We start from the raw sequence: 71,772 nt of genomic DNA, 5'->3' as shown, positions 1-71,772 counted from the left end.
GAAGAAGCAAGACAGACTGCCCCAGCGAGAGAGGCTCATCAGTGCAAAGACACTGGGGCTAGAACAAGCTTAATATGTCCCAAGAAGAATGAAGACCAGACAGCGGGGGGAGGGAGAGAGGGGGGCATTTTGGATGCGGGCAGAGGCCAGATGAAACGGAGGCTTGGGTCCCCAGGACATCAGAACACGTGTCCTCCTACATCTGAAAGACCCGCTCCCAGAGAACCCTTCACCTACCCCATTCACCGGACCACAGAAGCAACAACTGTAAGGGGGCTGTGCACGTTGCCTCGTGGGAGAGTCAAGGGCGAGGCCGCCTCAAGTCATCGGACTCACCCCGAGAAGCTGTGACCCTCACACCAGAGCCTGCGTCCGCCAGGCCCTCGCCTCGTCGCCCAATTCCCTCAGCCGTCTAGAGATCAGTGCTGCGTTCCCATTCTGCAGATAAGAGCACTGAGCCTCGAAGAGGCCAAGCTCTAGAGCAAAGCCACCCTGTCTGCCAAGTAGCAGAGTCAAAGCTACAGTCCAAGCGAGTCTGGAGCTACCGAGCTTGCACTCTTGTCTGCCAGGCTACACCGTGACCCTTCCGGCCAGCCTCTGACTTTGAGCCCACACCCGACAGATCCTACTGTCCCCGTCCACTGCTACGGTCCACGCCGCCTCCCCGCGCTGCCGCTGGCCGTCGCTGCCCTTCCCCACCCCCGTGCCTTTTCAGACCCGAGAACCTTAAAGCAATGGAAGCGTTGTTGGAGTCAGAACAGTGGTTTTCAAACGGCTTTGAAGCTTACTTTCCTTAGCCCTTTCGCTACCCAAGGTGGGGCATTAACTCAATACCATTAATGGTGTGGTTTTAGCCTTTACCACCGACCAAACGCACCGTTTATACGTGAACCAATTTGCCTCGGTGAGGGATCTTATCGTTCTCACCAGTGAGGTCCCAACCCGACTATGCTTCCTGGAGGCTCATGGAAGAAATACTCCCGTCCTCCATACAAGCTGCTATCTGACCAGGTGCCAAGAATCTGGATTAAAGTAGGCACCCGGTGCTGATCCCCACATGTCATGGGTAGGAATGCAGAAACCCCATCCTAAGATCTAATTCCTTGTTCTCAGCACAATAGGCCAGTTTGCTTGGTGCTTTTGTGTCCGAAAGTTTGGCCGCCACAGGCTGAGAGAAAGAGCATAGTTCTTTTTTTTTTTTTTTTATTTTTTAGAAAATTTTCTGGGTTTGTTTTTAATTTTTTTTTTTTTTAATTTTTTTTTTCAACGTCTATTTTTGGGACAGAGAGAGACAGAGCATGAACGGGGGAGGGGCAGAGAGAGAGGGAGACACAGAATCCAAAACAGGCTCCAGGATCTGAGCCATCAGCCCTGAGCCTGACGCGGGGCTCGAACTCACGGACCGCGAGATCGTGACCTGGCTGAAGTCGGACGCTTAACCGACTGCGCCACCCAGGCGCCCCATGTTTTTAATTTTTTTTAATGTCTATTTATTTTTAAGAGAGACAGAGACAGAATGCAAGTGGGTTAGGGGCAGAGAGAGAGGGAGACACAGAAGCCGAAGCAGGCTCCAGGCTCCGAGAGGTCAGCACAGAGCCCGACGCGGGGCTCGAACTCACGAGCTGTGAGATCATGACGGGAGCCGAAGTCGGACGCTCAACCGACCGAGCCACCCAGGCGTCCCTGGATTTGTTTTTAAATGCTTATTTATTTTGGAGAGACAGAGAGAGAGCACAAGCAGGGGACCGGCAGAGACAGAGGGGAACAGAGGATCCGAGGCAGGCTCCACACTTAGAGCAGAGAGCCCAACGCGGGGCTCGAACCCACAAACCGTGACATCACGACCTGAGCCAAAATCGGACACTTAACCGACTGAGCCAGCCAGGCGCCCCAAGAGCATAGTTCTTGAGTCCCTGCTCTGCCACTCCCTGGCCAGGAGACAACACCCAAGTCTCTTCCAGGCACTGAACCTTACTTCTCACTGGCAAATAAGAATTCCAGCTTCCGTCCCTGGACCAGTGGTCTGAGCGACGTCGTGAACTAGGCTCCATATGCCTTGGGTCTGAAACTTCTAAAAACTCTCAAAGGTGTTAACGTTATTTTGTCCCCATTTTAAAGATTAACAAACTGAGTCTCCAAGAGATGATGTAGCTTGCCGAGGGTCACACAGGTAACAGGTAAGTGAGCCAAGTTCTGAGTCAGGGTCGGTTGGCCAACAAAGTCCGACCCCTTCTTACACTCGTGACCTCCCTTACAGAGCCCCTGCAGATGCCTGTTCCTGGAGAAGCAGAAGCACACACAAGGAGGAGGGAGAAGAGTCACAGTAAAGGAGCCTGGGTCCGGACCCTGCTTATGTGCGGCCCACCTTCCACAGACGGGCCTGCGCTGGCAGTGTTCGTGCCACGAACACGCAGACGCCCAGGCCTTTAGGGGGCATTCGTCTGCGAGATAGGCCAACAGCCTTCCCCAAACGTGGTCAGGCTCACAGACGGTCCCAGGACTCCGTGCAAGCGAGACGGCAGTCGGAACTTCTGGAGTGCCTGCGTGTGCGGCAGGAGCCCTGCCCGACCGAGAAAACACTCTCCCTCCAGTTGCTCTTAATTTAGAATTCATTATGTCTCTCTTTCTGTGAAAGATAAACCAATAGCTGCCCTTGACAGCTGTTTTCTCCGGGGTCATTCCTTCTATCCGCCCAGCTACTCTTTCTTTGGGGATTTGAGCGATGTAATGTTAGGACTATCAATTTCATTCAGTCCCTCCAAGGTAGTCTACAGGGACTGGGGAGGCAGCCAGGCCGAATGCCCTTAACCATTTGTGCACTGCGCAAGCCAGAGAGGGAGGGAACGAAGGACACAGAGAGCAAGGTTCCAAGATAGAACACAAACAAACAGACAAACAAACTTCTAATCCTGAATGTGTGGAAAGTAGACAAGGAAGACTGGGGATGGGAGGCAAACCAACTCAGAGCAAACCCTGTCCGTTACCAGGGCCCGCGGCCAGCTCGCAGTGCCTGCCTCCAAAGAGACGCGGAGCCGTGGAAGCACACAGAGCAGGCACACCCAGCAAATTATCGAGGGAGTGCACTCCCTTGCCCTTTTTAGGTGGCTCACTTCGGCCATTTCATTGTAGAGACACCTCGGAGGAGATCCAGCCTGTGGATGCACGGTGGAAGGGGTTCCTACACCATGGGACGTTGGGTTGGAGGTGGGGAAGACAGACTCAGGTTTTCTGGGAATTGAGTGAAGGGGTCGGTCAGCATTCGACCAGCGTTAACTCGCGGTGACCGTGAAGGGCAGACGCGGTGATCGCCAGTGTCCAAGCGGGTAACCTGGGGTTCTTGGAGTTTGGGTAACTCGCCAAAGACCATGCAACTGAGAAATAACATGGTGAAGCGTAGAATAAAGAGGAAACTAGTGGTTCTCACGCGGGGGTGACTTTGTCCTCCGGGGAACTGCGGCAAAGTCTGGAGATATTTTGGGTTGTCACGGCAGGGTGCCGCTATTCGTGTCTGGCGTGTAGATGCCAGGGACGCAGCTGAACATCCTATAATCCACAAGACAGCCCCTGCAACAAAAATTTATCCAGCCCCACATGCCAATAGCGTCGTAGCTGAGAAACCTGGGTCAGCTGACTCGGAGTCCGTTGAGCCATGAGCGTCGGGGAGACCCGCGAAGGACCGACACAAATCATTCAAAGCAACTCAAAACTGCCCATGGCGTTTCATAATTTTCATTTTTAATCAGGGCCTTGCTGCCTCCCCAACTGAATGGGGCACATGGAGAAGGGACCTCCCCAGGCTCTACAGATGCTTTCCGTGCATGATTATGATGGCTTGTCTCGTAGAAACCATGCGGACAAATCCTCAGGCAAAGTCTTGACATTTCCTCTCCAAGTTCTTCCCTTGCCTGAACTAAATTCCCTCAACATGTTGCATTTTTTTGGATGGTGCGGGGGGTGGGGGACCAACCACCAAACCCTTCCTGCATGGAAAATGAAACATGGTCCGGTGTGGCAAGGAGACCCCATGCAAAGCTCTTCGGAGGCATCTGTGTGCTTCAGCAGCCCCTGGGGCTGGAGTCAGCCTGACAGTGGCCCGGCCCGGGCTCTTGTTCCCCAGCAGAGCACGCGCCCCGATGCAGGCCTGGAACTCCCAGGGGAATTCCTTCCAGCCTGGGAGGAACATAGCCCATGTAGAGACCAGGGAGAAAAAAAACACCTGCAAACAGAGTAGGGGTGGAGGGAGGGCGCTCACACCAGGTCTGGAAATAGAAGGGCCCGTACAGTGAGGTAAGCTGCAAACACTCATTAAAGCCCAACCCCGCCCCCCCCCAGCCCCGAGGAGGGGGGGCCCTTCCTGATTTGGCTCTGTGCAGCCCACCCCAGGTCCCCCCATAATGACCGCCCTCCAACCCCCTGCAGGGCCCCTGGCCATGCTGGGCCTCTCTGGAAGCTTCCTTGTAGCTGCCCTGACTCATCGGCCTGGGCAGTCAGCCTTCTTTCATCCGTGTTCCTACAGCACTGGGGTCCCCTTCGGTGGGAGCACTGGGTTCAGCACCCCTCCAGAACCCCACATCCTCAGGCACAGAGCCTTCCTCTTGCACATCTCCGTCCCCAGCACTGGCGGATGGTGTAGCTACTTCAGCAAGATGAGCGGATGAAGAAAAGGTGGGGGGGGGGGGGGTTGTCGCAAGTCACAAGTGGCGACAGATACCAGATACTCACTCAGTGACACTTTTGGGTCAAAAGGCTTGGGAGTCAGAAAGCTTAGGTTATCTTGCACCTCAGCTATGTCACTACCTTGGGCATGTGACTTAACCTCTCTAGACCTCAGTTTCCTTATCTGCACAGTGGAGGATGAAAAGCTATGCCCATCAGGGTAGGATTATTTCGAGGACCCATGAGATAATGCATGGGAAGCATTTAATTAGCGCTAGGCCTAGAGAAAACACTCCGTTCCAAAAAGAAAGAAAAGAAAAGGAAAAAAAAGAAAAGAAAAGAAAAAAGAAAAGAAAGAAAAGAGAAAAGAAAGGAAGGAAGGAAAGAAGAAAGAAAGAAAGAAAGAAAGAAAGAAAGAGAAAAAAAGAAAGGAGAAAGAAGAAAAAGAAAAAGGAAGGAAGGAAGGAAGGAAGGAAGGAAGAAATGTCTCCTTTTGGGGGGAAACATGACACTGCACAGCAAGAGGCATCTGACTTTAGTTCCACATCAACGAACAGAGAATTAAATGGACTCATCCAGAATCCAGGGTCCCGGTCTCCCTTGCCACCAGGCTGGAGAGGGGTTTGCAATAGGGTTCGGCCAGAGCGTGGCTGTCACATGCCCTCAGTAACCAGTGGCTGATCGAAGGGAAGAGAAGGCCCCGCAACTGCCCAGCAAGGGCAGGGCCAAATGCAAGCCACAACTGGCGTAGCTGAGAAAGGCTCCATGCCTTCTCTGTCCTGGAAGAAACAGAACATCGTGTCCTGAAAAGAAATGGCCCTTTTCTCAGGCACTTCGAAGAGAAGGAAGCCATCTCCATCACTGGGGAAGGGAATGAGTTGAGGCAAAACTACAAAATGCTTTTTCTGGGGGCGCCTGGGTGGCGCAGTCGGTTAAGCGTCCGACTTCAGCCAGGTCACGATCTCGCGGTCTGTGAGTTCGAGCCCCGCGTCGGGCTCTGGGCTGATGGCTCAGAGCCTGGAGCCTGTTTCCGATTCTGTGTCTCCCTCTCTCTCTGCCCCTCCCCCGTTCATGCTCTGTCTCTCTCTGTCCCAAAAATAAATAAACGTTGAAAAAAAAAAAATCAAAATGCTTTTCTGGAATCCTACGCCCCCCTCCCTTCCTCCCCCTGCCCTGTGTCCCAGCACCCCACCCCACCCCCGCCGCCCGCTCGTGGGGACCACCTTCTCTGGTGTCCACTTCGGGCTTCTCATTAGCGCTCTGGGGAGGCAGGGAGGTGTAACCAGACCAGGGCGGGCGATGCTATCAGCTGCCCCCGGTGACGGGCACTTTGACTAAAAGCCTCCTCCCTCCTCCTGCAACTGTGATTGAGTTTCCCCCTCCTGGTCCCCACCCGCCCCTCTCCTTAGAGGCAGTGTCACTGCCAAAGGGCCGGGAGCTCGCCACCCCCGCCCTCCCCCACCAGCCTCGCACCTGCGAACGGGAACCAGCCAGCTCATCTGAATTGGGAAATCTCCCCTGGTTGGGCAGGCGGCCCTGTTAGCCCTGGGCAGGCTTGGGAGCGGGACAGAGGGACCCTGGGTGCCTGGGATTCCAGGGTTCAAATGCCGGGAGGAGGGACAGGCGGTAACAGGGACCTCTCCGCTGCTGGATATCTGAAGGCAGTCCCGAGTGCTGGAATCGGAAAGAAGCAGGAGGCCCAAGCGGACACAGAGCCGTTTTCCTGCCCCAGCAAAACGGTGACGAGGGTGGGGACCCCAGTGCTCTCAGAGGAATTGGGCCCCTGAGAGGCGTAGCCAAGAGCCCCCTACTGCTGATAATCGACAGGCAAAGCCACCTCCAGGGAGAGAGAGGGTTCCTCTGGGCAGAACCAAAACCTCTGCTTGCAACCTTCACACAAAACACGAATGACCCTGTGCCATCAGATGCCACGTTTCCTTCTTACCATCCCCCCCTCCACCCAGTCTCTTATGATAATCCACTTGTCAGTCCCCCAGAAGGCCACTTAAAAAAAAAAAAAAAGGCTTAGCAGAGCTAAATCTGCTGAGAACAACTTCAGCAAGAAAGGCCCAGCTTCATCAGCCAAAGGCAGCGCAGCAGTAATCCGACCAAAGTTCAGCTGCAAACTTAGCCATGCCGTAACCCCGATGTCTTCATTTAATTTCCCAATAATAAATTTAGAACTTACCCGTCCCAGGAGACAATGAGCTAACATTTATGGGGATCCTACTGTGTGTTGGCGGGGCTCAAACATCGCCTCATAGAATCCACACACTGCCTGGGGGACTGGGGTGCGGCGGGGTGGGGGAGTAGTTTCTCTCTCCCCATTTCCTCGAAATCTCATGAAAACCTGGGAACTGCCTAGCAGTCTCCCCTCTCTGCTGCTGTCAGCAGGCACCAAGCGCTATCAGTTTTCCGTCCCCAACGGTTTCTGATTGTGTTCCACCCGCCCATCGAACCTCTGCCAGGTCTCCAAAAACCGCGTAATTCCCACCTCCTCCAGGTGGCCCACAAAGAGCTGGATTCCCCTCTGTGCTCTCTGCCCCCAGCTTTTGATCGCATTTCCTTTTTATTCTTTCAGTCACATCCTGTAGGGTTTTTTTAGTATCTGTCTTTCCCTAACAGGCCGTCAGCAGCTTGCAGACGTCAGCCTTTGGCGCCCAGCACAGGTGGGATGAGGGAGGAAACCAGGATCCTCACCAGGGCTGACTGCTGCAGAGCCTCAGCTCTGCTGACAGCCAGCCCTGCCATTCAGCAGCCTTATGGGCTAGGAAAGCTTTCACAGGCTATCCTACAAAGGTCATCAACCTTGTTTCTGAATTCCGAGTGATTAATTCATAGCATTTTTGATCCCAAAATGTGCTCAGTGCTGGAGAGACACTAGCTTGACTGACCTTCCTAAGGATCCTTTGAAGTGGTGAATATTATTTAATCACTCCTACTTTAGGGGGGAGGAAAGTGAAGCAAAGAGTAAGGGATTTGTCCAAAGTTATGTCACCATCTATTTAAGAAGGAAGGCGAGCACACAACACATTTAACAAAGATTTCCATCAACAAAGTTAAGACACTAAGGAATTTTTTATTGTAAGGGAGTGAATTGGTGGATTCTAATCCTCTAATTGAATATATGCCCTATAGTAGATGTTGAATAGAATTAAATGAAAATAAAACTTACGTGGACGATCATTTTCTAGACAAAAAAAAAAAATTATTTAGGGAAAATTACCTAAAGTCCTCAACTGGCCCAGCTCTTGATGAAGATTGGTAAGCCCAAAAGAAAGCTCTATTCCATAGAAATGATATACAGGCTCAATGAATCTCTTAGTACCTGTAAAAGTGCATAAGGAAGGGAAAAGAACAGTGTGATCAGGTAAGGGATTTCACAAAGCTTGTGAAGCGGAATGTGTACGCGGAGGGGATTCCCACCCCTTACTGGACGATTCTGGTCCTGGCGGTCAATGATGTTTTAGTATGTTCATTTTTATGTATTAAATTGTATTGAAATTTTTAAATAGAAATTATGGGGGCGCCTGGGTGGCGCAGTCGGTTAAGCGTCTGACTTCAGCTCAGGTCACGATCTCGCGGTCCGGGAGTTCGAGCCCCGCGTCAGGCTCTGGGCTGATGGCTCAGAGCCTGGAGCCTGTTTCCGATTCTGTGTCTCCCTCTCTCTCTGCCCCTCCCCCGTTCATGCTCTGTCTCTCTCTGTCCCAAAAATAAATAAACGTTGAAAAAAAAATTAAAAGAAATTATGCTAAAATACCTGGCAAACGTGCGCGAGGGAAGCTATGGAAAAGGGGCGGGGGAGGGTGAACCAGAGGGAAAGAGTTAACAGCTAGAATCACTTTCCCAGCTTTTGTGGGACAGTTTGATCCTTACCCGTGTTTTTGCAGTCTCACTCACCCTTGCAGACAGATGAGGGTTTTTCAGGACCGTGTACTCATTTCTGGTCCAAGAATGTTCTGAGCTCAGTGTTCTTGGCCTTCAGGATGGTCCATTGTATCACTTGTATTTTAGACTTTAGCTCCTTTCAAGGTTGGAAACTAGCCACCTATGCTCACAGGGGTTTTATGCCCAAATAGCATTTCATCTGAGAGGCCCCTCCCTACCAACTTCCCAGCATCCCTCTTTCCTTCCACCCCATCCTGGTGGCTTCTCCCGTACTGATGTGGCCTGTACTCACATGATCTTTGCATCAATCTTAAACCAAAGCACACCAGTCTGGTAATTGGGGGCGTTGGAAACCACATGGAAGGGTCCAGATTCGCTGGTGCTTTTAAGTTAGAAACTGATTGGCAAAACAGAATAGATAGATAGATAGATAGAGATAGAGATGATAGATAGAGATAGAGATAGAGATAGAGATAGAGATAGAGATAGAGATAATACACATAAGATACAAAGAGTCCTAAACTAATAAGCACCCACGGACTCCCCTCCAGTTAGGAAAATGAACAATAAAATGGTCTCTGAAATCCCTTTCAGTCCTTTTGAGATACCGTCCATTCATTCCGTCCTCACCAAATGTAGCCACTCTGCTGACTTTTGCCGTTCTGTGTAATCTTACCACATTGTTTGCATGCATGCACCCAGTTTCCTTCTGCATGTTTTTAAATTTTAATGATGTCAAAGACGCAGTATATATTCCTCTCTCGCTTGCTTTGATTTTCTTTAACTCCATTTTATTTTCTTGGAGTTCAACCAGGTTGCTGCACAAAGCTATAATTCATGCTGTAAAATATGCCATTGTATGACTATACATACTTATCCGTCCTGTTATTGATGACGTTAGAGTTATTTTCAGCTGTTGTTATCATCCATAGTGCTGTCATGAACAGTCTTGTTTATTCCTCCTGGCTCACACATGCAAGAACTTCTCACAAAATGCCTCCTCTCCCGTGACTGTCTAGTGTTTTAGTTTGCTCCTTTTGAGTCCCACGGAGTATTATTCTTTTCTTACATAGTCGAAGATTGCTTATGTTAAGCCACAGATTTTAATACCCTTAATTTGCTCCTATCTCTCAAATCTCCCATCTGGCATCGTTTTCTATCTGCTTGTGTTACGTTCTTGACACTTGACTAATTTAGGAAAAGCGTATTAGGAAAAAAAAAAAAAGTTTGTGTTTATGTTTGGGTGACACGGCTTTCATTTGCCCCCATTTATAAAAGATATTTTTGCTGAGTATATAATTCTAGTTTCTCAATTGCTTTCCCATAGCCCACAAACTTACATATTTTATTGTTGCTATTCAGTAGTATTATATAGTTTGACCGTCATTTAAGATACTCAGTACATTCTCACAGGCTTTTTTAAGATCCCCCTGTCTTGGGTAATACCCAGTTTTTCCGAGACGTTTCTAGATGTGGGTTTGTTTTCTTATGCTCAGAATGCATTTGGCTTCTCATGTCTGTGCATTGATGTCTTTCAAAGTTCTTGAAAATTGTTAACCATTTCCAATATTGCTGCTCTCCTGATTTTTTTCCCTGTTCTCCTTCTGAAATGCAAATGAAGGAGACATACTGGAATATCTCAGTTCATCCTGTATGTGTATATGATTAACTGTATATGTATATATATACATACATAGATGTATGTGTATATAACTGTGTATGTATATGATAGCATTAGTGAGGCACAATTTACACACAAGATACACCAAGGGTATGTGTGTATTTCAGTGAGCTTTGGAAAATGTACTCAGTTGTGTGACCACAATCATGAGAATTGTAGAATACATCCATCATCACCAAAAAGCTCCATTGTGGCTCTTTCAGTGAATTCCCTGCCCCTTGAGGCTTAGAAATCACTGATCTGCTTTCCATCACTATCCTTCTTCCTTGGATAGAATTTCATTCACATACAGGGAAAATTTTGAACACAATACATATTCTTTTGCATCCGTATTCTTTTACTGATCATAATGCTTTTAAAATTCATCTTTGTCGCGTATCCGTGGTTCCTCCTTCCTTTTTATTCCCTTTTATTGCTATACTACAATATGTTTATCCGCTCACTTGTTGACGAAGATTTGGGGTGTTGGCAATTTTCAGCTATTGTGAACACAACTGCTCCAAACTTTCGAGTACAAATTTTTGCGTGAATACATGCTTCCATTTCCAGTGAGGAAGTAAACTGTTTTTCCAATGTTTCTGTTCCATTTGATATTCCAGCCAGTCATATAGGAGAACCCCTGTTGCTACATGTGCTTACCAACACTTGCCATGGTCAGTCATTTTAATTGCAGCCATCCTAATGAATTTGTAGTGGTACCCATTTCATTATGGCTATTTTTCTAAGACTTTATTTTTAAGTAATCTCTACAGACAACGCAGGGCTCGAACTTACAAACACGAGGTCCAGAATCGCATGCTCTACTGACTGAGCCAGCCAGGCAACCCGTTTCATTATGGTTTGATTTTGCATTTCCCTAATGCTAATGATGTTCAGCATCTTTTCGGGTGGTTATTTGCCAATTGCACATCTTGGTGAAGTGTGTGTTTAAACTTCTGTCCATTTTTTACTTGGGTTGTTATTTCTTATTATTGAGTTGTAAATGTTCTTAATTTATTCTGGGTTCTGTTTTACATGTGTTTTCCTTCATTTTATTGATTGCCTTTTCATTTTCTTAACAGTGTCTACTTAGGAAAAAAGTTTTTACTTTTGATGAAGTGTGATTTATCATTGTTTTCTTTGATGGTTTTATGTCCAAACTATGAAATCTTTGACTACTCCAAACTCACAATAAAAAATCTTCTGCTATATTTTCTTCTAGACATTTTGTCACTTTACCTCTTAGATCTAGATTTGTTTTCCACTTTGAGTTAATTTAGTGCACGATGTGAGATAAGAGCCAGGGTTCACTTTTATAAATATGAATATCCGATGGTTCAAGTAAGAGTTGTTGAAAAATTGGTCCTTTCCTCATTAAATCACCTTGGCATCTTTGTAAGAAATTAATTAACCAAATGGATCTATTTCTAAGTTCTCTATTAGGTTTTATTGTTCTATATCTTTATCCTTAGGCCGATAGCACACCGTCCTGACTACTATAAATTTATAGTCGGTCTTTAAATCAGATTGTGCAATTTTTCCCGATTTGTTCTTTCTCAAAATTGTTTTTGTCTGTTCGAGGGACTTTGCATTTCCACGTAAATTTGAGAATTTGCTGCTGAACTTCTATTTTTAAAAAAGCTTGCAGGGACTTTGAGGTTTCAATGGACATAGAGATAGGTCAAATTTTGGAAAATCGATAGCCTGATAATAGTAAGTTTTTCAATCTATGATCATTGCTTTTATGTAGCTTTCCTTTCATTGCTCTTGGTAATATTTCATCATTTTTAATGCATAGGCATTGCGTATGTTTTTTAAGTGATCTCTCAATGCTTTAGGTATTGATAATATTTTCAATGATATTTTTTTAATGATATTTTTAAAATTTCCATTTCTGAGTGTCTTGCTAGTATGTAGAAGCACAATGGATTCTTTTGGTTCCGAGACCTTTTGCCAAATTCACCTATTAATGCTAGTCATAGCTCTGTAAGTTCCCTAGGATTTTCTACATAAACAGTTATGCTCTCTGTGAATAAAGACAGTCTTATTCCTTTATTTTCCATCTGTATACCTTTTATTTCCTTGCTTTGCCTGGACTGCACTGACTAGGACCTCCAGAATAATACTGAATACAAGGGACAATGGAAAAGAATAACCTTACCTAGTTACCGGTCTTAGAAAAAGAAGCATTCACTCTTTCACCATTAAGTATGATGTGAGCTGTAGGGATTTTATTATACATGTCCCTTATGTCGAGGAAGTTCTCTTCTATTCCTAGTTTCCTAAGAATTGTTATGATGAATATATATTAAACTGTATCAATTTTTTTCAGGATCTATCAAGATGGTTTTTTTTTTTTTTTTTTTTTTTTTTTTTTTTGCTCTGTTAATACGGTAAACTACAATGTTTTGTGAATGTTAAACCAATCATGTATTCTTGGCATGAACTCCACTTGGTAATGATCTCTCATTCGGTTTATATGTTGTTAAATTTGATTTGCTAAAATTTGCTAATTTGTTAATTAACTTTGCCTCCTTGTCCGCGAGGTGAATCAGTCTGTAGCTTGCTTTTCTTGAAATGGATTTGTGTTGTTTTGGTCTCAAGGTCAGGCTGAACTTATAAAGTGAGTGAGGGGATGTACCCTCCTCTTCTATTTGCTGGGAAGAGGTTGTGTAGAATTGTTTGCTAAAGTAAACTGAGAAGGCCCTCTCTGTAGGAAGGTTTTTCACCATAAATTAGAATTACTTAGTAGATAGAAAGCTCTTCGGGTTATTTATTTCTTCAGTGAGCTCTGGTAGTCTGTGTCTTTCTAAGAATGTGTCCGTTTCATCTAACTTGTTGCAAATACCGGCATAATGTTGTTCACGGTATTCTTATCATCCTTGTTCTCTTAGGATCACTGTCAGTGCTTTATCAACCCAGACATTCACTTGAGTTTTTAATTTTGCCTCTTGATCACCCTGGCTCATGTCCTATCAGTTTTATTACTGCTTTCAGAGAACCAGCTTTTGGGTTAACTGACTTAGATTTATCAGTTTTATTTCCCTTTTCAAAGAACCAGATTTGGGGGTTATTGATTTTTCTCTCTTGTTTTTCTATTTTATAGATTCCTGCTTCACTTTTATTCCATTTTCTTTGTTTTAACTGTTTTTAAGTGTTTATTTATTTTTGAGAGAGAGCGAGAGAGAGAGAGAGAGAGATTGAGCACAGTTCGTGAAAGAGGTACAGAGAGAGAGGGAGACAGAGTATCTGATGGGCTCTGCACTGACAACAAAACATCTGATGTGGGGCTCGAACTCACGAACCTGAGATCATGACCTGAGCTGAAGTCGGAAGCTTGACCAACTGAGCCACCCCTCTATATAGGTCTATTTTCATAAGGTGGATCTGTAGATTTTTGACTTGGGAACTTAAATTCTTTTCTAATAAGTACATGAATTTGCAAGGGCCACCACAACAAGGCACCAGAGAGTAAGTAGCATAAGCAACTGAAATTTATTTTCTCACAATTCTGGAGGCTGGAAGATCAAGATCAAGGTATCAGCAGGGTCGGTTCCATCTGAGGCCTCTCTCCTTGGCTTGCAACTGGCCATCTTCTCCCCATGTGTCTTCCTTCTGTGTGTGTCTGTGTCCTATCTCCTCTTCTTATAGGGACGCCAATCCTATTGGGTTGGAGCCCAGTCTAATGGCCTCCTTTTAACTTATTTACCTCTTTAAAGACACTCTCCAACTTCAAATTCTGAGGTACAGGAGATTAGGATTTCAACATAGGAACGAGAGGGGGACGAGGGGAAGAGACACAGTTCAGTTCGTAACAGTAACTATGCAATGCCACACGTCTCTCTCTAACCATTGTTTCAGCTGCAAACCCCAAATTTTGATATGGTATCTTTTTTTCTCTTCATTCCCTTCAAAACGAGTTCAAATTTTCCTTGTGACTTTGTCCTTGACCCATGGTTTATTTAGAATGATTTTGTTTACTTTCCAAACAGTGGGGAATTTTCTTCAGACCTGTCTCTGTTTCTTCTTTGTGGGTTCATGTTTTGTAGGCAGAAAACGCACTTTGTGCGACTTCGATACCTTACATTTATCGAGACGTGTTTTGTTCAGTGTTATGGTCCATGTTGGTGAATGTGCCTCGTACACTTGAAATGAATGTGTGTCTTTCCAGTTTGGGCGATTTATAAATATCAATTGGAGCACATTGGTTGTTGGGGTTGTTCAAGTCTTCCATACCCTTACTGATGTCCTGGCAACTTGTTCATTCAATTCCTGAAATATTAGTGCTGAAATCACCGACAGGAATCATGGATTTGTCTATTTCTCCTTTCAGTTCTAACAGTTTTTGGGTAGCATATTTTGAAGCTCTGTTCTCATGAGCATGCACGTTTGGGGCTGTTGTGTCATCCTGATCAGTATGAAAATGGCCCTTTTTATCACTGGTGACATTCCTTGTTCTGAATTTTACTTTGGCTGATATTAACATGCCAATGGTAGTAGTTTGATTAGTGTTTGCACAGGATGTATGTTTTCATCCTTTTGCTTGTAAACTATCTGTATCATTATGTTAAGGTGTGTTTCTCACAGGCGGCAGATAATCAAGCGTTCTTTTTGTTCATCCGTGACTATCTGTCTTTTGATTGCACTGTTTATATCATTTACAGCTCATGTAATTATTAATATAGCTGGGCTTAAATCTGTCATTTTGTCATTCGTTTTCTACTCATTCTGTCTTCTTTTTGTTTCTTTTTAAATTTTTTTCCCTGCCTTCTTTTGCATTCTTTTTTTAACTGTTCATATATTTTCGAGAGGGGTGGGGGGACGGAGAGAGAGAAAGAGAGAGAGTATCTCAAGCAGGCTCTACACTATCAGTGCAGAGCCCAACTGAGGACTCGAACTCACGAATCATGCATGAGATCATGACCCGAGCCAAAATCAAGAGTCGGACGCTCAACCGACTAAGCCACCCAGGAGCCCCTAGTGTAGTGTTAATTTAGATCCATTATTAAGGTGATACCCTTTTGAGGATTATTCTGACGTCTCATATATTATGAGGGCTTTCCACTCTGCTTAATGGGAACCAAATTATTCTAATCCTTGTTGAGTGCTGAGAGGTCCTTGTCTGCCTGCTGCCCAATGTCTAAAAACTCGTGTTTCTTATGTTTGGCCTCCTTTTCTAGTTGTTTAAAGCAAAAGTACAAAAATTTGGTACCTGTCACTCAATTCTGACTGCACGCAAAAATATCTAACCCTTGAGTTTCAAATTTCAGTTATTTTTAATTTCTGGAATATCTGATTCTTTTACAAATCTCTTTGTCCTGTATTCAGTTTCAGGTTGTTCTTTTGCATTTTGAAACTTATTTAACAGATGTGTTTTTCTGCATCCGATAACTTCCATATCTGAAATCTTCAAGAATCTGATGTTTCTGTGTCTGCTGGCTTTCACTCAAGGTAGTTTGTTTCTGTGTGTGTCTTGTAATTTTTTTTTTATTGTGAGCTGCTGATTTTCTTCCAGAATTTAATTGAGAGGGAGGATAAATTCTTCCAGATGGAATCAGTGTTTGCTTCTGCCAGACATGTATGGAAATTTCCAGTCCAGAATCACTTAAGCTAACTTCTCAAACTGAGACTCTATAGACCTGTCAGGTGGCAGGCGTTGGGGGCAGCAAACAGGCAAACGGTGAAGTTTGTTACAATTTCTCAGGGAAAGTCCCAGCTCCTCAATTCGATTCCAAGTGTTATGTCCAATGTCCAATGGTTATTTTTGCAGTCCCCTGCAGATGTGGGAGGTGGGTGTTTCTGGTTTGCCCTTAAAAGGATAATTTCTTTAGAATCACAATTGCATGGAGGGCATCTCCTATTCAAACCTGCAACCTGCATGGATGTTGGGAATTGAGTCCTACCCATGACTTTGGAAACCATGCAAGCAATGGCCTAAGCCAACACCTGACTTAGGATCTTAACTCTTCAAAGACACTACATTCATTGTATTTTTGCCTTCATGTTCTTTATATTGTGTGTCATCATGGACGCATCTGGGGATTTTAAAAAATACATTTGCTCCAATATTTCTAGCTGTTTTCAGCGACGGAGCCGTTCCAAATGCCTCATTCATCATCCTGGCAGGAACCCAAATATCACCAGATTCTTAATTTTGACTCTAGCGTGTTTGGCAAAGATATCTCTTTTTTTTAAGTTTTTATTTATTTACTTTGAGGGAGGGAGAGAGAGAGAGTAGGGGAAGGACAGAGATAGAGGGAGAGAGAGAATCCCAAGCAGGCTCTGCACTGTCAACGCTGAGCCCGACGCAGGGCTAGGTCTCACGAACCATGAGATCGGGAGTCAAAATCAAGAGTCAGAGGCTTAACCGACTGAGCCCCCCAGGCACCCTGACAAAGAGAATTCAATGAGGTGCATTTTAACATCCTTTTCCTTTGTATCTACTATCATTGTTTCATATTAAGTGATCCAAAACAAAATAATAATTCTCCGGGTTTTTTTTTTTGTCCCATATACTTTATAGCTTCATTATTTATATTTACCTATTTAATCATTTGATTTTCTGAAAGACCCAAATTTATGTTTTTCAAAATAGGCAACCATTTGTCTTGGCACTTAACGGTGAGCAATTTGTTTCCGGTTTGTGCCGTGATCTGTAGATCCTCAACTGTCACATAGACGGTTATCTGTCCTGAACTGTCCGTGTTGGTTCACCAGCCCATCCCTGGGTCTTTGCAGTAAGCCCGTGAGTTCCTGTAAATATCGGGATTTGATTCACCCTCTGGCAAGGTAAGCTGCGCCTGTTTTTATTCTGTCCTGCACTGTTTCTTTCTTCCTCGGTGAACTTGGCCACGGTCTTCCCAAGCTCACGGTGAGCCAGATTTGGACTTAGAATGTCATCGACGTGTGTAGGCTCATTTGGCAAGATCTGAAATCGGACTCGATTACAGATGAACTGTACTCAGTTCTCATACTAACGCTTCCATCAAGGGTCTTTTTACACCGTTCCACCAAGAAAAGCCAGCCTTCCCATGACTTTTGTGGTCACTCTTAAGAAACACGGAGTCCTGTGGTCGCTTTGTCATAGAACCTTCTCAGTCCAGAAGTTAAAATGTCATGTCATAGCATACTTTACGGTTCAGTCTTCTTCCATATTGACCCCTGTCCCCCAGGACCCCCAGCCAGGGCCTGCAGGGAGGCAGAGACCCGTGGACCGGACAATGGTGTGAGCTCTGCTCCTCCCCTCTTCCCCGTTCACCTCTCCCTCTGCAAATACACGCAGTGCTGACCCCTCCAGGGTTGGCTGGATGAAACAGAGGGAGAAATAAGGAAAGTTCTTACTGCCCCCCGGCACTGTGGTGTTCTGAACGTGGCTGCTATTTCTACCTGATGGGACACTTTCACCATCCTTTAGAACCCACCTCCGGACCATCAGAAACCATGGCTTTCTTTTATGTGCTCAGACGCTTGGCTTCTTCAGATGACCCCTTACTCCTGTGGTCCCTCGGAAGCCAGCACCCCTTCAGCCTCTCCCCCACGGAGTTCCAGTTGCCTTCACGGTGAGTCCTTCCAAACGGGTCCTTAGATAACCTCACATCTGGTTTCACACAGGGCCCACCACTGGTGCACAAAAACAACCTTCTTTGCCCCAACACACTCTGGAAACGCTATGCAGGCAAAACAGCCACCTTCACCCACACCTGCCTGGCTCGTTTCTTGTCTTATACTCAAAATAGGAGTCAGGCACCAGCCACTGTGGTTCTTACTGAAAGTGACATGTGTAACTTTTTTTACACGTTTTTGTTGACCTGAAGTGATCAACACCACACACACGTACACACACACACACACACGCGCGCGCGCGCGCGCGTGCTTCTTGCTCTGTATGAGTAAGTAAAGTGTCCTCAGCAAAGTTCTTTTCAAGAAAAATTCTCAAAAAAATTGCCTTCAAAGTCTGGTGTGGGTTTTTTTGGCTATTAGATACATTTACTGCTATGCTTGTCGGCTTTTCCTTATGGATTTTGATGTGATGTGCTCCCCATTTGAAATTGGGCTCTTGAAGTCTTCGAATATTAGCAGGCAATGATTTCTCTTTCAATTCAGTTGATATTATAGACCTCACATCTCTCTTCTACTTCACTCCTTACCTAGAACATCTTTTCTCATACTTTCATTTTCACCTTTTCTCAACGTTACATCTAAAGCAAATTATATGTAGACAAGATAAAATTGGATCTTGGTGTTTCCCTTCCATTCCGTCACTCACTGAATTTTGGAAAGTTTAACACATTGCCTGTAATTACTAAAGAGGACTTCTGCCATTTTTCTCTTTTTTTTTTAATGTTTAGTTATTTTTGAGAGAGAGAATGAGCAAGCCAGAGGGGGAGGGGCAGAGAGAGGGGAACACAAGATCCAAAGCAGGCTCCATGCTGACAGCACAGAGCCCAGTGCAGGACTCAAACTCGCAAACTGTGAGATCACGACCTGACCTAAAGTCAGACCGCTTAACCGACTGAGCTACCCGGGCGCCCCTCTCTTTGATTTCTGTATGCCTTATATTTGTCTACTCCAATACTGTGTCCTTTTGAGTTTCATTGATTTTATTGCTGTGAGCTGTTTTCTCTTTATTTCCTATACTTTTTTGAATACGTACCTATATGTTTTAGATATTTAGTTATTTCTTAAATATTGCACAGATCACAATTGATCTCCTAAATGTATAGCAGTCAGTTTGAATTGATATTTTAGCTTCAACACACACACACACACGCACACACACAGCCTATTGCCTTCATGCCTCAACCAGAAATAGAGAGGGTCCCTGTGAAAGTTGTGCCAGGAAGTGACGTGAAGGGAGGACATGTTATATCGTTGCTTTGAGAATGATGTGTTTGATGCTCAGACTGAGGGCTCAGCTCACTATACATTGTAACTGTCCCCCTTCCAAGAAGCCCTAGGCCCTTAATGGTCCCCAGCAACCCCCCCAGATGCTTCTTGACCACAGAGCCTACTGTACTTCTATGCTCCCCGAGTTATGTCCTTCCTATGCCCCCACCACCTCTAGCTCCCACATTCACACAGTTTCCCCCTTACCCTCATATTTATAAGACTGTCAGGTAACCTCGCCTCTGGAATTGCCACATGCCTCATGAAAGAGGTACAGAAGCATCTTATAAGCCGTTACTGACTGGAAGTGGATGCCCAGCTTCCTCACCACATGAGCTTTTCAGCGGCACTCTGCTCCCACATCGCCAGGTAAGCACCTTCTTCCACAGAGAACACTCATGACTGCATCCCATCAAATGTCAAAGTTGTCTGAATGGCTGCCTGGGTTCCTAGGGACCTCGCCCGTCACAGAACACAGTTCCACGGACCCCGAGAGGAGCAGAAATGTGGCCACGGCACAGACTCTGCCTCCAGGCCCAGGTAGGAGAATTCACCACAGAGAAAATAACAACTCTGGTTTATTTATAACTTTTATCCAGTTCATATGTTTAAAAAAAATAGGATAGTTTTTAAAGACCCAGAGTTCTGATCCTAGCCCCACATATCCCTGGCCATCGAGGAAGGAAACTACTGTCCTTTGCAATAATTTCTGACACTTTATCGGCAGGCCAGTGTTGATCACACAAAAGCGTGTCATGGGGGTAAATAGGCCTTAGATCAGTCTATGAAAAATAGGATATTGGGTGGAATGTCTTCTCTGGTCCCTCCCCAATCTAAAGACCCACCATTCTGATCACAGATAGCTTAATTTTCCTTTTGTTTCTTCAGTTGGGCCATGAATGAGCATTGGCATGGAGTTGAAAGGGAAAGACAGGTGGGCCTTTAAAGGCAGTGAGTTCTAGACTCTCCAGAATCTTCTGGGGTCTCCAGTTCCATACCATGTCATGCATCTATCTCCACTCAAATCCGAGGACTTGATGAAATTCTGAACAGATATCTTGTCTTCGGGTTTCCTTTCACTGAGGGGCCTCTGTGCTGGGAGCAAGTGAGCAAAATCACGGGACAGCAGCACTGGGAAATCTTCTCCCCAGCTGTGCTTATCAGAGGCCTCTTCCCTTCCATAAACAGCACCAGATGGAGTTTAATTAGGATCTTAGAAAGTAAATAACGCAAAACCCAAGTTGGTGTTTTTCCTGTCACCCAATGGACAAGAGGCTGTGAGAGAAAAATACAAGACATTAAACAAGATTACTTCCCCGGAGACTGAGAGACAAGCTGAAAGTGTCCTGGCTGGGCAGAAGTGAAGCTCTTCAGTTAAGGCTTACTTCACGCTGAAGGCCATCTGAGGTCCTGGAACACAGTGGCCTCCACTGGCTACCAAAGTCTCCTTTCTTCAGAGCTCACATTTGTAAACATATTTTTTTCTAGAGAAAAAAAAAAAATGAATAGCCTGAGTTTCTTTCATACCCTGTGGGCAGAGACCCAAGGCAGCTGGGGTCATTTTCCCAGTGTATTCATACCCAGTGTAACTCAAGCATCCACCTAAAGGTAGAGGTAAGTTCTGCCAGCCCAGTTGGCTTATCCCAAATCATGCCACGTCCAGCTTCTAAGCAAATAGACCCCTGTATGTAAAACCTTCACCTTAAAGCCAACAACAACGGGACATTATAGACATAGAAACAGCATCCCTGAAGGGTACCGATGTCAGCCATGTTCCAGGGAAAGGCCCTCCGTTAAAGGCATTGACTCACTGGACTGGGGTAGTACCACCCTCTGTGAGCAAACTGAGGGGTAATGTTCTCAGGTGCTATCTTATCTGTTGCCTGCAGAGCCGTGGCGAGACATAAAGTCCCTCTTAGCCTTACCCCTTCCGGCTTCTCCCCAGCAGAGGCACTAACGGAAATTACGGTTCAAGAAAATGATTTGACCAGGCACCCAGAACTTCCGTTCCCCTGTTGTCCTATTACATTCTCAAACAGGTAAAGCTGAACATGGAGACATATATGCACTATGACTGAGAGGCAATCTTTAGGTAAACGGAGCGGCATTTAGAAACTTCTGCCAACTTAGGTTAGTTTAAATGAAAACAACCAAAGCCGCTGTATTTTTCAACCATATGAAATAATGCTGCTTTATTGTCTTTAAAAAAAAAAAAAAAAGAAAACATTTAGCCCACCCCCTGCAAGTCTACCCATTCAGAGAGTTGGGATCCATCCAAACAGAACGGTAGGTGGCTGTCTCTCTTCTGCACAATGGATGCCCTTGAGGCAGGCGTCACGATACTCTCACCCACAACCTCTGTTCATCTGGTTGCTCCAGTATGGCACTGAAACTCCCAGGAAACAGGAGCCCGGGGAAGCCAGCAAAGACAGGACAGGGTAAGCAGCTGCAAGATGTGACATAGAAATAAGATCCCTCAAGGGGCGTCTGGGTGGCTCAGTTGGCTGAGCATCCAACTTCGGCTCAGGTCATGAGCTCACGGTTTGTGGGTTCAAGCCCCATGTCGGGTTCTGGGCTGACAGCTCAGAACCTGGAGTCTGTCTCAGATTCTGTGTCTCCTTCTCTCTCTGCCCCTCCCCCACTTCCCCACTTACGCTCTGTCTCTCTCTCGAAAATAAACAAAGAAAAAAATAATAATAAAATTAAAAAAAAGAAAATACAGAAGAAGAAGAAGAAGAAGAAGAAGAAGAAGAAAAGGAAAGGGAAGGGAAGGGAAGGAAAAGAAAAGAAGGAAAGAGGCTCCCTCACAGTAAATTCTGTGGGAGAGTCCGAAACACAAAAAAAGAGGCTCCCTCACAGTAAATTCTGTGGGAGAGTCCAAAACACAAAAACCTCAGGGAGCTAAGCTTGATGAACATAAATTTTTCATTCTTCCCATCAGAGCCGTAGAAATACAGGTCCAAAGAACCTTCCACAAGCTAGGAAGTGCCCTGGGAGCTACTGGACTTAACCTAACTTCAGCCACAGACGTGATTAAGGAAAATCTGCACACTTTAGATTGGCAAATGCTGGGACTGGGCACATACTGGGGAGTTGGGGAGCAGGCAGGAGGTCACACACGCTCACAGACTCACACACGCACACACACACGTACACACAAAGGCAAATAAATATTAGGTCTACATAACCATGGATTCATCGACAGCATTTCGCAGTCTCGTTGATAATGATTCAGAATCATTGGAGCTTGCTTTGGGCACAGTTGGGCTCTCCAGTCCCCTGCCCTACGTTTCTCTGAGTTTGAGCTTTAAACAATAGACCCAAAAGACACAACCATAGCACAATGATTACAGAGTCAAAGAATCAGAATCGGACTTCCTTCATTCTGTCATTCCATCTGACCCCTTGGAGTTCTTTGTGTTTAGTTTCAGAGGTGAACATGGCGTGATTCTTTAAGATGTAGGGGTTGTTTTTCTTGGGGGGGGGGGGGTTGGGGGGTGAAGGGCAAATATACATAATTAAGGTCATTATGCAATATTTTTCTGAAATTGAATATTATCTTGAAAATGAAATGTAACCTCTTCAAATTGTTTTAAAACCAAAGAGGGCATCAAGACGACAATTTCTAGTTATTGCACGATTAATGACGCTAATTACTGGACAGAGGGAGAGGTATAAAAACTGACCCACTTCGGGCAGCCAATCCACCTGTTGTTCCTTTTCATTTGCGACACCCACTTCCCGGAATGTTGTCGCCCAGATAGCAACATGGCATGCACCTGCATGTCCTCCGGCGTCTTCCCAAGTGCCCCCAGTTCACCCAAGAAGTCTTTCTTGACCATAGCCAGCAGCTTCTGTCTCCGCAGCCAGATTCACCTTCTGGGGTGGTTCCTAGTTCACTGTGCCTCTCCTTCCCTAAAAACCGGCCACTCCCTGGGACAGCAAAGACTTCATTTGTTTTGTTCACGTGCTGGTTTGCAACACCCACAACAATGCCCAGCTTGCCCCCGAGCAGGCACTCAGTAATTACTCACCAAAAAATAATTATAATAAAAATAATCATAATGTAATTTCTGGGCCAATGATTGTATGACGTACACTTACTCGCTGACTTGGAATGCCACGTTCATTCAGTGAAATCACCGACTCAATATACTGAAGGATACGGGACTTCGTTTATAATCTACAGGGTGGCCAGGTTGGTGGGGGGCGGGGGTAGAGAGAGCGCAGATGAATTTCAGAAAACAGGAAAACCATTTTCAGAAGCTGCGAGTGAATGTGGAGACACGGCATTCGCTTGCCCCGGCTCTGTAGGATGTTAGAGGCCTCACGCTGCCCTCCTTCGCCTTTGTCTTCACACCTTTAAAGAAAACCAAGAACACCAACTAGTCGGCAAACACAGAACTCACAGGTCTCAGGGTTCCAGCTATAAAAAGTAGTAAAGACCAAAAGGAAGGTTGCTAAGCCGCTGAACACAACGTGACATGATGGGAAACAATGGCGCTCTTGGCTGGTGGTGCCCTCACCCTGGTCTTTGTGCCACAATGGCAATGAACAAGGGGCACTTACCTTGCTTTGCTCCAAACAGCGATGCATCTATTGTACTCAAAGTCCTAAATGGAAATGACAGATAAGGCAAAAATAAACCCATATCTGGGCTTTGTATTCTTTATCGTTGGCCTCTTTGGCCACTAGCTTCTTACCGTTCAAAAGATTTCAAATTTAAAATGTGTTTCAGAATCGAACAATGCAAGCTTTTACTTGCTAATCTTAGAGTGTGTGTGTGCGCACGCACACGGGAGTTTTTGTTTCTCCAAAATGAAGTCTTCCAAATACATATTAGAAATACCATTCCAAGTGCACAAAGCTCTCACTGCAATTTTCATCGGAATTGGGTCAAAGGCAGAGATCCATTCGGGGAGGACTGACAACCTGGCAATGTGAGGTCTTCCTTCCATGAGATGCATTGAGTTCCTTCCATTCTTGTGGAGTCGGGAGTCTGCCCACGCACTGCTGACAGGTGGCTGTTAGTGCAAAAAGAGACAGGTGAAAGACAGGAAATGGTTAGACCCTTCATGTCCGGCCCCCTGTCCCTGCACAATGCTCCCCTACAAGCCCAAGCAACTCTGAGCTGGCCTCCCAGTTTCTCCTCCTGATTTCCTTTGCCATTCTGTCATTTCCACTAATACTGAATAAGTTTGGTTTCCTTCCCTTGACCCAGGCTCCCCTTCTTGTTCAGAGCCCTTAGTTTCTTTTGGCCCCTACTATACTTTTCTCTTCCAGATGCCTTCCTTAGTCCCTCCTCTTTACCTACACAAGGCCATTCATAAAAGTTAACATTTTCAGTTCCAAAAGTCAAAGTTGCTTTTAGCTTGAGGGGTTTTCCATGGACCTTTGTGGAAGTGCCCTTGAACATGGGGCCCAGACTCTGCAAGGAATAGCCACAAACAGAACCCTATGGTGTCACAAAAGTCACTCCCTTCTCCTTCTGACCTTCCCTTCCTGGAAGAAAAAGACCCTCTCCCCCCCCCCCACCATTTCCTTCCCTTCCAGAGGGTTCCCCTCTCAACTGAAGGGCATCTGAGAGCCCCTCCACTAGAATGTTTGTTTTGGCACTTTTGTCTTTTGAAAGAGTAGCTGAGAAAATGTCTTTATCGGGACATGATCTTGCCAAGTCCTGTTTAGGCAGCATCTTCAACCGGCTGATGTTTATTTCGCCTTAAATTTTCTCAAAATCACCAATACAATAACAATCAGAAAACTCCACCTGGAAACTGTAGACACAGGCTGGGTGGTCGCCAATGCCCAGCAGTGACACTATGATATAATGAGCAGCACAGCCTCTTCCATGGGTTTCATATTAAAAGAGGAACCATGGCAATGTCTGATGCCCCACCGTCCAGCCCAGGGGTATACTTCCTCCCCAGTATGGCAGTTCCTGGATTCACTCATCTGTAGCACTTGTCCTGTGGTTCACTGTGAGTGTGGAATAAGATGGTTTTTTGCAAACCCACAGATAGTTTTCATCCCCATCTCCCAGACTCCTTTATAGCCCAGAAATTGCAGGGTAACCTGGCAGGGCTCCCCCTGGGTGCCTCCCATCTTGGAGTGTCCTTCAATGCATCAAACATTTGATCATTACCTACTGGATGGAAGTCACAGCTCTGAGTACCCCGGGAAAAGCATGTCTGCCTATTTCCAGAACTTCTTGGCGAAGCTTGGCAAAGATTAAATAACGTTGACTATGCCCTTCCCTGAGGATGGGTCCCAGAAGGGTTTGTGTCTACTGAACACTGAAATATGTACCAACTACCCCACACGAAAATTTCTCCAGCTTTTAAGCTTTACAAAAAACTGGAGTCTCCCCCACTCGTCTCCTACAGCTCAGCTCAGCCATCTTCTCTCCAGAGAATCACCTTTGTGTCCCTTCCACACCCCTCTCGCCTTGCACTGCTCTTCATGACGCCAAGGTCACGTATTCTCAACATGGTCTTTAGCCACTGCCCCTCCCGGACAGACCTCGTATACTACAGTCGTGTTAGACACAGAAACCAAATTGAATGGATAGAAAAAGTGAAAGGAAATGATCAGTGAGTTCTTCCCTCCTAGATTCTTTGTGCATCTGTCTGTGCTTAACAAAATTCTTTCACATCATTTCATTGAATCCTCACCTCAGCTCTGTTGTGGTCGGTTGGATAGGTAGGCTTATCTTCATTTTACAAATGTAGAAATTGGTGCTCGCAGGGTTGCCTAAGATTGGGAAAGGAAATCATTTTCTAACCCAGAATACCCCCCCACCTCCCAGACACCTCCATAACCACTTTTGAGTGGCCAAAAGTTGGCTTCATGTCAACTTATCAGAGAAGATCTTCATGACCTAAAGTTAGATGCCTTCTCTGTTATTCTTCCCCTTGGGGATTTTCCCCTTGGTGGCACTAATCCTAATTTGTACCTTTTTTAAAACTTTTGTCTCCCCAACTGAGTCATCAGCTCTGTTAATGCAAGTACCATTTCTATCACAGTGGCCATTGAAGTCTAGCATATGGAAGATGCTAGAACAAATATCTGTGGTCTTCTGACACCTGACTCTGTATTCTTTCCACTCTAATAAGCATTCGTGGAAAATTTCTTCAAAATGATCCCAATATGTAATTCTGGAATTGAATCTCCTCATTACTATTAAATCATTAAACTGGAATGCCTACTTTTCGAGCAGTGTAGAGTCACATCGGTAGGAAATGTGGTATGTGCCCACAAAGTCCAAGAATTTCATGTAAATGGACAATGTCTCATGAAGTCGTGATAGTATTTACTATCATTTGTGATGTGTCTGGCTGTTCTAAGTATTCTATATAAAAATTAACTCGTAAAATCCTCAACATTTCTCTCAGGTAGACTCTTCCATTACCCCCCATTCTACAAGTGGGGAAATTGAGGGCTGAAAGTGCAAGCATTGCCTCCCCCCTGCCCCCCATCCTTGGGAGAACCACTCCAAAATTGTCCCTTCAGGGTCATGGTGGCCATCTCTGGTACCCACACTGAGTCTCCTGTTTCTCCCTGAAAACATATTTCTTTGTCCCAATGTATGTCTTCCCTTGGAAGTCATGAGGAAGCCACACTCCAAAGGGGGTCTGAAAGTACTCTTTCTTCCCCGTCCATGGACTTAAGCCTGCACTTTGGCAGGACTGCTCTTTCTGTGGTAAGGCTTTACTGTGAGGGACTCCAGTTGGGGGCTGTCTGAAATAGCCAGACACAAGATGGCAGCCAGACCCAGTGCTTTGGCGAGGGGTGAAGGAGCCTGCCCGTGCTAGCTGTGGTATGCTGGCCCAGAGAGCGGTGGAGAGGATCTGATGGTTGCCTCTATCTGCTGAAGTCGTCTTAACCTGTGGCCCACGCTGACCCTCCCTGCTTCTTTCAGCCTGCCTCTGCACTGCCCCTTTTCTCTGGGCCCTAGGCATGCCCCATATGCTTTGAGCAGCTCTAAAAAAGGCTAGAGGGGCTTTAGAAATTTTCTCGGTGCCTGAATAAATTTGGAACAACAGTCCTGGAGTACTGGCCTGTTCCCTTTCAGATCCTCACTGGTTTCCCTTATGTGGTCTTCTCCTCCCCTCTGTTCTCTTACCTTGACAAACTCTTACTCCTTGCTTCTCCAAGAAATATGCCCATATGACAAGGGGCGGGAAATAGCTTCTATCTCAAGACCCAACAGGCCATGGAAGCTGGCCTTCTTGGAAGCCAGTGGTCAGAACTGGCCTTGCTCTTCCCTCTCACTACCTCTCCCAAATCAAGCTTGTTAGTCCCCACAACCTCCAAAGAGACCCCGCATCTCCTGTCCCTTGGTCTCCTTGTTCTCTTTCTTTATAATGTCCCTGAACTCACAGTCCATGGACCTGTAGACAGAGAAAATTCTCCCACCCAGCCTTGAACTGCCACAAGCTTCTCCATGCCTGTCCCCAACTCTCTGATGTGCCTGCCGTTGCCACCTAATCTCATGGAGTTTGCCAGAATCCTCCTTGGCCCTCCTGCCCAGGCTGAGGGCCCACATGCCCTTTCCAGAGGGCATTAGCACCAGACTAGTTTGCCCCCTGCTCCCTACATCCAACATGCGGGATGAAGGAGATGTGTTTGTGATTAAGGCAAACGGTCGTGGAGAAACACAGAGATACTCCTTCAAGGCTATTGTGACCCTACCACTCCCTGGCATCCCTCCTACTTCTCTGGCCATTCCTCCTCAACCTCCTTGGACAGATGCACCTCCCTGACCCCAAGGCACCCTCGCTTTTCTAGTCTGTCTCCCTGGCAAGTTCCACCATTCCTATGGAGTAACTACATATGGCAGATAATTCACCAATGGCTATCTATAGGCCACACCTCTCCCATGAGCTCTTGACCTGAATATCGCCTCCTTTCAAAGGCACCTCAACTCAATACGCTCCGCGCCTGGCAGCTGTGTCCCTGCTCCAGTGTCTGCCTCCAGTGTTGGTCAACTGCCTCTGCAATCTACACCCGCGGTCTGCCATCCTCCTCCACGTGGGTTATGTCCTCAACCCCTTCTCCCCAAGCCCCTCCAATCCTAGACACTGGCATTGCCTGATGGGTTCCCTGACCGATCCCCACTCCCCTCCCCCTTCTAACTGGTGTTAGAAGCTGGGGTCTTTTCCCAAAAACCCAAATGTGACCATTTCTCTCCGCTGCTTAAAATCTTTCCATGGTTCCCTGAGGCTTCTAGGACAAAACACGAAAATTTCAAACCCCATCTACAAGTTCTCACAGCCTCTTGACTTTTATCCCCAGCTTGCATGGCTCACTCACATACCTCCCCACATCCAAGAGCCCCCTTCGTTAGACAAGGTGTCTCTAAGGATCAGCACCCGTTTCTATTTGCCTGACACTTTTGGTATCCCCAGGACCTAGCCAGTGCCTGGCACATAGGAGTTCAACAGATATCAAATGAACGAATGGATGAATGAACGCATGAATGAGAGAAGAGCACACTATGCCCTGTCCCAGGAGCACCAAGAGTGGCCAGACTAAGACCCAGGGCCCAAAGCCAACTCGGATCAGATGGGCCTTCAGCCCAGGGTTTTATTAACGACACGATCAAATAAGAGAGGAAGCCCCAACTTGCACAGCTGAGATAGAACCTCAGAAGAAAGACGGCCAAGCCTGAAGGATTTAAGGGGTAGGGAAGACAAGCTCGTATTTCTTAAAGATAAACACGTTTGTGACCAAGGGGAAGCCACTCTAAATGACACCTTTGCACTGTCTCTTTGAGCCATGAACATGGCCTTCCCTCCTCCTCAAGGTGTGGCCCCAACCCTGGGATAGAGAGGCCGATGTGGTTCCAGTCTTAGGAGTAGATGCTGCTTTGGGACAGTTGCAACCAAGGGCTGCTGCAGCCTGGGGTCAGAGTTGCCTTGCAGGGGCTGGACCACGTGAGGCGACGGGAAGTGCTTTGGCCCCCAATTTCCCTCAGCTGGGTCTGCCAAAGTTCCCACGAGAGGGTTCTTTTCAGCTAAGGCAGGGAGAGTCCAGTGAGGTTGTGAAACCACGCCAGAGGGCTCAGGCAGGCAGCCATGACTGCCTTGAAAAAGTTGAGTAAGAATTTGGTTAGAAAATCGAACCGCCATGCATGGCTGTGTGGTTACTGAAGGCTGAGCCAACCGTCAAGGTGAAAGCCTGGACTTTGGGCTCAAAGCCTTGGAGTCCACCTAGCTGCAGAGGGCAGGCACCAACCCCTGAGAATTTTAAGGATAGAACATTCTGACGGCAGTTGAAGGCAACCGTTGGAGCCAAGACCCAGAGCAAGGCAGAATTCACAGTCCAGGGAAGGATACAGACACCTTAAAGAGGAGCTCAGAGAGCATAAGGTCCCCTGAGGCCCCACAGCCAGGGATGGAAAAGGTCTCTGGAGACAGAACAGAACAGAAATGCAGGCATAGGAGGCCGCCAAGATATGGAAGAAGATCTGAGGGTCCGGGGCACATTGTAGGGGTGGGAACCCAAAGACGCCAATGGGCCAGAAGGCAAACTGGCCACTCCGTATGGCTCTGCTGGGGGCCTGTCCTGGAAAAGACAAGGCTCAGAGTCTTTTCTGCAGCCAATGGCTAACAGACTCTTTGCTCCACAAGCAGGGACCATGGCTGCTTCTGACTCTAGAGCTTTGCAAAGGATGTTCATTCGGAATCGGGACAACCTCAAGTCCAGAGGCATCCTCTCTAGAGGCACAAACACAAGTTCCAAATACTAAACCCACCCATTCATTCATTCATTCACTCATTCGGTCATTCAACAAATACTTATCGGGTACCTATCGTGTGCTGGACTTGAGGAGTATAATAGTGAACAGAAGGACAGCCCCTGCCTCATGGAGATTACAAGTAACTCTATAATACCTCTCCGTGTTACGTATCTTAAAGGCACAGTTCATGGCACTTGGAGAGCTTTAAGCCCCAATGTAATGTAGGTATAGGGCTTCTCTAAGAACAATGGAGGTGGAGTCTGAAAGATGAGTAGGAATTACCTAGTTGAAAAGGGTGTGAGGAGAGGGAGGGCAATGGTGCTCTAGGCAGAAGGAACTTCAGGAGAAATGTCTAAGTGCAGAGAAGAAATGTGGCAGATCTAAAATGCCCACAGTGGGGCAGGGGGCAGGAGCTCAGAGAGGCCTGGGAGAAATGAGGCTGGAGAGGCAGGCATGGGCCAAACCATGAACGCTCATTAAGGGCAGGTAGAATTATTATGTTGGGAGTTCATGTTGAATGGTTCTGGTCTTGATGCCGAAGGCAAAAACACAGGCAGCCATTGGCAAGACCTTTGCAGGAGGCAAATACACAAGGTCCAATAATGCACATCCTAGGAAAAGATGAGTGTATGTATATTCATAAGCAAGGGGGTCGGGCTCCATAATCCATCAGTAGTAGGGAATCCCTATGCTTATTCCCTGGGCATCAATTATGGAAGAGAAAACACACACACACACACACACACACACAGACACACACACACACACACATACCAGGCATCTCAGGCACAGAAACTTTGTTGTGGACGTGGGTCTATGTGCATAATTCTCCCACCCAAGTCTATGTATCCAGGTAAAGGACACGGATTGCCATCCTATTTGCAAATAAGGAACTAAGTCTTACAGTCGTTAAGTGGCTTGCCAAAAGTCATAAAGGGACAGAATGAAGACTAGAAACTACCTTCTAGCCCATGTCACAACACGCTTGCTCTAAATACATCGGCCCCAGAAGAGAGTAAACTAAGATTTATTTCCGCAAAAATAATTGCATTCTTATATGCTTAATGAAACAGTCGGATAATATAGTGACTGAGTTCCACCCCTACGTTTGTAACGAAAGATAATAAACAGTGGATGATTTACCCATCCTCAAAGTGATTCGCTTAAAGCAAAAAAGGCCTCAAAATTATCAAAGGGAAAAAAGAGAAGCAGGAAAAATTGGAGAGCTATTGCAGTCACTTGTAATGAGGTAAAGGCGTCCAAATGTCACGTGGGTCGGCGATACTAAATACTCAGCGGTGTCCATTGTAAGACTTGAAAACTTCATGCCGAAATTCATCTGGAAGATAAAGTTGTCACATCTATCAGAGAACGAATGCCTTGGCCACTCCACATTGACTGTAAGCAACATGAACATTACAACCACCATCCCGGCCCTTCTCAAATGGGCTGATGAGGGAGGGAGAGTGGATTAGCAGTGGTTTGAAAAAGAGAATCTGACAAATACAGGCGTGATAGCCTGTGGAGGAAAAACACAGGTGCTAGACACAGCCTTCTGGAAACTCCCGGCCCTGGGCCCTCCTACTCGCTGCTACTTACCAGTCAGCTCTGACATCCCCAAAACTATGCACCACGACCCCCTACACCCCCCCCCCCCCCCCCCCCCCCGCCACCGTCACCTGCCAGAGCTTCTTAGGACAAGCTCTCCGGTGGCTCTCTGGTCCCCAGTCCCACGCAGCCCAGGCCCATACACATCACTCTGAGATTCTGTCCATCGGGACAGAATTTGGGAGTCCCCCAAATCCAACAAGTCCTCAGCTCACTTCCTCCAGCTGACACATACCAGCAGCTTCACAGAAGCTCCATGGATGGTGTGTCCATTAGCAGCGAAGTCCTAAGGTCCCCTAAAGCAACCAGGGCCCTTTCCAAACCAGGCGTCCTGCCTGGTTCCTGCCTGGCCTTTGGTCCCCGAAAGTGTGAGAACAAGAGAACCTTCAGAACCGAAATGGTTTAGCTGTTCCAGAAGGAGACACAGAGGTGCTCTGTTCCTTGGTCCTGACCCTTCCCACACGGGCACTGGCCCCACTCTGTGTTAACTCCAGAATGAACCGGACGCAGTTGTGAGGCTCAAGGAAATGCAGCACGGCCCCCAGCCTTCTTTGAAGGAATATAGAATTGATCCGAGGGGCCCTCCTCCCCCTTCCCCGTCCCCCAGGGGAGGCTGCAAGGTGGCTGCTGCTGTGCCCGCATAGGGAGCTGGACGCCCAGCAAAGTCAGGGAGGCCAAGCCGGGCGTGGGAGGACCCGGCCTGCATCCCTCTCCATGGCTGTCTTCCCTGAACCTCTGCACCCCTCTCTCCATGACGTTTATGAGTTGTTGAGGTGAATGGCCGCTGAGCCCCGGCGGGAGGGGAAGGGGCAGGGAGAGGTGGGCACGAGGCAGAGAAAGAGAAGGCGCCACCCTATCGCCGGGATGACGCCGGTCGGCACCACATCCTGGGCACCGGCCTTTGCCCCCCTGCCTTCCTCCCGCCGGGCAGAGGAGCCCCATCTTTCAGATCCCAACCCCTTTTCTCCACCCAGAAAACCCCTTCCAAGTCACAGGCCTTCCCCGACCCGGAGAATCCAGAGAAGGGCGGGTTGTCACCCCCACCCCGCGATGGCTGGGGTTTTGTCTCTCCCTGCATCTGTTGGATGAGTCCCTTCCCCTTCCTTCTCCTCCCCTCCCTTTTCCTCTGCTTTCATGAGATGCTGCGAACCAAAAAAGAATGATAGTGATGCCTGCTCATCACTCTCATTTTCCTTGGCATACATCCACACCCCACCCAGGCCTCCCTGCCCCAAGAAATATTCAGCCTTGGGCATCATGACGTCTCGTGCCAGGGCAGAGCCGGGCCCAACCGCTTCTTCTAGAAGGCTCTGGGTCCTTGCTTTTGACATTCCTTCCTTCTCAATCTTCTTTCAAAACCCATTTATGTGTTGGCCGCCCAGGGCACAACGAGAATTTCAGCAAGCCGATGGAGGCTGTCACGTAATTTCTCTTATTATATCTAAATGTTGCATGCTTCTCTCTGTCCAGTTGAAATGAACCTCCCCAGAGCCTCCAAAAAAAATCTTCAGTGCCTCGCACTACCCTCCACAAACATTGACGAAGCACCACGCCTTGTTGTGAGAATCCACGGAGGGGCCTCTGGGGAGACTCAAACGTGCTCCCCACAGCGGCAGACAAACCAGCTTATTCTAAGGAGCGAGGCGGGGGCCGGATTCACATTTTAAGTCTACCCGCTGGAGCTAAAAACCTGAGTGGGGCTTAGTTTAGCAAATCAAACACTTGCTTTCTGAGCACGTGCCATGGACTAAGTACCATTTTTTATTTTGAAAAGTGTGCGGCCGGGGCGCCTGGGTGGCGCAGTCGGTTAAGCGTCCGACTTCAGCCGGGTCACAATCTCGCGGTCCATGAGTTCAAGCCCCACGTGGGCTCTGGGCTGATGGCTCAGAGCCTGGAGCCTGCTTCCGATTCTGTGTCTCCCTCTCTCTCTGCCCCTCCCCCGTTCATGCTCTGTCTCTCTCTGTCCCAAAAATAAATAAAAACGTTGAAAAAAAAATTTAAAAAAAAAAAGTGTGTGGCCTTTAACGTGGGAATACTCATGCACGCGGACAGAGTCAGAATTGTAAACTCACGTAAATATTTTCACCTCCTGAGCAGAAATACCCCGGCGGGGCGGGGGGGGGGGCGGAGTAGGGTAGAGTGGGTGCTCCTCTCAATCTGTTGGAGTGTTTTTATCCCATGGTTTGGTAGTGCTCCCCTTTGCCTGAAGCGGGATGGGAATGAAGAGAAAGGGCACAATCCTGAAGTGTTTGAAGCCCGTGAACAAAGGCTCAGCCACATCTCCCGGAGCCGACAGGGGAAGGTAGCATAGAATGAAGTGACCTGGAAGGAGGTGCTCCTGGATGAGTCCCAACTCTGCAGGGACACTCGCCGGCCCCACCTCCTCTGTTCATGAGCTGCTCTTTCCAAGGCAAAATATCTTGGGGGTAGGTTCTTTTGTGTCTTTTCCGATAAACTTGACTTTGTGCGTTGGTCCTCTTATCAAGCCCGGGCTTCAGTGGGCCAATGCTGGATATATCACCTCCAGCATCTCGTCATAAAACACTCAATAGCTAGAGCCTTCCTCCTGCCCCCTTGGAGGGAGGGTTCTCTAGAAGTATGTCCAAGCACATGAAGAGGAAGCCCCAGAGCAAGTAGCAGAAGCCGCTACTGGCTGCGAGCAGACAATCTGAGCTCAGCTCGAGGTGTCCCTGCTGAGCCCTGGGGGAGGAGGTCTAGCCTTCGGATTCTTGCTCCCCCAGAGTCAGGCACCTGCGGAGGCCTTTCCAGAAGAGAACCCAGGCTGCTTTCCTCCAAGCACTCCACATACACGTCTCTCAGGATTGTTTTTCTCTCCTGATGGGCTGGACACCACGCCGTGTCTCTTATCACCCTCTGAATGAAGGAAGGGTGCTGGAAGCCGAGCCACCCAGCCTGAGTGGCAGGGCCCGGACTGTGGACGGATTGGTGACTGCAGGCGGCCCGCCGACAGTGAAGCTTCTTGTCGTCCCGCTTTTAGGCAATTTGGCCTTAAAAGTACCTGGGGTATCGTCTGTTGGGGAATTGCGCTCGGCAGGCCCCCTGGGAAAAGAACCATTAGGGAAGAAAATAAGGCTCCGCAAGAAATTGTGCAGCCTTACGTTTAGCCCTTGCCATCCCCTATGGAGACTCCTCTACTTACAGGAAGGAGGGCCTCACGCATTTGCCAGCAGAGAGGGCCCGTAAAGGAGAGACCTATGGATTTGAAAGCCCCACTCTGGCAACTAAGGAGTGTATCTCTGGGCACAGGTGACTTCAACCCCTAGGCCCACCTGGCCCCCCGGAGGCATTCCAGATGATGACTGAACCTAGTCGGTTAAGCTACAGAATGGTTCATTGGTTCCTAGGTGCATGGTCTCTCTCAGAATGTATGAGGCATGGGTTTCTAAGGCTTTTTCAGCCCCTTTCGGGCACCTCGGGCCGAGGCAAACACATTGTTCTTCTGGCCTCATGTGGTTAGGAGGTCATGTCCCTGTAACTGTTCCACTTGAGGTGTTGAGAAATGGAGGGCCTTTCACGAGAACGGCAAAGCAAATGCTTTGTAGATTATAGATAAATGCAGACGCATAATGGAATAATGCAAGAAATTAATCTATAATCAAAGGGTACGCGGGAAAGTTAGGGGAAAATCACCGTGTTATTTCTTAAAGGTCGCTCATACATAGGAACATTTTCAAAATTAGGTAATGTTAGGAAAACATCGTTGACGGATGCTACAAGGAAACCACTAGCATGTATAATGCCACGTTCACTGCGATAAATCGGCCAGTTCAACACACTGCTGTTGTCTGTCTCCATTTTTATTGTAGTTTTAGTTTTTTATTTTCTAGTTTTTTTATTCTAGTTTTATTTTATTTTCACCGACACCGTTCTTCCTTTGGGAACCCTTGGACCTGCTGGAGCTGGACTCCGGCAGAAGGGGATGAGACCAAGGGTGTACGCGGAGAGTTGGAGAAGGAAGGAGCTCACCAGACTGGCTCTTCCTTCGCACCGTACGTAGAGATTAGGGTGCAAATACTCCAGGCTATATTGGAAGTGGCATTCTTGTCTGAGTCTCTGAGAAAAACAAACAAACAAACAAACAAACAAACGTGAAAATCCTAGAAACCGTAGGTCCCTTGTCCTGTAATGGAAGTTAGAGACTTAGGCATCTTGATGGTCTCCAGGCTCCCTTTGCACCTAACGCTCAGACTGAGAAGGCTTCCCTGTGGGGACTCAGCGGGCCCCCCTTCCTCCACGCGGGGATTCTCGGAGACACCTCTGGGGGGGCAGAACACGTCAACACCGTATGTCAAGGTCCGGGTCTAGTGCTGCCCTTCATAATCACACTTTGTGGTTAAAAATGCGCGTGCTCTGAGGCAAAAAGCCAGAGCTTCAAAGCCAGTGAAATTTTGCAAAGCATTTTCCTCCCACCAATATTTACTGCATACTCATTATGGGCCATGGGCAAGGACGGGTAGTGGGTTAAAAAGCAGTCCCTGCCCCCGAGGGGTTCACAGTCTAGTTGTGAGGAAGTAGGAGTGGGGTGGGGGGTCGGTCTATAGAAAATGGATGCCCCTGGAGGGACTGACCCAAGCCAGGGAGCAATGCCCCACCTTCAAATTAGCAGGTGACAGAGAGAAGGGGCCAGGCTGGAGGAGGTTTTAGGAATGACCATTCCCTTCGTAAGTGTCTCCGCGACATTTGCTATGAGCTACGTAAGGGTGTATCCTCAACTCCATTCTCTTTTGCTTTTCCTAGAGTACAAAACACTGTCCAATCAGCAATTGTCCTTGTGCACCAAAGATTGGACAAAATGAAGCTTGAATGGCATGGGTTTTATTGGAACCAGCTCACTGTAGCCCTGTTACTACCCAACGTTACTGGAACAGAGACAAGGCTGTTATCTGGAAACTTATAAGGAATTTATCCCCGGCTCCGAAAACAGGGTTTAAGGAAGTAAAATCATATGAAGGGCAAGACTGGTGTCCTGAGAAGGCGAAGGCTTTCATTGCTTTATTCAGATTGAAAGCTAAGGGGGCCAGCCACACGCGATTCCAAGAGTAGTGATCGTTTCTTCCCCACATTCAAGAATGCCTATCAGAGCAGGAATCACGGGCCTGTAGAGTTATAAATGTTTTTGCTGGGTTTTATTATTATTATTATTGTCGTTCAGATCCATCCAATGAAGGCGTTAAGTCGGACTTGGGTGTATTTCAGAATCCTGAAAATAGAACTAGAAAGGTCACGGACCTGTCCCCGCCCCCCACACCGCACACACTCCCTCTCGTGGTCTCCAGCTTTCCACTTCTGCCTGAGGGTTTGCCTCTCATGTGCCCCATCAGAGCCTCCAAGAAGCTTTAGGGTTCTGCCCTCCTCAATGGGGCACTGATACTGGTTTTGAATCCTTCCCGGGGATGTCTTCCACTCAGAACTTCTTCCGGATTCACTGCCCTTGGGGCCTTGATCATCTTTCCCGGGGTTGTCCCCCTGCGCCCCTCTCCTCGGTCTGATTTCCTGACGCCCAGAGACCTCGTGTGTCCCCAGGACCAGTTCGGTTTCTCATGTCTGCCCTTCGCCCAGCCTGGGTTCCAGGGGCCTTTCCCCATACAGCCTCCTCCACACAAGAGTGCATCATCCCGTAGCGTGGGGCAGCCCCTCAAGACCGGGTCTTACAAACAATGTAAAGCACCTGCTTCTGGAAGCTGACTCCCTACCCATCTCCATTGCCAAACGACCTAAACAGGTCCCTCTTCGCCCAGCCTCCTGGCTCTGCAGCGAGGCTCTGTTCTGACTGCCCGCTCTGCTTGGCCAAGCCCCCAAGCCGGGCCTCAGCGACAAACTTTGGCAAAGCCTCTGTCCAGCCATCCAGATGGAAGCCCTTCTCATGGCCCCCGTGACAGGAGTCTCGCACGTGTGCCTCATCTTTCTAGACGAAGGGGAAGAAGAAGGGGAAGGAGATGGTCTGAGACACCATCACCCGCTCTTGGCAACAAGTAGTGGTCGGGCCAAGTGACCGTTGGCTGGCGATGCTTCCCTGATGAAACCGGGTCTCCGGAGGCAGAGGAGCTCTCTCACAGGGAGGCCCCAGCAGCCACCAGTCAAAAGCCCCACTGAGGACCCGCAAATCCCTTAGGACCATGAATGGGCAAAAACTCCAGGGGCGCCGGGCCGGCTCAGCTAGTTGAGCGTCTGACTTCGTCTCAGGTCACGATCTCGAGGTCCGTGGGTTCGAGCCCCGCGTCGGGCGCTGTGCTGACCGCTTGGAGCCTGGAGCCTGCTTCGGATTCTGCGTCTCCCTCCCTCTCTCTCTCTCTCTCTGCCCCTCTCCCGCGCATGCCCTGTGTCTGTCACACAAAAAAAATAGCCCACATGGAGCCTGAGGAAGGGTTTTAGTGCAATGATAGAACAGGAAAACAGAAAGCCAGCCAGACCGGCACTTGCAAAAGAGGGATCCCAGTTGAGCAGAAAGGAGACTTATCACAGAACAGAGAACAGAAACCGGAAGAGCTGTCTCAGCGTCTCCATCTCTGTCTCACACGATGCTTGTAGGTCTTCTCAGGGTCCCTGGGGCCAGAGGAGCCTGCCTGTTTCCACACGGGCCGCCCTGGGGAGGTCCGCAGGCCGCCACACACAGCCCTGCCCCAGGACAGTCTCTGTTTCTCAAATTCTCCAGTGGGAGGCCCTGAGAACCAGCAGTCACCAACAGAATCATTAGCCAACCCCCACCCCCACCCCCAGGGACTGTCCCAGTCAATCCCTTGGGACAGACCCAGCAGGAATGTGGCAGCAAGGGAGGTGGGGGACAGGAGCTCACCTCCGTATGGGGAGGTGAAAGTAACGTGAGAAAAGGGGTGGGGAGGCAGGAGAAATCGCCGCCGGGAAACTGGGGAGCCTGATCCCCCAGAAAAGGTGTCAGGGACTTGGCCCAAAGAAAGTTTCACTGGTGTTTGGCTGTCCCAGGCAGCGATAGCAGAGGGAAGAAGAAACAAGTTGACCAGCCGCCCGGGCAGAAACCACGCGAAGACAGGAAGGAAGGGCTGAACTGAGGGGCTGAGTTGAGAACTTTCTGGAGAAAGAGAGGATTGAAAGGAAGAGCGGAGGTGCGGGAGGCCGGGCCTTCGGTGGCCCCTCTGTCCCGGAGGGCAAAGCGTCCACCAGAGGAGGGACGCACTTTAGGCTTGAACCTCAGTTCTGGAACTAATTCTAGAGCTCTGCTCTGTGCCTCAGTTTCCTCTTCTGTAAAGCAAAAACGGTCCATATTGCACAAGGATGGTATGTGAGGTCATTTACGTCCCTTGCTTGGCCCACCCTGGGTTCATGGGAAGGGTTCCATAAATGGAGCCTATTAATAGTCCAGAAGCTTCCCCCATGTGAGGAGAAACGATGCCCTCCTCTGGGTGCACATCAGCCGCGCTGATTTTCTCTCAGACCTTAGCATACGCCACCCCGGGCTCTCCCAGCTCCCTATCTAGCTGGACTGGGCAGGAGGGCCCCATCCTGCCTGCCAGGCCGGCCTACCCTCAGCCAGTGCCATAGGGCCTGGTGCCCAGCAGACGCATAGGGCCCTCTGTAACCTGCCCGTCCCTAAAAAGTAATGTAGATGGAGAACTGACGGGGACTCCTTCTGAGCCCCAGCTTTGTCCAGTCACTGGCCACATGCAAACAAAGGATGATGTCAGTGGGCCTCAGTGTCCTTGTCTATAAAATGGGAGGCTCGGCCTTTGAGTCCTCTGGAGGCCTGTCTTTAGGAAGCTGATTTTATTTTTTAAAGGAGACAGATTTATCTTCTGGATTTAATACACTGAGAAACATAGGAAAGTTACACTCACAGAAACGTCCTGTTTCAAAGATGTCATTAGATTTCAGGAAGTGGTAAAGTTGACCCCAAGCAGCACCCTCAGGGTTCAGAGTAGCGTTAGAGTTTAAAACAAAACAAAACAAAACAAAAACAAACAAACAAAACACACAAAAAACAAAACAAACCAACAAACAAAAACGACTATAAAAAAGATGTATGTCAAGAAGGAAAAAATTCAGAAGTGAAACTGCATTTCCTTAGTGAGCCGAATCACAATGTCCTGCTGTCCCCTGTCACATAAACCTCTGCACGAGAGGGTGTCCTTCCAACCTCACGGAGCCTAGGCCAATGCTGCGAATGCGGGCTTTACAGACTTCCAACCGGGCCTTATACCTGCTAGGAGTCTCCCGGCCCACGTGCAGCACAGCCGGACAGAACAAATGTTTGCCCTCCTCGCCTCCCCTCCCCCAGCCGGGTTCGGATCCACCGCACATGTCCTGCTGCTGTGTCCCCACGGGCTGGCATGTCTGCTTCCCCCGCTAGACTGTGAGGTCCTTGAGGGCAGGGACACTGTCTTCCTCTCCCTCCCTAGCGAGCACTCACATTTTCAGACAGCTGACCTCTGTAGATGACTGACAAATATTTGAGACGTGTTTTCATTAGATAACCGGCTTTGAGAAATAGAAACGGAACTCAAACATAGACAGAAGAGACAGTGTTGAGTGGGGGGCAGAGCAGGAGTCGATTTAGGGGCACTGAGATCGGTGTGTCAACCAAAAAGTTCCAGCAAAGTGAAAGCATCTGCACGTACAAGACTAGTACTCCGGGGAGCAGCCGGGAATATGGGGGAACTGATGTGTGGGCTAAACGCCATGGGCACGTATAAGATAAGCCTGGGAGAGAAGGGTGGCCCGGGCACTGAGGCCATGATTCTGGAGAATTCCCGTCTCTTAAAGGACAGGGAGGTTGGCTTCAAAGAGCAGAGAAGCAGAAAGATCATGGAAGAAAAGAGAGGAGGGAGTTTCAAGAAGAAAAGGCTGAAAATTGAGTCAGGGAGACATGTCTCGGTCAAGGGCAGAATCAAGGCCAAGGAAGGGGCAGCACCAGTGGTAAAATTCTGCCCAGCAACTCAAGAGTGAGGGGACAAACTGAGGCATGGCAATAATACCATGAGGAAAAGGGGATGTCCCAAAGATTTCTTATAAACAACAACAAAAAAAAGCAACCACAGGAGCCTTAGCAAGCCCTCTGTTTTATTTTTCTTTTTACAACAAAAATAAGATTTTCTGCACTCTAATAACCAAGTTTTAACCAGGGAGGCAAGGAGTCGAGGTTTCCCAAGACTTCTTCAAACTCCTCGTTGGTCAGCCCCCATCTCACGGGAGAATGTCAAGTGTGAGAAACCCCATTATGGAAAGTCTCCCCAAAAGGAGAGAAATCAGAACCCCAATATCCCCTTGGGCTCCATGTCTGACTGCCCAGGGAGGGCACGGGAAGCGTGAGATCCTCCAGAAGCTGAAATAGAAAACTTGCCTTCCCCACATCACAGGCATAAACTACACGTACAGACCCAAAGGTAGCCTCCTACCTCCTACGCTCTCCAGGGATCTCTCGGAGGAAAGCAAGGAGTGATGGAGGAAATAGTGACAGCCTCAAATAGCTGCCCTCCAAAACGTGGACCTCGGGTGGTCTCTGTAACTCCATGCCAAAGCGCCAAGGTTCTCTTAAGTTTGGGCATCCCCACACCTGAGTTTGGGGACACTGGACCCACCAAACTACTAGCTTGAGTCAGAAACATTAACTCCCTGGGCCTGCGTCTTTGCCCATGAAGCAGGAGGAATTTCTCACTGTTGTGTGTGTGAGTGCTGGAGTCATGTGTTCAGAGCGCTTGGGACGGCGGCTGGCACACACACTCAACAATTGCTTATCACTATGATGTCACGCGGGGATGGAGGGCAAGGTGGGCAGGAAAAATGGAAGGGGCTTCTGGGAGGAAGTGGCAATTAAAATTAGCCTTTGAAAATAAAGAAGAGGGGCGCCTGGGTGGCTCAGTCTGTTGAGCGACCGACTTCGGCTCAGGTCATGATCTCCCGGTTTGTGAGTTCGAGCCCCACGTCGGGCTCTGTACTAACAGCTAAGAGCCAGGAGCCTGCTTCAGATTCTGTGTCTCCCTCTCTCTGCCCCTCCCCCACTCACGCTCTGTCTCTCTCTCTCTCTCTCAAAAATAAACATTAAAAAAATCAAAAAAAATAAAGATAGCCTTTAAAGATACACAGGGCTTTATAACGTAAACAAAGTGCTGCTTGTCAAGTTTTGTCCATCCATCCATCCAACCGTACATCCATGCCTTTGTTCATTCATTCATTCAACAAACATTTTTGGAGTGCCTACAATGTACCAGGTACATGAGGAGCATTAGGAATGCTCACAATGAGTCTTGAATTTCATCTTCATTGTGCAGACATTAACACTGAGGCTCGGGCACTTAGTCCAGGTGACAGTTAAGTGATCATGGTCTTCCAACGAAATATCAGGAAATTAGCCAAATCTCCAGCCAGGTAATTCCTATTTTTCTCTTCCTTCCACATACCGGAAATGCCATAGAGAAATGATCTGTGGCCTGGATCTCCAAAGCCAATGCTCCTTTTTCTTAGTGGAATTGGTTTTTTTTTCCTTTTCTTGTCAGCAGCGCTGGCCTTTTGCTGAGAGTCGGGGGTCCACGTTGTAGACGTTCTGCTGGAAACAAAACCTCTTTCCTTCCCGTGTAGAGTGGCTTTCTAAAGCACTTCGCGAGAGGTTCTTGTGTTGCTCTTTGCTAGAGAACCACTCTTCACTCCCCACAGGGAGCTGATTCTTCACAGCAGAAGCAAGAGCGCAGATGAACGTGAAAACAGGGATGACTGGGGGAGGGGGAGGGTAGAGATTTGGGGGGCCTTTTGGCGGCCAGAACCTCACTTTTGCACACAAAATTCCAAGTACTTACAAAGTGTGACTGATGCGTTCTTTGTTACCCAGGGCCATATGCCCGTTTTTCCAGGTTCTCCGCAAAATTCAAGGCCCTGCGTTTGCACTGCGTTGCCCCCTCTTCTAACGCAAAGCCAAGCAGGTAGCCTCTCCCAACCCCAACAGCCCCCCGTAGCTAAAATTCCTGCAAAGAAAAAGGGTAGAAGCTGCTGGAGGTTGTCCCGGATCTTTTGAGCCCGAACCCTGGGGTTTGAAAGGATCCTCAACGGTCTACCTAGCTGTTTGCACACGGAAAATCCCATGTCCTGCTCAGAAAGAAAAGGCCAGGTGTCCCGTCTTCCAACTTGATGGAGATCTGGAAGATCCGCAGTGATAACTTTTGTCCACTATGAAGCTATTTTTTCCCGGTGGCTGAATCATATGGCCCATCCCTGTGGGTGGGTTGGATTCTCCCTCCAGAATAAAGCCACGCTCACCCTCTGCAGGTATCTGGCGAGAAAGAGAGCTTAGGTAGCAAGTAAATGTCTTTAGAAAACTTTCTAGTGGGCAAAGCACACGAAAAGCAATAATTGAGATACACTTCAAGCCTTTCTTATGGGTCCTAACAATGGCTACTTAATTATGGCAGGTGCTGTTCTTGGTGTTTATTACATGTACGGACTCGCATAATCTTCAAAACAACCATTAAGAGCCACTGAGCCACTCAGCCTGCGGTCTGTGAACCAGCATCATTAACACCATCTGGGAGCTAATTAAAGATGCAAAATCTCGGGCTCTGCTACAGGCCAAGTACATCAGGATCTGCACTGTAAGAAGCCGATGTGTGTTCATAGTCCAATACGAGAAACTCTCCTCTAGTTGCTCCTATGGTCCCCATTTTATAGACAACAAAACCAAGGCACAGAGAGACTAGGTAACATGCACAAGAATATGCAAACAGTAAGTGGCAGAGCCGGGATTCAAACCCAAGAAGTCGGGGGTCAGAGCCCGTGCTCCCCACACCGCAAACCACTGACGTTTAATCACAAGCGAACTACCTTCCCGGAGCAGTTTCTCGTTCCCAGCCCCTGCCATGAGCCAGAGAGCCCCCTCCCCTTCGTTACCAGAGTCTATCCAAAATATTGCTCTCATTGTACTTCCCCGGAGAGCATGTCCAGTGTTACCGCCCCCCGCCAAAGACTTGCCAGGCCAGGTCTAAATCCTATCTCATACGGTAAGACCTCTGACAATATGGCCCCAAAGCAAAGCCTTACCAACTTCATCTTTCAGCTCTTCCTGCCTCCCCACTCCTGTCACCCAAACTCGGGGTACTTTGTATCTTCCCACAGACTGGGTATGGGTATGCCCTCTAGAATTTCCTCCTTCTCCACCTGGCAAAAGCCAGATCCCCCCACAAATCAAGGCCAAGCGTCCTTGCAACATGGAAGCATTTCCCAGCTGCCTAGGCCAACGATTATTACCTCAGGCCCTCTGTTCTCACCCAGTTCGTACCACGCTGGGAAATCTTACATGTGTTGAAGGGTGTACATCTTTCCTCCAAACCCAAGGTGTGATGTCCATGTTCAGAGACCATACTGTATATGTTTTGGGGCCCACTGTGTCCACTGCGGTGCCCTGCCCGTGGCAGTGAGGGCTTCTACTGGGAGTCGGAGCCACGCGTGGGCTGCCTGGCTCTATGGATAAATGGAGGAAAAAGAGCGTCTTACTCAATGAACCCTTTGCTTGGTGGAAAAATGTGCCACCTTCCATATTGTGTCTTCACCCTAATGAGCCCTGGAAGAAAAGCCCAGACTATTCAACGCACAGCTCACCTTAAAAAGCACCAAGCTGTGGAGCAGAGGTTGGAGAGTGTGGTGTTGCTACCATAGCCTTTCTGTCTGCACCGGATACCGGAAGGAATTCTCTGTGTCCCTTCCGATTGCAATGTTCTGTGAGCCAAAAACGACATTGTGTACGAAGCCTACACCCAGGCTGTTTGGCGTGGTGCCACCAGGCCCTTCAGGCTGGGAGAGGGAATGATTTCAGTTGTTCATAATTTGGGGCCACTGGTTACTCTGGGGCACATTTCCTTTTGCTAAATTTCAATCTCTTATGCCAAATCAACTTGCCCTCTGCAATAGGTTTTGGGGAAGTCCGGGCCCTTTCAGAAGCTGTCCTGAACACAAAACCCAATTCCTTGGCCGTATCCACTTGCATGGCAGTATTTGGTTTTTTGTTTGTTTGTTTGTTTGTTTGTTTTTTTGAAAACTCTCAGATGCCAACACTTCCTCCAAATTATTCAAAGAAAAAGCCAAAGAGTAGGCCAAAGGCTGTATCAGAAGAGGGAACCCTAAACAGCTTCACTATTTTTTTCTTTATCACTAGAGAACATGCCTATGTGGAGAGAAATCTCCATCCATATTGTAACTGGCAATTTCATTACCCCCTGAATTTTGAAGCCTTTTTAATATTCACACGTGGCCTCAGGAAAAAAAAAAGTGATCCTAGGGGCGCCCAGGTGGCTCAGTCAGTGAAGTGTCCAACTTCGGCTCAGGTCATGATCTCGCAATTAGTGAGTTCGAGCCCCACATCGGGCTCTGTGCTGACAGCTCAGAGCCCAGAGCCTGCTTCCGATTCTGTGTCTCCCTCTCTCCCTGCCCCTCCCCTGCTCACGCTCTGTCTCTCTCTCTTTCAAAAATAAGCATGAAACATTTTTTTTAAGAAGTGATCCAGAGGATGTACAAGACCCTTGTCTACTTCTCACCTCCTACTGTGTGGAGACTGTAGGAGTGGTCTGTGCATGTCTGCCATGGAACATTCCCTTGCCCAGTGCCACTGCGGGCCCTCCTTGCTGTCAGCCGTCCTCTTCCCAGCTCTCAACCTCTGTGAAAACAAACCGGACAAGCAACTCCAGGTCTTTAACCGTGCTCCCCTAGGTACCTGTGGTGCTGCCTCACACCTGCCTATTTGTCACTATTCTAAATCCAACCAGTCCGTCAACACCTAGGTGTGTAGCTAAGCATGGCGTAGGACATCTGGAGATCTGGGCCGTGAAGGGATACTCCCACCATGCTCTCTTCTAAGCTCTCCCTATCGCCTCCCTCCCTGGTGAAGAACTTTTGAAACTCCGTGGTAATTGACTTTTAACATATCTGACCCCATGTTTCCACCATATTGATGGCAGGAGCCCAATTACACTCCAATTTGTTTCTTCCCACAGTGCCTGGCACCTTAGCAAGTACTCAATAAATATTTGTTGGATTCATTGGACGCATAAAGTTCCCTTCATTTACAGAAATACTCCTCTGTGATTATAGAAAGACATACGTCTACATACTTAATAGCCTTTCCTAAGTGCAAATGGAAATATTGCTGTATTAAAATGAGGCCAATAGAAAGGGGTAAGAATATTCAGAAGAGGCTGACTCATTAAACGTTTTTCTTTTATTTTAGGAAAGTGCTAGTAGTATCCAGTAAAATGGTGCTCAAGCCCCCCCATGTAGTGGGTAGGGAGCGGTAAGGCAGAAAGCCCAGGTGAGCCAGAATCTCGCTGCACAAAGGCAGCTTTTAACCTCAATCACTACTGCTGACATGGGCAGGGGATGGGAGGGATTTGTAAGGATATTGGAAAATGCCATCGAGGAAAAGGTTTTGATTAGAGTGAACAAATCTTTTCTGGACAACCCTCAGACAGAGGCTTTTTGTCCTTTTTTCTTCCTGAAAAACCATCACAAAGCCTTTCTCAGTACCACAAGAAGCACTACGGTTGAAAGACACCTTCCTGGGGGCATCGAAGTCCCAACTGTGGGAGACTTTAAAAGGCACCTCCACTGTGAAAATTTGCATCGTCGCCATCAGAAATAGAAACAGCTATGAAAATAAAAATTAAGATCCTGCGTTCTGGGTATCTAAACCCCAGTGCTCCTGATCTCATCAACGGTTGGAAATTCAACTTGAAAAACTGCAGCAGAGATCCCTTATGGCCTCCCCCCCTTGCAGCGAGAAGCATGCGTAGTGGTTAAGAGCTTGGAGGCAGGCTGCCTGGGCTGGGATCTAGATCCTCCGTGGACGAGCTGCTCTTTTTAGCAAGCAACCTCCTAGCCTCACTAGGTCTCGGTTTCTTCCTCTGTGAAATGAAGATAATACCTGATAAGGTTGCTTTGAGAACGAGATAGGTTAACATTGAGGAATCAGTGAGTTAACACTGTCAAGCGCTTGGAACGTGTTTGGCACGTTGAAGCACCGTTGTTAAAGAACAACGTGCAGGGGCGCCTGGGTGGCGCAGTCGGTTAAGCGTCCGACTTCAGCCAGGTCACGATCTCGCGGTCCGTGAGTTCGAGCCCCGCGTCGGGCTCTGGGCTGATGGCTCAGAGCCTGGAGCCTGTTTCCGATTCTGTGTCTCCCTCTCTCTCTGCCCCTCCCCCGTTCATGCTCTGTCTCTCTCTGTCCCCCAAAAAATAAATAAACGTTGAAAAAAAACTAAAAAAAAAAAATTTAAAAAAGAACAACGTGCAACACACAAGTGACAAGTGTGAATTGGAGAAGGGTACAAAGCCAAAGATACGGTTTTCATACTGGCTTCTTTTGTGAAGTGTCTGTTCAAGTATTTTGCCCACTGTCATTGGACGCTTTGTCTTTTTATTACTGATTTCTTTTTTTTTTTTTCAACGTTTATTTATTTTTGGGACAGAGAGAGACAGAGCATGAACAGGGGAGGGGCAGAGAGAGAGGGAGACACAGAATCGGAAACAGGCTCCAGGCTCTGAGCCATCAGCCCAGAGCCCGACGCGGGGCTCGAACTCACGGACCTCGAGATCGTGACCTGGCTGAAGTCGGACGCTTAACCAACTGCGCCACCCAGGCGCCCCTTATTACTGATTTCTAAGGGTTCTTTACATATTCTTTTGTCAGCCCTGTGTATTCGAAACGCATTTAAAGATGCTCAATATCACGAGTCATTACAGAAATGCAAATTAGAACCACAATGATGACACTTGCCCACTAGACTACCTAACATTAAAAAGACAGGTGCCACCAAGTGTTGGTGAGGATGACGAGCCATCGGCACGCCTAAGTGCACTGCTGGAGGGAGTATAAAGTGATGGGACCGTTTTGGAAAACAGTCTGGCACTTTGTCACAGAATTAAACATCTACCTAACATATGACTTGGGTATTTGCCCAAGAGAAATGAACACATGGGTTTACACATAGGCTTGTACCAGAATGTTCACAGCTGCTTTGTTCATAATAGCCAAGCACTGGAAACAACCCAAATGTCCATCAGCAGGGGAAACGGATGACATTCCTTGGTATATTGATACAACGAGATTGATACAATGACCCAGATGAATCTCACGGACAGTATGTTGAGATCAAGATGCCAGACACAAAAGAGTGCATACTGTGTGCTTTCATTTATGTAAAGTTCAAGGACAGCAAGACTCATCTATAGAGCTAGAAATCAGAAAGGTGTTACCTCTGGGAGGGAGGGGGGATTGATTGGAAAGGGCCAGGAAGGAATATTCTATGGCAGTGGTTCTAACCTGGGGGAGGGGGGGGACGGGGGGGGGGGGTGTTGATTTTGCCTCCCAGGGGACATTTAGCAATGTCTGGAGACATTTTGATCTTCGCGCTTCTGGCACTTAGAGCACAGATGCTGTTAAGTACCCCACAATAAACAGGACAGCCCCCAACATAGATCCACCCCCACATGTCAATAGTGCAAGAAATCCTGCTCTAGGGTAATGGCAACGCCCTACATCTTGATTGGCTACATGGGTGTCAAACGTATTGGTCAAAACCCCCCAAGCTATTTTGCTTTAAGTAATTATACCCCAATTTAGAAAGACACTGAACAAAAGCAAATCTTTTTGGGCGGCCCTACAAATCCTGCGCTAACCACAATGCCCTCTGGGGTTGAGAAGAGATCTTAACCGGGAAGAGCCCATCAATACCCTGGTGATGAGAAACCCGACGCACAATGAATGGGTAACCAATATATGGGACACTTTCCCCAAGAAGTTTAGAACATACCGATAGAGTTTTTAGTAATTTTAAAACATTCCAGAAATAGGTCTATGGAAGAGCATACGAAGCTAGGAAGAGAGAACTTTTTAAGAAAACATCAGGGCACCAACAGACCTTGCCACAGACCACGCCTTAGTGCAACAGTCAGGGAAGTGTTCATAAAGGGTAACAATCCCATTAGACTGTGTATAGCTGGAGCATTTATTCCACAAGTGTCTTCATAAATTAATAAGTTAATTGTCACAGCAACTCTCCAAGATGCAGAAGGTGTTAATCTTGCCATGAATAAGCTGCATCTTAAGAGTTTAGATGCTGTGCTGAAGTCACCCACTCCTGGGGGTGGTCATGGATGGAGGAAACACAGAGCAGGGACTGAATGGGGCCAGGGCCACATGCAGCCCGCAGCCTGAGCCTCCCGTTCCACGCCTGGACCTCACTCTGGGTACCTGGGAACCCAAGTCCTTTGTCCAGTGACCCCCAAGCCCACTTCTGTGGCCAGCAAGAGTCTCTTCCCTGGGTCTGTTGTCCTGCAAATAGACCACCCCACCAGTGTGAACATGCCATGTTCACAGGGCAAGAGAGGAAGGTACAGTGAAAGCTTGGGTTTGTGGCTGGGTCATTCACATGCAAAGTTGTCCCTGTGCCTTTGTTCTCAGTAAGCACAAGCTTCTACCTAAACAGTCCCTCACGGAATAAAGAGCCGCTGTCTCAGCTCTTTGGGTAGATGTGTGCTGGCCAAAGGCACAATTACCCCTTCACGCTTCCTCAATGGGAATTTTTTCTTCTGTAGTCACAATGTCACAGCCCTGACCCATTGCAGTTCAGGTTAGATTTATGCGGCCAAATCCACTTTGGTGTCAAGTTTGAAAACAAAGCTACGCTTTCTTGGGGCGCCTGGGTGGCTCAGTTGAGTGTCCAACTCTCTGATTTCGTCTCAGGACATGATCTCACGCCTACTGAGATGGAGCCCTACATGGGGCTCTGCACTGACAGCCTGGAACCTGCTTGGGATTCTCTCTCTCTCCCTCTCTGTGCCCCTCCCCTGCACTCTTTAAATAAATAAACATTAAATTTTTAAAAATTAGAAACTGCTTTCTCAAACCGACTCACATTTTGTTATTGCATATATGGGACCTCAGACCTATACTAGGAGTTTCACTGAGATCTCTTACTGCGCCCCCCCCCCGCCGCCCCCCTGCAGACTCATGGCCGAAGAAAGCTGTTTCTTTAAGCAAGTGAAATGGCCGGCAAATTCTTCCTCGATCCAGGAATATCGTTGCAGCAGAAATTCCTCGAAGTTTCCAGAATGTGGATGCCACACTAGAGTGCTGAGGTAGCTTCTGTCATATTTTCCAGCGGAAATCAGGGAGGGGAGAAATGTGTTTTCTCAGTGTGCTCTCTTAACCCAAAAGTCCTGCTTTTGACATATAACCCTGGAAGCGGGGTCAGGGAGGTCAAGAGCCGTGCACTTTCCAGTAAGGTGTCCTGTTTTGCTAATCAAGGTCTTTACTACTATGAGCAAGTACTAAGTTCTTTCACAGGTATTTACTGCAGTGTCTGCCAGTGTGTGTGTGTGTGTGTGTGTGTGTGTGTGTGTGTTCTGCTTCATGTTTCATGGCATCATTTCAAATACCCCCTTCAATATGCAAACCGTCTATAAGCTGCTGTTGTGTGTTTTACCATATAGCTGGCCTCATTTATGTGTTAGGAACATTTTATCCATTCATTTATATCAACCAATTAACTGTAGACCCAAGTATTACAAGCCCTTGCTTTGACAATTTGGAAATCAACACATAAGTTTTTCTGGCTTTAGGAGACAAAACACTCTCGTTCACCATTGTGTCCGTCAGATTGGAAATGTCTCACCTCGAGCAGCAAAGTTGTCAAAGAACTCTAATGGGGGAAACAGACATGTAGGGAAAATAAAAAATTTCTTGTGTATCTTCCTTGGTCCATCATAAGAACCAAATTTTGAATATTTATGGGTATGTCCAACGGAAACAATGGTCTGGAGCACACCTCGACTCCACTAGTTGTGGAAGGTTTAATCCTCTGTAGACCAGTGTGAAAGAGGTGACCAGGAAGCCAGATTAGAATGAGCCCCATTTGGCACCCGGGTGGCTCAGTCGGTTAAGTGTTCGACTTCGGCTCAGGTCATGATCTCATGGTACGTAAGTTCAAGCCCCACATCTGACTCTGTATTGACAGCTCAGAGCTTGGAGTCTGCTTCAGATTCTGTGCCTTCGTCTCTCTCTGCTCCTGCCCAGCTTGCTCGCTCACTCTCGCTCTCTCTCAAAAATAACATTAAAAAAAATATTTAAGGAATGAGCCCCCATCTGTATGCAAAACTCTAACCCAAATCTCACACACGAAGAGTCAGTAGATCATCAGTGGGACTTCGGTCTTCATCTCCAGCTTCTACATACCTTGAAACCCAAATTCTGGACAAAGAAGTGTTTTAGGACCAGAACACAGGGCAGCAAGGGCTCTGAAATCAAGCAGCCCTGATCTCACCAGGTCTAGGTCTAGTGTTGGAAATTAATTTCACCTCTAAAACCTAACAAACCTAACTGGTCATTATTGAAGTGTGCCTCTTCCCATCTACCCCATAGATTGGTTGGGAAAATTAGAGAACGTTCTTGAAAGCGCTGGCCAACTCAGAAAAGGCACTCAAAAGAGGTGGCTTTGATCATTGTCACAAGTGAAAAATTCTCACCCCAAGCCACTATCTTTGTCAAAAGACCATGATCTATTACAGCTATTATGTTCTCCAGTCTGCACTATCTTCTAAAAAGTTGACTAGAAACCTGGCTTCCGTTGCGATGATGCCCAGTCAACCACCAACCTGTAGAAGGTGCATTTCTTGCCACAGGTGTTGGCCAACAGAAGTGCACAAGCCAGCTGCTGGGCCAACTTGCTGGAGGTGAGCAGGGGCCAAAGATGGTTACTCAGAGCTTCAGGTTGAAGGGCTTTCTCCACATGCATGACACTGAGCTAGGAGCTGGAAACCCAACTCAAAAGAGAGTCCTTGTCTTCAAAACAGCTACCAAAGGCAATGGAATAAGGCAGCCAATGCCCAGCTCCATAAGAGTACAGAATACATAGGTGTGAGCTTACTAAGCCCAGCATCTGGGGGGAGCCTTGAAGATGGGCAAAATTTGAAGAAGGGTAACTGGAAGCGAATACATTGCAGCGGGCGGGGGCGGGGAGTCACTTCCCTTTCACCAGCAAAATTATCAGAAAAAGGTAAGAGTTGACCCCCCCCCCCCAGAGCCCCATGGAGTCAGGCTGGCCTCTTGGGCCAGGCATGACTCTGTGTGGGTGTTATATGGGGACATGGGCACAAGCACTTCTCTGTCCTGTTCCCTCTGTGGAACTTCAGCTTTGCTTTTTTTTTTCTCCTAACAACATAAATCTAGGGACACACTGAAAAGGAACGTTCCTGTGCCCACTGAAGGCTAAAACTAGAGCAGACAAAAATGCATTCAACGATGCTTTAGCAATGTGCATGCAGTCAGCTTCTATAGCTTGAAACATGGGGGCACAGTATCTCGAAATTCTGCCTCCTTAGCTACTGACTTAGGAACAGACCTCAGATAATCTCCTCCACTGCCATAGGCAGAATCTGCAGGAGAAGCCATTCCAGAAAGTTCCCCCGAGCTTGAACATCTGTGGCTCTCAGATATTTCATTCCTGGCCCAGACTTCCTGTCTTTGCCAACCACTATGATTAAAAATGCATCCAAAGTAAACCTCAGACAACTGAACCTTCCTCATCAACGTGGGGGGCACTTGGTGCTAGAGGGTGGTCACCCCAAGTCATTTGTAAACGTTGCCCCAGGTGCTCAGCAGCTGGCTGGAACGGCTCATGAAATTCTATCCCAGCTCCCAGCACACCAAGAAGTAACCCAGGGAAGCCAACAACCCCATCCCACCTGTGGAAATTAATGGCGCCAGCTCAGCATGTTGGCAGAGAAAAGAAATTTACACAGCAAACAAACCTGCTGAAAAAATTGGAAATATTTGCTTAACAGGAGCACATTGATTAAAGTCACTCCAAGATCAAATTACTCTCCCAGCCCCGGGCGATTTCACCCCGGAGGGCAGCAGACTCGTATTGGCAGAGTATTGATGAAAAGCTCTCTCTATGTCTAGATGCGCCATATTAAGGGCGTTAATCTCAGAAGTGGCCCATAATTTTACTCCTACACTCTTCATTTGGAAGAGTTTAATTCCAATACAAACAGTAATAAGGAAATAAAACCATGGATGTATGTCTTTCCAATACCCGTCTTTGGTAAGAATCTTTCATCTTTATGGTCAATTAAAGCTCATCTTAAACATAAAGTTAAGCTCGTTTCAAACATTCTTCCAAGGTTATTCGGGCTTTCTGAAATCCTCTACAATTTAAAGGAAACTAAAAAGCAGAGCCAAAGCCACTTCTTAACTACAAAGGCAAACAATCACCAAATAAATGTTTAACAGGAGCGTTATCACATCACCTATATGGACAGCATATTTGTACACGAGGAGGGCATACATAAGGAGGGAGCCATATCAGAGAAATTAGCTGTTCCAAGAAAGGTCCCTCACCTGGTACCTGAAGAGAAGGGCATTTGAGGGACAGGCCAAGGTGGGCAAGCTACATAGGGTAGTTTATTGGCTGTTTGAAGAGGCTGGTTGGGTCTCTCTAGGCCAGTGCAGCTAGCCAGCAGAGAAACCAGTTCCCCATGGCCACCCTGCAAATAATTCATATTCCATTTGCCACAGCACTGAGTAGGGGCAGCCTGGGCTTTGTGTGCCTCTGCTCCCTAAGATCAGCCATGATGAAGCAAGAACATCTCACACCCTGGGTCAGGTGGCTTCTCTTGTGACCCTTCGAGAGATGAAAGAGCCCGTGCCTCATGCTAGAAAAGGACACTTCAGTGCATGTCTTCTCGGCCCAGGTGCCTAAATACGCAATAGCACCAAGGCCCAAGGACCTAAAGGTAGCAAGAAAAAAAAGCAAAATGCATTGGCACCGACTGACTACGCACGCCTGGACCTCCTAGCTTCTGCTACCCCGTCTCCAGCCAGTAGCACTCCGGGCTGCCCACCCCTCCCACGCAGGGTGTTTGGACAATGCTGAGCTCGGGCCTGGAATCACCCTCCCTTCTTCACTCCCAAGCGTCCATCTCCAAGCCGTAGGAACATGCAACTCTCCCCCCATTCAGGCCCCCCGTCTCTAGCCGAGGACATTCTGCACTGGCAGACCAGACGCCCAAGTTACAATGTCAGCGAATGCTCCAAGAAGTTCCCCTGGTGGACAAAGGATGAGCTCCCTACACCCTGCTGGAAATCAGAGAATCCACGCTTCCCACCCAGCCACCTGCCTCTGAAGAGGGTATGGAATCCACTCTGCACACATGTGCTTGTGCAGGTGCACACGCACGCACACACACACACACACACACACACACACACACATACAGGGTCGCACTTAGATGGGATTTGCAAAGGTTTTTGCCTATATGAGTTCATCGGGAACCCAGAGGGGGCAGGGAACAGGAACAATGGGAAGAAGGATATCAATGGAATGGGGGAGGGGCAAAGACAGTGGTCACCACAGGAGACAAGGGGAGGGAAGCCACCATGTTTAAGCACCTAGGTACCAGAAACTGTTCTGGGTCTGCTTTTTCTCCTTTTCCTCATTTAATCCCCACATTACTTCTCTGTGAGAAGCCAGGGTTCCAACACTGCCTGCACCTTAGAATCACCCGGGTATCCTTTAAATAATACAGATGCTGAGCTCCAACGGCCTCACCTGAATCGCAGTCTCTAGAAGTAGGGCCCTGCATCCATGGGTTTTAAAAAGCATCCCAGGGGTGCCTGGGTGGCTCCGTTGGTTAAGCATCCAACTCTTGATTTCAGCTCAAGTCATAATCTCACATCATGGTTCGAGGGATCAAGCCCCACGTCGGGCTCTGTGCTGACAGCATGGAGCCTGCTTGGGATTCTCATTCTCTCTCTCTCTCTTTCTCTCTCTCTCTCTGCCCCACCCCTGCTCTCTTCCTCTCTCTCAAAACAAATAAACATTTTAAACATTTATAGGAAATAAAAAAAGCATCCCAGGAAATTCCACTGTGCAGCCAGGACTGAGAATCACCCTGCCAAGAAACCCTAAGCTCCTTTCCCAATCTTGTATTATGACATATCCCCATAGCATTGAAAGAGAGCAGCCTGCACTGGGTGCCTGGAGACAGCCCTCTTGGGGCCAGCCTCCTGCCATCTGAGCCTCTGCCCCGGGCCCTAGACCTGCCAAAATTGCAGTGAAGTGTCACCCAGAGGAACTCGGGATTTTTGCTTGGCATGATTCAATTAGGGGATGAATTGCAGTTAAATTTTGCTTTCTGAAACCCCTCAAATTCCTAAGGCTGTTTCAGTCTTGAAAATACAAAATCATATGCCTTAAAAGATTCACAGCTTTTCAGATAAGTTTTTCTTTCTGGCTTCACCCAGATGCAGAGCCACCTTGCAGGAGATCCCCGTCGCTTGATTATGATGTGCGGTGAGCAGCCAGATGTCACTCTGAAGAATAAATTTTTTGGCTGAGGAGAAAATGCATGCTCTACTTCCTGTTAATTGATTTGCAAGGTTCCAATTTCAGTAGCAAATTGCTTCTGCTGCCCAGGTATTTCATATCTCATATGAGCACTTAGAAAACTCAATATTCCTTATGCCAACCAAGAAACGACAAGAATTGTAGTTTAAATTTTGGATCATTTCTCTACTTTTAAATACACACCGTTCTAAGTGGTGCTGGTTACAAACAGATCAGGGTAGTTTAAAAAACTAATAATGTTTAATAGTGTTTTTTAAGTGGCCTTTAAACCCTAAGAAAAGGCTCCTCACGGAGCACCTGGGTGGCTCAGTCGGTTAAGCGTATGACTTTGGCCCAGGTCATGATCCCATGCAGGGTTCAAGCCCCGCATCAGGCTCTGTGCTGACAGCTCGGAGCCTGGAGCCTGCTTCCGATTCTGTGTCTTCCTCTCTCTCTGCCCCTCCCCTGCTTGCACTCTGTCTCTCTGTGTCCCAAATATAAATAAGTTTTTTTTTTATTTAAAAAAAAAGAAAAGAAAAGGCTCAGCACTCCCCAGCCATGTAATCAGTCCTGATAATAGCAGCCCTGGGCCAGGAATTCACGACGCTGAAGGACTCTCGCTTACACCCGAGGAAATAGCCTGAGGTTTGCTCAGCCGTCGATGAGGGAACCGGGGCAGGAAGCCGGGCTCCTCAGTACCCAGACCAAAAGAGAAAGAGCAGAGGACCTGGGTCAAACTTCCAGGCCTTCAAATCCCAGCTCTGCCCAAATGTGAGCCTTCAAGGAACGCCCTGCATTTCTCTGCAAGGCCTCGGTTTTCCCTCTGTAAAAACAGCAGATTGGGAGACAGACGCTCAAGTGTCTTCTCCAGCCTGAACACTCTGTGGCCTGAGGACCCCGGGTCAGGCTGACCCAGACTTGATGCCCAGCTTGGCCGCTTAGTGGCTGTATGGCTCTGACCCTCCCTTTCTTCCTCCTGCATTTCTGTCTCATCGAATGTGAAACTCAAATGAAAAACAGCTGTCGTTTTGAAATGTTGTGGTCACTAAGGGATTCCTGTGGGAGGCATGCCTGGCAAGGGGGTAAGTGCCCCTGGAGGGCTGCTTTCACGAATCATCCCCTGGGAAATGAGTTGAGCCTGCAAAGTTCCTCTGTCATTCTAACCGAACTACCCAGGCCTTGTGCTCCCTTTGAGAGTTTACCTCTCGATTATCCAGAATTACTCTTTTTTTTTTTAATATGAAGTTTATTGTCAAGTTGGTTTCCATACAACACCCAGTGCTCATCCTAACAGGTGCCCTCCTCAATGCCCATCACCCGCTTTCCCCTCTCCCTTCCACCCCCCATCAACCCTCAGTTTATTATCAATTTTTTAAGAGTCTCTTATGGTTTGGCTCAGCTCCCTCTCTTTTTTTTTCTTCCCCTCCCCCATGGACTTCTGTTAAGTTTCTCAGGACCCACATAAGAGTGAAAACATATGGTATCTGTCTTTCTCTGTATGGCTTATTTCACTTAGCACCACACTCTCCAGTTCCATCCACGTTGCTACAAAGGGCCAGATTTCATTCTTTCTCATTGCCATGTAGTACTCCATTGTGTATATAAACCACATCTTCTTTATCCACTTGTCAGTTGATGGACATTTAGGCCCTTTCCATAATTTGGCTATTGTTGAAAGTGCTGCTATCAACATTGGGGTACAATGTGCCCCTATGCATCAGCACTCCTGTATCCCTTGGGTAAATTCCTAGCAGTGCTATTGCTGGGTCATAGGGTAGACCTATTTTTAATTTTTGGAGGAACCTCCACACTGTTTTCCAGAGCGGGTGCCCCAGTTTGCATTCCCACCAACAGTGCAAGAGCGTTCCCGTTTCTCCACATCCTCTCCAGCATCTATAGTCTCCTGATTTGTTCATTTTAGCCACTCTGACAGGTGTGAGGTGGTATCTGAGTCTGGTTTTGATTTGTGTTTCCCTGATGAGGAGCGACATTGAGCATCTTTTCATGTGCCTGCTGGCCATCCGGATGTCTTCTTTAGAGAAGCGCCTATTCCTGAATTACTCTTGACCGCTCTTCAGTAACTGCCCTGGGCACCACATGAAACCTTCCACACAGGACCTGCACTCCTGATGGGTGGGGTCAGGGCAATCCTGACTTCCAAGGGCAATCCTGCTGTCTGGGGACCACTGCCCCAGAACAGACCAGCCATGGGCTGCCCCCACGCCTGCAGGTGCCCTGCTGCTGCTCAGACGGGCTGTCTCCCCCTCCCTCCCTTTTGCTCTCTCCCTCCACTTGCCCCAACCCTTCACTTTTACCCACTTTACACCTCATTTTCTTCCTGGCCCTTCCTTTTGTCCCCTTTTCCTATGAAAGGCCTCACTGTGCTCCCAGGACTTGAACTTAGCCTTTCGATGATACAAATCCCAGTTCTTCCGGGTAAATATTTCACTGCAACCTACAAAGCATCACACTCCAACACAGACTATCACAGCCAGTGTCTCCTCCAAATGTACCTCAGTTCTTTCAATAGGATCCGGCCAAAACCATCCCACAAACACTGAAGAAAAGGCCATGAGGTCCTGAATGGGGACAGGGCGAGAATAACACCAGACCCTAGAATTCATGTCCTCCAGAGTTGATAGGAAATATAAAACTACTTGAGCCAGCATCTCATCTGACAATTGGGACCCTCCTACCATAGCTCCACTACGTGGTCCCCATGTCATTTTTGTTCACATCCAATAAGGAAACGTTTGCCTCTTGATGTTAGCCTTGTCATCTGTAGAGAGCTCTGATCATCCAAATCCCTTCCTTAGACCATCTCCCTGTGGTTCCTTCCTCTGTAGCTGGTTTTCTGGATGAGGGGATCCCAACGCGTCCCCATGGGGACCTGTGCCCTCTTCATGTGAGCCCTTCACATGGATGCCATGCTTCTCACTCACGGGAATCACCCCACTTGTCCCTTGATGCTTCGTGACCATTGCTGCCTTCATGCAGCTGGACAAGAAGTCTGGAGATAGATACCAGCCCAGGTCGAAAGTAAGGCAATTGCATTGAGAGAAGTGTCTGATTCAGGGAAGGGGGTAGAAGTGTCTGATCGGGGAAGTGCGCTTTAAGGCTCAAATACCCCCAAGATGTTAAGACATCACACCCACCAAAGGAGACCCATGAAATTGCAGTAAAAAATATATATATATATGTTCACTGAATCCCGGAAGCCTTCTCCTTAGGAGAGGAAACACCCCAGGGTTACGATGCCCAGAGTCCCAAGAAAGCAGTAGGACACCCCAGGAGTGTTTGTTTTAGTAACTTTTCCTCAGGGCTCGTCCCTCCCTCTCTCCACCTACTTCTCTTGTGCTCATGCACAGAAAGGGTAATCTATCACTTCCAACACGTAGGACCCAGATTCTAGGCTGCTGCCAGCAAATAGGGAAGAGGAAGGTAGGGGTGTCAGGGATTCCTTATCACAGAAGGTGAGCTTCAGCAGGTATGGTCTAAAACAAAGGCAAGGGCCACTCTCTTGCAACTTTAGTTGGCCAATATCCCCATCTGTTACCATGATTGCTATCTGATACTGTTTATGTGCAGTACATAGGGAATGGAGAGAAACAGAGTCCTACAGACCCACAGACACAAACAGAACATGTACACACACACACACACCTTTGCTCTATTCCAAGCTTAGCAAAGGAAAGAGAAGATGATGCCTTAAGCCACCGCTTCACAACCTCAGCCCTCTACTCTGGGCTTTGCAAGTGTCACACACGTCCCTGCAAGGGGGCGTCACTGTCCTCATTTAACAAATAGGAAAACTGAGGCTCAGAAAAGTTAAGTAACACAAGCTCTACAGCTGGATGGCTTAGAGCCGAAATTCAGATCCACGTCTGTCACATCTTCCCGAGCCTGGGCCTCGGCACTCGCCGTTTCTCTTGATGCAGGCCACAAATCACCGTCGCTTGAAGACGAGCCCGGCACCACCCCTAATTCCGTGCTTCAGTACGTTCAGTGATTTCTGCTGATAAACAACCACTGTCCCCGCCGAGCAAAAAGGGCACACACAAAGGAGACAGAGATGAGCAGTCAGCAGGAGTTGATCTGGTCCCGTTCGTCACAGCCCCAACTATTTTAGAATCACTGTAATAGCACATGATATGCAACTCTTCCTTTTTGTCTCAGAGTTTTCTGTTTGGGCAGGAGCCCGAGGGGCCTGAAAAGCTGAAAACAGCAGTGACGCTGGGCGCCCCCATCACGAAGTCATGTGGTGGGCATAGCAGGCTGTGCGTGCAGGAGGCAGAATGCCACTTCTGCCTGCAAGGGCCGGTCACCCACCTCCTTCCTTCCAAAGGTGGCAAGAGAGAGAAGGTTTCTTCAGAGGAGTTGAACTGGGCTGTAGGGGTTCCCACACACCTCCACGGTACGTGGGCTCTGTCGCTTGACCTCAGGCTGCGTGAAGAAACTTCAAAAGCGTTAACACAGGGGCACCTGGGTGGCTCCCGCGGTTGAACGTCTGACTCTTGATTTCAGCTCAGGTCATGATCTCACGGTTCGTGGGATCGAGTCCTGTGTTGGGCTCTGCACTGACAGCACAGAGCCTGCTTAGGATTCTCTCTCTCCCTCTCTCTGTGCTCCTTCTCCATTCTGTCTCTCTCTCTGACACACACGTAAATAAACATTTGAAAAAGTTTGTGTTAACACGGAGCATTTAGGGGTCACAGGGATTGGCGTCTACACCTACCTGGGGAGAGACTAAGGATGAAAGGCCGTGATTCATCCTCCCTGCCTGGTGGCCCAGCACTGGAGCAAGGTTTACTTCCACAGGTAGCTGGCAAAGGTAAGTGGGGTTTTGTGGTTGCTGTTTGCGGGGAAGAGCCAGCCAAAGGTCCCATCCAAGAGGATCCTCAAGATATTAATTATTCTAGCTTCATCTTAAATCTTTGTATCCAGTGAATATCCTCCCCCGTTTGTGCTTCTTCAGGGAGGCCTTGGCGGTCCCTTGATCTTCTATTGAAAACTTCAGTTTGTGATACACCAATGGAAATTCCATTTGGAATTGTTATAGATCAATTTGGGGAACATTATCTCCCTTATGATATTCAATTATCCTATCCATAAACATGGTATGTATTTTCACTTACTTAGGTATTTTTTTTTAATTTTTTTTCAACGTTTTTTATTTATTTTTGGGACAGAGAGAGACAGAGCATGAACGGGGGAGGGGCAGAGAGAGAGGGAGACACAGAATCGGAAACAGGCTCCAGGCTCTGAGCCATCAGCCCAGAGCCCGACGCGGGGCTCGAACTCACGGACCGCGAGATCATGACCTGTCTGAAGTCGGACGCTTAACCGACTGTGCCACCCAGGCGCCCCTACTTAGGTATTTTTTAAAAACCTAACAAAATTGATAAACCCCTAGCCAGATTTATCAAAAAGAAAAAGGAAAGGACCCAAATAAATCAGGTCACGAATGAAAGAGGAGAGATCACAACCCACACCACAGATGTACAAGCAATAATAAGAGAATATTATGAGCAATCAGATGCCAACAAATTGCACAATCTAAAGACCTAAATGAACTTTTATATATTTCATCTGCAAGAGTCTTACATATCTGCTTTTAGATTTATCTCCCAGGTACCGTATTTCTATTTGTTTTAAATGCTATCACATATTCTGATGGCTACCTCGAAATGCAACTTAAATTGTGTTCATTTTATATTCACAGAAACCATTAATAATTTTAATAATTTGCCTGTAGACCTTTTAGGCTTTCTGTATAGAATTTCATGTCTAAGTAATAACGTTCTTCCTTCATTTCATTTAATTTGTTGCTTTGTCTAGGATCGCAGTACAAAGTTTAAAAGATGCAGCTAGAGTAGGCATCCTGGTCCTGCTTCTTATTTTAAAGTGTTTCTAAAGGTTCATCATTAAGTATGAGACGTGCCATGGATTATTTAGGGAAGTGCCTTTATCAGATTTTAAAAGTTCTACTTCACTGCGAATATTTATCATGAATAAATGCTAAGTGGTACTGAACAACTTCTCTATATCAATTGCAAAGTTTATATGCTTTTTCTTCCTTAATTTCTGTAATCTAATGAACACCATTAATTTCCCATCTAACTTAATCTTACATTCTGGGTTTACTCTAGTAAAACCTTTTCACTGTAAAGCATATTCTGCCTGACGTGAATATAGCTCCGTGAATGAGCTATTTGAACGAGCCTTTACAGACTATTTGCTAATAAATCTTTTCATGCTTATGTTTCTGTGTCCTGATGTTTCAGTTAAAAAGCATGTCACTGTTTTTTATTTATGTTTAAGCCATTCTGACAATCTGTCCAAACCAAGTTTAGAATATACACACACACCTGCGCGCGCGCGCGCACACACACACACACACACACACGCACATATACGTATAGATGGTAAATACTAAAATATTTGAATTTATTATACTCTTTTTGTGCTTTCTGGAAGTTGTTTTTTCCAAGTTATTTTTTCCCCTCTGTTTACCATCTTTAACAATGATTGTAATTTGCCTTAATTTTCTTTCTCTACATGTGTAGAAGTTACATGCGCTATGTATCCCTCTTGGTTTTTAAGAAACTGTCTCTGGAAGTTCTCTAAGGCCTGAATAAAGAGGTTTTTTTTTCTTCCAAGAGCATTTGTATTTACTAAGCCAAATGGCAGGAGGTTCCCCCAAATCATTACTACCTCAGACTCAATGAATTCTCTTCTTGTGGTCCTTTGGATCTTGGACTCAGTGTAAATTCTCACTCTAAACCCATGCGAAGCCCAGATTGCAGTTAAAAATTCTCAAGGGACACTTTATTTAAGGTTAGTTGTTGTTGCTGTTGTATTCCTGAATCTAGAGCCAAGACTGATGCAAGGAATTTCTTTTTTGTGGGATTGACTGTGTGGACAATCCTTGATTCCCTAAAGGCCCATCTTTTGTTTACTTCTTGTTTGCTTGCTTGTTTAAACCTATTTATCACCGTTTCCCATTCTCATCCCCTTCCCTGATATGGCCAACCATTCTCATATGTCTGAGGGATATACTCAGTTGAATAGTTACCCCACCAAAAAATTCATGTCTACCCAGAATTTATTTGAAAATAGGCTCTTTGCAGCTATAATCAAATCACAGTCAGGTCATCCTAGATCACAGTTGGCCTTAAATCCAACATGACCCTTGTCCTTATAAGAAGAGAGAAATGTGGACACAGAGAAAGACACGGACACACACAGAAGGAAGACAAAGGCAGAGACCGGAGTGATGTATCCACAAGTCAAAGAACACCAAAGATTACCAACCACCACCAGAAGCAAGGAGAGAGTCATGGAATCGATTCTTCCTCAGAGTCTCCAGAACAACCATACCGACACTTTGATTTCGGACTTCTGGCCTCTAGAACAGCAAGAGAATAAATTTCTCTTGTTTTAGACCACTCAGTCTGTGATATTTTCTAGCACCCCTAGAAACCTCATACAAGACCTTACCATTTGTTTTCTTGCAAAACATGAATTGCTCTCTACCACTATAATCTCAAGTCACACAAATAAGATTGTCATGGGGTCACTTCTGCTTCCTTCGCATTTCTCCTGGCACTTTCTTTGTGACAGACCCATGGCATATGTACATCCGCTAATGTGTATTCACATGATCCCAATCCACCCACGGTGAGGGGCGCTTGGAAGTCTCCCAGCACCTATTTCCACCACAGCTTGGGATAAGCAAGTAGACATGGGTCAAATGACTATGTGACAATTTCTTTTGTTCATAGACCCAAAAAGTAGGATTGCTAGGTCAGAAGGACCATGTATATTTAACTGAAAGCACAACTAGTAGATTGCTTTCCAGAATGGCTGTACTTTTCTCACTGCCAGCAAGAGTTTCCTCGGTCCTCACAGCCCTCCACCACTTGTCATTACATGGTTCTCTACACTTGCCAATGGTACGTATAAAGTAATGTTACATTTTTACTTGTATTTCTCTGATTAATAGAGTTCAAGCAACTATTCATATGCCTGTTGGGTTTTTTTTTTAACATAAATTACCTGTTTGTGTCCTCTGCCCATTTTTTTTACTGTTGGGATCCTGTCTTATTACACGGAGCTCATCCAATGTGGGGCTCAAATTCATGAACCACAAGATCGTGACCTGAGCTGAAATCAAGAGTCAGATGCTTAACCAACTGAGCCACCCAGGCACCCCAAGACATAACAATACTCTCTAAAACAAGTGATTTAGTGAGGAGAGAAGCATTGTGTTTTCATTTTTTCCAAATTTTTTCAATGTGTCCCTTAGTAAATGACAATCAGATACTGCATTCTACTGGTTGTACTGCATTGTTTGGGTTAAAGTATATGAAGATACACAGTCGGGAAAGAAAGGAGTATTTTAATAGCCTTTGTTGATAATTTTAGATATTCTTCTTGAATAATACACTACAACTCATACATGGTAGTTTCCTAAGGGCTATTTGCAACGCGGAATCCAAAATGATATCAATGAGCTTTCTGCATACTGTTCAGTAAAATCTCACTGGACTATCTTGCACTTTCAATGGATCTTTATCCACGTATGGTTTTGTAGCACTGTTCGTTGATCATTTAGGAAATATTAATTCACAGAGCTGAACAGATCTTCTGTATGTTGACATATATCTTTACACAGTATCAAAAAAGGCACGTTTGTTAATATCACTACCAACCTCATCAGAAGAGTCTTGAAGTATCGGGAAGCTACCAAGCTTGTGATGGTGGACGTAAGTCTTCCAAAATTCTCATATTTGCTTGAAAGTTTGAATCGTTATATCACTGACATACCGTCGGCCCTTTTCTTTGAAATGACAAGCTCGCTTTTTTCATCTCAGAGAAAGCGAGGTGGGAGGTGTTGGGTTGGGGGGGGGGGTGTGGTTTACTTTCAGCCTCAAAGACTCTGTCCTGAAGAGCTACCAAGGCCAGCAGCCGAGACAGCCTGGCCTGGAGGGGGAGGGAAGCCCCGGTTCAGACCCCTCACTCAGCAGCAGAGGACAAGCTCGGCCTGTCCTGCGACCACCTACCCGGGAGGCCCCACAGATCCAAGAGCTGCCTGCACGGACCACTCTCCAGCTGAAGGAACTTCTCAGAGTCTCAAGAGTCTTACCTGTGAAGCAGATAATAACAGCAGATGTCAACCACAAGTCAATGAGCACCTGTTGTCTGCCAGGCTCTAGCTCCCAGCAGCGAACCAGCCAGACAAGCTTCAGCCTGGAGGCACTTATGCTCTGATGGTGAACACACTCGGGACCCTGTGTCGAAGATAAGGGGTAAGAAATGAGAGAATGCACGCCAGAGCTGGCTCACAGGGCCACCTCGTGCTACTGAAGAGACTTGAGGCATCACCTAATCTCCTGGCCCCCATCTGGTAATCCCACACTTCCAGAATCCCAGACAACCATGAAATGACGATCACACTGCCTTGATACCCAGTTAGCTCCTATGGAATGGTTGTAGTTAAATCAAAATAGTTTTAAAAGTTCCTGCACATCCCACCATGAGTGTCCCCTGGGTCTGAGTATCACAGAAGAGTCCTAAAATCCTCATCCTTCAGTATAGCTGGGACAGATCGAAGATATGAGGAATGTTATTTTATTTTTTCAATGTATGAAATTTATTGTCAAATTGGTTTCCATACAACACCCAGTGCTCATCCCAAGATATGAGGAATTTTAAACAAAACCATCTCTCTCCCTCCCTCCCCGCCCCCATTTTCTCTCTCCCTCCCCTACCCTCTCTCCCTCTCTCTCTCTCTCTCTCTCACACACACACACACACACACACACTTCATGCCACCATTAAGACTCCATTCTTTTAGGGTCTTCAAGGAATTCTGGTCTCCTAGGAGTGTGTTATAAAATGCAAATCACCCAGGAGGGGGTCACACCCACCGCCACCAACAGTTTACAATTGAGTTAACAATTAACTCCCTAGAAGGGGTTTATAGCTTGTAGATCTCAGAGATCGTACCAGCTCTCATCCCTGCAAACAGGGGTCCCCAAACAAATGAAGAAAGTCAGGCCTAGAACGCGGAGGCGCCTTCCCCCAGAACACACAGCCACGGGCGGGAGCATCCAGTGGAGAAGCCCTAAGTCTCTCTCCGGGTCTCCAAGGCCTCCTGTTCCTTTGGGGATAATCACACGCTCTCCAAAGGAGAGCAGGTGTAGTTCCCGTCCGGAAAGGTTTCTTTCCCCTCCAGGCTGCAGACGCCCAGCACCATGTCTCTGAAGTGCAGGGAGTTGTTCTAGAAGCATACAGCTGGTTCCGCAGAGCTCACACCAGGGCCTCCACCCTGGCTGCTGCCTCCTGGCCCAGCCCTCAGCTCAGTCTCCTTCCCCCCGGGGCCATCCACCGGGCTCCCCAGTGGGGCTCCAGCAGAGGCTGCCTGTCAGCCCTCCCTCCATCTGTGCTTTACATGTGCACCTGACCCAGCTCGGGTTCAGGGCTCCTTTTCTGTTCAAAAAGGGGAATATCCAATGGCTATTGTGATGAAACGCAGGCATCTCCCTGTTAGCACCTAGGACACCCCCGACTGGGTGGCAAAAATGGAAGGAAAGATAAGACGTCTAGAAAACAAGGCAGGGAAGCGCTGAGTGTTCTTGGGGGAGACCCTGAAGCAGGCTGTCTGCGTGCCCTGGAAAGTAGACAGAAGAAACAGTAACCCGCGCAGAATTTCACGAAGCCGGTAAGGATTCTGGATGGTCTTAGGTGACGTCGAAGAATGTCACAAACCCTGAAACTCCAAATGTGCTTCCAGGAAGATGCGGCGTCAGGGGTGAATACACGTGAGCCTTACCAAGTTCCTCTCAGGAATTCACCTTCGCTCTCACTGCTAGGAGCTCCTCTTGGCTGGACACTAAAGATCCGCCCACATCAGAACTTTCCCAAATGGTTGCTATTTACAACAGAACGAGTTGGGGATGTTCTATTTTTTTTTTCCCAGCCACCACTGTATGTGTCCGGCGTGGCTCACTCTGACCTGAAGTCGTGGGGATACAGATGTGTAAGGTGACCCTTCCCCCCCCACCCATCCCCCACCCCCAGTCACCCCTGCAAGCCTTCAAAGGGTTAAAGCTGGAGAAGAAGCTTTTAAGAACAGCTGGAAACAAAGTGCTGCCCCCAGGCTGACAGCAACCAATGAAAGGTCAGGAGGTTGAGGGAATCATTTTCCATGGGAATAATTTTCTAAGAGAAATGGTAAAGTTATTTAAATCACCAGGTGGGACATATAAAGGACAATCTTTCTTGGTTCGCAAGAAATGGATGATGTTTGACCTCGCGGATTTTCGCCTGCCTCTGATTTATATCATGAGAGCAAAACCTCGGTAATATTGAAGGATTGCTTGTGTATAATGTCTTATATATATATTATACTTTTTTTTTTTAATTTTGTGAAACAAAGCCACCTCTTTAGGGCTAAGCACGGGAGAAGGGAGAGAGGGACATAGAATACTGATACCCTTTGACACCATAATCCCACTCTTGGGAGCGCCACCCCAAGAAATATATTCAACCAGTGAAATAAGCTTTACGTGCAAAGATGCTCGCTGCAACATTATTTATGATGGGGAAAAAAACCCTAATGGCTCAGCAAAAGGGGGTGAGTTCGTAAATTATTGCCCATCAGCGTGAGAGAATACGGAGGGTCACTGATAAATGCAAGGTAACAACACGAGAAATGTCACCTTAAAAAAAGCAGATATAAAACAATATGCACAGGCGGAGAGTGACTGTTATTCTGTATCTTGAGCACCCAGAGACTAGAAAGGGCGAGGTCCTCTTTCTCTCAGTTTTATTTGATGTTATCTTCTTTTCTCTAATTAAAAATGGAAATGAGGGGCGCCTGAGTGGCTCAGTCGGTTAAGCGTCCGACTTCAGCTCAGGTCGTGATCTCACAGTTCATGAGCTCAAGCCCCGCATTGGGCTCTGCGCTGACAGCTCAGAGCCTGGAACCTGCTTCCAATTCTGTGTCTCCTTCTCTCTCTGCCCCTCTCCCACTCGCATTCTGTCTTGCTCTCCCTCTCTCAAAAATAAATAAACGTTAAGAAAAATTTAACGGAAATGAAAATGTTCATAAATTATAGAAATGTGGTTTAGTATGTTCACAGAGGTGACGGTACGCCCCTGCGAACATACGAGAAACCACTAAATTGGACATTTTCAATGGGAGAATTGTATGGTAGGTGAATTATATCTCTATAAAGCTGTTCTGAAACATGTGATTTTGTTTTAAAAAATGTGAGCCACTTTCAAGGAAGAGAGAAAAAAAATTGTTTCCAATTTAACCGACAGCGCCATTCCACAGTTGGATTATACAAGATTTTCTAATAAATTCTCAGCGTAATTTATTAAGTTGGTGACAAATACGATCTTGGACCCTGTTTTAACCAAAGCGCACCCAAGGTACTTAAGGAGACAGGATCCTCCCTGGTTCCCCGTGAGATGGGAGAGACACTGTTGGAAAAGAATTTCTCAAATCAGGCAGATGGAATTCAAATCACAGATCAACAGCTTAATCATAGTATTGCTCTGGGCAGCTTACTTGTCCTCTCCGAGCCTCTGTTTTCTCTTCCATAAAAGGGAGCCAATTCCACCAAGCAGACATGGGAGTTGTGAAAATTAAAATTCATCACGCGTATAAAGCATCTGAGACATAAAAGATGTCAGGAGCTGCTACATTTTTATTGGAATATAATATAGATGCACCGGGACCAAGTTCTAAAATTGCTTTGGGGGCGCCTGGGTGGCTCAGTCAGTTACGAGTCAACTTTTGATTTCGGCTCCAGTCGTGATCTCATGGTTTGTGGGTTCGAGGCCTGTGTCAGGCTCTGTGCTGGCACTGGGGAGCCTGCCTGGGATTCTCTCTTTCTCACTCACTCTGCTCCTCCCCTGCTCTTTCTCTCTCTCTCTTGTTCAGAGGAAGGGATCCTTCCACAACAATGCCAAAAGGGTCTTCTGCCTTCTGCCATGACAAGCCTGGTGAGTTGTCTGCACACATCCATCTCTCAGAGCTGCATCTGTCTGAACTACCCCCTGAGGAAGCTGAGGTATTTTCTCAGGGGCTGACCACTGGCCCTGGTCACTGGTCACTCATCCTGAACAGACTGACCCAACAGCAACCATATTTGTCCATAAGGCCCATAGCACCTCACTGGATCCCAGAAAGATGAGAAAAGCTTCACCCACAGGATCCCAAGCCAACCACTCAGTTCAGTAGACTAGAATCACCTAGAACAGTTCCCAACAGCCATCGAGACATTCACAACAAAACTGACTTCACCCCATAGTGAATATCCTGTCACATAACAGTGATCAGAGCCTTAGGGTCATGAAGTCCCCAGCTTGAATATTGTCTCTACCCCCTTAATAGCCTTGAGTCAAATCTCAGATACTCACTTAGGTCTAAATTCAATTTATCTCCTTTGGAAAATGGAACTTCACAGAGTCTGACCTATTGTACAGAAGATTAAATGAGACCAAACACCAACATAAACATTCTCTGGCACATTCGATGCCCAATAAGTGGTAATATTACCCTCCCCCTTCCTCATTATGCTTTAATTGATGAGCTTCTCTTCTGCTAAGATAGGATCATCCTTGGGCGCCTGGGTGGCTCAGTCGGTTGAGCGTCCGACTTTGGCTCAGGTCATGATCTTGCGGTTTGTGAGTTCAAGCCCCACATCGGGCACTGTGCTGATGGCTCAGAGCCTGGAACTTGCTTCCAGTTCTGTGTCTTCCTCTCTCTCTGCCCCTCCCCTGCTCATGATCTGTCTCTCTCAAATTAAATAAAACATTTAAAAAATTTAAAAAAAAAAGATAGGCTCATCCTCTTCCTCATTCTCTGTCCCCTACTTCAGGGCCCCAGCCCCACCCTCTGACCTCTTCTTCTCGAACCAACAAGCCCCAGGACATAAGCCTCCAAACATCCATCAGCACCAACTCGGCCCACGGCATATGGCCCCACGCAACCTCGCCATGATCTCATCCAGTTGGACTGTTATTTTTATAGACTGGTATTAAGAAGCATAAGCCAGAAATTTTATATACACTGTCACGCTAGGTATTCTGAGGTCTGCAGTACAGATGGAACGTTCCTAGGATTTTATAGTGCAACACATGGCCCCCTACCCTCGTCCTCAGACCCCACACTCCTCTCTCCAGGGCCCAGAGGAAAGTGTCGAAGGGCTCCACGCTCCATCCCACCCAATCTCCTCCTCTTGTGCCAACCAAGATTCCCTGCCCTAGTCACGGTCAGTCAAGCAGCCGTGACTCCAGGGGAAAGACAGCTGATCTCCAGGGGAAGCCGGGAATGAGGCAGGGAGCCACCACAGAAGAGCCATTGGTTCAACAAACAACCCGTCAACTAGGAAGTGAAGCGGCTTGTCCCCACCAGCAGTCTTGCTCCTCAATGCCCAGGAAATGGGAACAGAGCAAGGAGTGGGGCTGGGAGGGCAGATGTTCCTATCCCCCAACCTCCCACTGAGAGCAAAACAAGAATTTCACCACTGTTGGGCATGTAATAGGGTGGCCAAAACCACAGTAAATCATCTGGGTAAATTATGAAACGTAGCCATGGATTTTTGTTCTGTAATTATAATATATATATTTTTTGGGGTTTTGTTTCATTTTTTTTTAATGTTTTATTTATTTTTCTGAGAGGGAGCGAGCATAAGCAGGGGAGGGGCAGAGAGAGACGGGGACAGAGGATCCGAAGCGGGCTCAGCGCTGACAGGTTGATAGCAGAGAGCCAGATGTGGGACTCGAACCCACAAACCGTGAGACCACGACCTGAGCCAAAGTCGGACGCTCACCTGACTGGGCCACCAAGGTGGCCTTATATTTCTATTTCTACAAGTAGAAAAGCAAAGAAAAGGTAAAAGCACTTTGGTCTAATTCAAGGGAGAATGGACACTTCAACAGAAACACCACCTTCCCATCCCTCCCCCACCTCCCTCTCTCTCTGTCCCTCTCTCTGTCCCTCTCTCTCTCTCTCTCTCTCCCTCTCTCTCTCTCTCTCACCTGCACTGCTTTTTTCACTTACGGCTTGCATCTTTGACTCTGTCACTCAATAATTTGCTGTCACCGGCTGTGGTTTCCTTCTTGGTAACTGCAATTATTTGAAGGCAACGTCCGCATGATCGTCTTTCTTCTTCCTCCTTGGCAACTGCTCCAGGCTTTGCCTCTCGCACGCCCCATCTTGCCACCTCTCCCCACCCATTCTTTGGCTTCTTTCCCTCCTCCGTCTGCCTCACCCTTCACCTGGTTGGGAACGTCTCTGGAAGACAAGCGACAGGGTCACTGGCATCTGTGCCCATGGAGCGACCATTATTGCCCCCACACAACACAGGAAGTGGGTCCAAGGCCAAGCCAGCCAAGCCTGTTGACCATCCCTCCAAATATTGTGGCGATGCTCGATGTATGTCAGGAACTCGCCCCACCATGGAGGGCCCCGGATGGGACACACGGATCCCTCTCAGCTCTTTGTCCTTTCCCCCACTCAGACCAGGAGGCAGAACAACCTCAAAATAAATAAATAAATAAAGGGCTTGTTCCCAGCTCGAGGTTCAAAGGAAGAGAAGGTGAATGTTCACAACTATATTTGGCATTTTTAGAATGCTGATAAAATCCATGCCTTGACCCATAGGAGCGCTACACAGGCTGGTGACGTTGTCATATTTCTCTGTTTGGGCCCAACACATTGTCGTCTCAATCTGGAACAACTAGCAAGCTCACGCAGATCAAAGGCCTGCAGACGAGGGATGTATCTCTGATTGAAATAAAACTGAGGAAGATAGTGACTACTTAGCAAAATAGCATGGCTAGTGGGGGTGGGGACTCTTTCTAAACACAAGACTGGTAGACAAAGAATCTTGAATGAAATAAATGCTCCTTCATAGAGAAATCCTCAGGAATCTTTGAATTTAATCTCACTCTAAAAGAAAGGCTTCTTGGTCAAGGCCACCGTAGAACTGACCTTAAGGTTCTAGAAGCAGCTGTTCTTAGTCCAGAACTCTTCCGTGGCTTCCCAGGAAATGGTGCAGTGTAGGCTTTCTCCCTCCCCAGCACTGGGATAGAATGACCGCCTCTCCCTCTTGATCCAAATCCCCATAGGCCAAGGATGGCCACCGACGGTTTCCTCGTATTGGATGAATCATCTCTAACAGGCTCCAAAATGAGCATATAGCCTCTGACTGCAAAGATGTGGCTAAAAACTGTAGCGCTCTCTACAACAGTGCTTGGGTCTGGAAATGCATTTCTTCTGCTAACCCATTTAACTCTGCCGTCTTCCGAAATCTCCTGAAATCTCACCTTCTCCCCAAACTCTGGATTAGTGGTGACCGTGGCAGGCTGCTCTTATATACTTACCACTTCCCACAGATCCCATAAAGCCCTGCGTCGAAAAATATGTTCACGTCAATAATAGCACGCCATATTTAGTGATTATTTCCCACCAACACCTGATGTGCCAGGGTTCCCTGCCAAGGGAGACCCAAAATGTGCATATCACATATACTCCCCCACAAAAAACACACGAAAGACTATATCCTTACCTCTTCAAGAATGCTCAAAGTTGAGGGGTGCCTGGGTGGCTCAGTCGGTTAAGCGTCCGACTTCGGCTCAGGTCATGATCTCACGGTCCGTGAGTTCGAGCCCCGCATCGGGCTCTGTGCTGACAGCTCAGAGCCTGGAGCCTGTTTAGGATTCTGTGTCTCCCTCTCTCTCTGCCCCTCCCCCATTCATTCTCTGACTCTCTCTGTCTCAAAAATAAATAAACATTAAAAAAAAATTTTAAAAAAAGAATGCCCAAAGTTGAGGCCACCATTGCCTGCCAGGCTGTGTCCTGTATCAACGCATCTTGCCCTGTGCCCCGTGACCAAGATGAACCACTTCTGCCCAGAACTATTGCTTCCTGCATCAGTGCCTTGGATGCTGTCCCTCCT

The 71,772-nt window shown here is 47.3% G+C and overlaps 2 long non-coding RNA genes across 3 annotated transcripts; both read right to left on the bottom strand.

The window, feature by feature from the left end:
- Positions 1-23,243: 23,243 nt before the first annotated feature.
- On the bottom strand, positions 23,244-33,244 carry LOC122468277. Of its 2 annotated transcripts, XR_006293187.1 has the most exons (5): positions 28,846-33,241; positions 25,762-25,840; positions 24,023-24,114; positions 23,660-23,703; positions 23,244-23,450 (listed from the first exon to the last, which is right to left on the bottom strand). It is a non-coding gene; the product is annotated as an uncharacterized LOC122468277 (long non-coding RNA). The 2 variants fall into 2 exon arrangements; XR_006293188.1 differs by lacking the exon at positions 23,660-23,703 and having other exon boundaries at positions 23,940-24,114; positions 28,846-33,244.
- Positions 33,245-35,075: 1,831 nt separating this feature from the next.
- Positions 35,076-64,475, bottom strand: LOC122468276. The gene is made up of 3 exons (XR_006293186.1): positions 63,939-64,475; positions 42,221-42,385; positions 35,076-35,513 (listed from the first exon to the last, which is right to left on the bottom strand). It is a non-coding gene; the product is annotated as an uncharacterized LOC122468276 (long non-coding RNA).
- Positions 64,476-71,772: the final 7,297 nt, after the last annotated feature.

Source organism: Prionailurus bengalensis, chromosome B3 (genome assembly GCF_016509475.1).
Source record: "Prionailurus bengalensis isolate Pbe53 chromosome B3, Fcat_Pben_1.1_paternal_pri, whole genome shotgun sequence".
NCBI lineage: Eukaryota > Metazoa > Chordata > Mammalia > Carnivora > Felidae > Prionailurus > Prionailurus bengalensis.
This window is presented reverse-complemented; position numbering and strand designations above follow the sequence as displayed.